Consider the following 71400-nt stretch of genomic DNA (forward strand, 5'->3'; position numbering starts at 1 on the left):
TTTCCTCTCAGGAGGAATGGTCTTAAGTTGGTTTTTGACTAAATATCTGAAAAACTAAAGACAGTTAGCATGATATCACATTGTATTATACTATAGTGTGCATAGTAAGCATTCTGCTAGACCTCGCCTTTTTTAGCGCTGTCATTGTTAGCTTGTTAGCTTTCCAATATTTGCATTTTGCTCTAATCACCCTCTAGCTAAGTACTGACACACATTTGGAGGCATCTTAACAACAAAGGCATCTTAAGTTGTTAGCAAACACTTTGCTTTGGACAAAAACAAAATATCCTAATTATTTAGTGGGACATGAACAATCTGTGTCAATAATGTGTTATAATGAGCTATACTTTGAACGATAAACCCTACATATTCTCCAAAATACGTTATCTTACAAAAAAGGCAAACACCAAATACACAGAACATCTTTTATTATAGGCTACAGTGTGACTGAAGATCTGCTTCACAGAACAAATACAAACTGTAGACACTATTATTACATTTTCCTAAAAAAAAAAATAGTGACCGTCCATTCAGATTCCTCTTCAATACTGTCTAATCATGTCAAATATACATTATGTACATTTTCTCAGCACACAGAGGAACCATTCCTCACTGAAGGAAGAGAGAAGGATAAAGGAGACAGGAGAAGGTGCTAAGAACATTTTGTAGTGAACAGTATAAAATTTAAACAGTGCTGGTCAGAAAATAATACTCAGTGGCTCAATAAGCAGTTGTAGACAGTAGAGAAAAGAGGTAAGTTCAAATAGATTCTGTAACGGTATCAAAATAGCCCGGCATCGCACTGCGACGCACATGGTACAAAAATAACCAAGTATTTATCTCACAGTATAGTTGAACAGAACTGGTTGATCCAGCGAGTGAAAACTTAAATGTAGTAACAAAGATCCAAAACAGATGTAACATTAGTGTATTCACAAGGTAAAAAACGGATTCAATGAATCACTGAACAAATGAAAGTATGTACGCTGACAGGAAGACAGTGAAGTAACTGAATAATACCTCCTTCCTGCCAAACACAGACAAATGGAACTAAATAAGTAAACTTGAGCCTAAACTGAAGCCAGTTTTGGAAAGCTTACATGCAGAGCGGAAATTAGCACGAGGATAGTGTAACCTCAGATCTCTCTTTAGATTTAAATCCTTACTGTTCTTTTACTGTCCTCTATGATTTAACTGGGGAAGGCTCAGGTAATTTGGGTAACAAGCAAATTGCACAAATCTGACAAAAACACGCTTTAACACTTTTATCCTGAAAACATATTATTTGCATTGTTTCATGTAAACCTGCAGCACATTATCCCACCTCTCATTTACCTGGCCCAGGCCTCTCAATAAAAACTGGGAAGTGAGTCTCTAGATACTGATCTAAGGTCAGTTTTAGCATTTTCCTTATGTAGAAGGAGCGCCATGAATTGAAAATATGATTCAGCTAATGCAACGAGGAGACATGTCGACATACGGTATGTTAATTGGACCCCAGATCTGTGCCTGAGGGCAAGGCCTTAGTCTCTCCTGAGCATAGTGGGATAAGGGGCACCGAGGTGTGCAGTTCTCATGTGTAGGTGGATTTGTGTATAGTAACAACACAGTCAAATAAGCTCCCCCTCCGTTCACTGTCCTTCCTCCTCGCGCAGGAACTGGAAGACGGATGAGAAATCCTTGTTAGCGTAGCCGCGAGAGCACATGACTCGGAATATCTGGTGGGCGAGGGAACCCAGAGGGATGGGGGTCTTAGTGTTGGTGGCAGTGTTCTGGGCTAAACCAAGATCCTTAGAAAAACAGAGAGAGAGAGAGCAACAGTCAAATTGAAAGATGGGTGCAAATAGGCTGATTTCATGATAACCTGCAGAGCAGTGGGGAAAATGCTGTTTATCTACAATTGTTTTTCATTTTAATATGTGAGATCTGTATGATCCCAATTAAATGGAAAAACTATGCTGACAGCGTATTGACTGAAAATAGTTAACTTAATAATGCAGACCCAGACTGACCCACACAGAGGAGCTACAGCAGTGACAGTCTGTCACAGCTGAACAGGAGAAAAGGCGAGCAGGGACAACCACACAAAAGACCACAAAAGAACAGTTAGAAGTGAAACAAATCATTCAGACGGTAAAGTGACTGTCAAAATAGACACCAAATTAAAAACAAAAAAAAGAGAAAGCTTAGTAACAGCGGCTGATACAACTGGTAAATTACTCAATTAGTCGATCTGGAGAAACTCAAATGGCAGCAGTTTTGATGAATGGTTAACGATATAGGTGATTTATCATGGAAAAAGATCAACATTAGCCGGGATTTGCTGCTTTTCCCCGATTTTATTACACGGTAAACTGAGTTTTTTTTTTTTTTCAATCTGGACTGTTGGTTGGACAAAACAAGCAACATGAAGCTGTCACCGTGGACTTTTATAGAGTAAATAAAGAATCCAAAAATTGATCAAGAGGTGAACTGATAATGAAACTGATCTAATCTCTGATGTGACATTAACACTGATGATGAAAAGAAAAAAACATGACACACAGTGAGCGAGAGCAGGTCTTGTACCTTGGCCATAAGTGTGGTTCCAAAGCCGCCCTGGTAGTTGTTGCCAGAGGGGACTCCTTCCATTACTCCGGGGACAGGGTTGTATGTGTCGCTGGACCAGCAACGGCCTGAGGACATGTTGAGGATCTTTGCCAACAGCTTGGGGTCCAAACCCAGTCTGGGACAAGAAGGAGAAAACTGAGGTCAATAACTTCTATGGAACACTGACACATGGGAAATGGTGTCAAGTGTCTGAGGGTATATGGTGGCCACTAGTCCAATTTTGACAAAGTTGGCTTGTGAATATAAATGTCTTTTGAACAGCTTGTCTGAAAGGAGAAGCCTGAAAAACAAGCCAAAGAAGACAAATATATTTCCATTTTACTTCTAAGCTCTCAGCAACTACGTGGTGGCGTAAAACCTAACAAAGATTGTAGAGGTAAAAAAGCACAGAGGAATTATGAGAGAAATGGTAAGGAAATGGGGCAGACAGGAATGGGATGAGAAGGATCACCGATTGTGGCATTCGTTTTTAAAATGGAGTGAAGAAGAAATGCGGCAAAAGATGAGTGTGGGGGCGCCTGGTTATTATAGTGACCCCCGCTGAACCTTATGCCCGGCTGTGACCATTCCTCAGTGTTAATGGCCGAAGGCTTTGTAATGCCGGCTAATGCAGTATTGATGTTTACCACCCCATCTATCCTTCATCATCCCTCTTTCAAAAAAGTGGAGGAGGAGAAGTGGTTAAGCAGCACAGGGGAGCCATAAACCTCGCTGTCACATACGGAGGCACGCTCTTACTTCTGCTGCCCCATTTTGCAGCAACCTATTTTCATATGCAAGAGGACAAATTTCCAGGCTATGATAAGAAGCAGCAAAAAGCAACGGAGACGAGGAGGCAGAGCACAGACAGAGAGAAGAAAGGAGTGAAACCCAGTGCCAACCATTACAGTAGGGAGGGTTTAACTACAGCGTCTGTGGCAGCCATTCAGCGTGCCTGTGTAGTGCAGCTTTTGTATATTAATGGTTTTAAGGCCAGTGTAAAAATGACCACATCAAGTCGTGGCTGCCTTAGTTTACTGTTTCTTACAGGCCTGTAACTCTATTCTGCTCTCAATATGACTATTAAACCATCATAGGTCCTAAAGGCCAGCAGCCTCCCTCTCTCCCTCCCTCCCTCCACCTGGCTCTCATTCTGCCATTACCGCCGCAGTTTTATTAGCTGTCTACTAACTAATTAAGAATAGGAATTGCATTAACACTCTCTCCATGTCTCTCCCTCCCCCTTTTCCCTTCCCTTCCTCTATTATGTGTCCACTCAGACTCCTCTTTTTTTAACAAACAGTTTTGGAGAAATGACATAAGTGACTCTGCATGCAGTGTTGTTTTCTTTTAACGGCAGTCTCGCTCATGACGGCTTTTTTAGTTTATGTCTACAAGCATCCCTCGCCATCCTGCTTCTCCTCTGCTCTTCCTCCCCCTCGCCTTCCACGCTGACACCTCCCTGTCTGAGGACTCTTGGGGACATATGTTTGACATCGCGCACAATCCCCCCAACTCTCCACACACACACGCACACACAAGCAGTCAGCCCCTCCCTGCGTTATGGGTCAGCAGCTGAAAAGGTTACTGGCTGAGCTACAATAAAGCGCGTCCGAGCGCGCAGATCGTTTGTTATAGCGACCAGAGACGCTGACGGCGAGCTGTTGTCCTCTGTTAACGATAAATCAATGAAGTTCCCCTCTTGCTCCCATCACACATACACGCACACGACAACCGCTCACACACACGCACAACTGTGGTTATTAGCTGACGCAGTGGTGTTGTTCCTCGCCTGCGGTAATTTGCGTGGAGAAGAGGACATGTCACGCTTTAACAAGACTGACATGGATAAACAGACATGAACGGTGAAACAAACGTGTTGCTGTGCCATGCTGCTGCAGATTAGAGAAATGTGAGAAAGATGGAGCCGCAGATGGAAATAAGAGGGGAGGGTATTTATGTGATGGGAGCTCTAGCAGGTGGAGTTCATTTGCAGCACTGATATTAACTGGCTGTTTCATTATGATTAGCTTCTCGTCCTCATCTGATGCCACAAGAGAGGAAGCCCAACCCGTTCCCCATTTATTATTTCATTAAAGAGCTAACGAGCACATATACACACACAAGCATTTACTATCTCATTTAAAGCGGCAACAAGCGCGTTTATCACCCAAGTTCAATCTTCATCAGAGCATATGCTCACAATTCATCTGTGCTATGGAGAGACGAGGCGAGATGGGTGTTTGTGCTCATGTGTGTTGTGGTAAGCCTATTTCTGTCTCTCAGCACCGAGTCTTGTGCCTCATTATACTCTTTGATTTGCCTGTTGTTCTCCCCATAAAAGTGAACAAAGGAGCAAATATGTGCGTGTCCCTTCTCGTGCACCAGTGACTGTTTGTTTGCACGCATGATTGGGTGCAGGTACATAGGCGCGCAAGGTGAACTGTGAGCTGTAAAGGCGTCATATCACTTCCTCGGCCAGACGTCTCTCTCCCCTTCTTCCTCTCCTTTCATCTTTCCACGTGCGGCTTTAAAATCGCTGCTGTCCTTCTCTACTACTCTACGCTACTCCCTCCAGCTCCTCTTTCACTGACTGGTTGGCTTAATGCAGAAATTACAGCACACACAAAAAGACAAAAATAGATGAAAGGGTTTAAAAAGACAACAAGATAAAGCAAATACAGACAAAGGAGAAAAGCCAGAAGAGAAGGAATAAAAGGAATGCGAAAAAGACAGGGTGTGCATGTTGGTTTGGGAGTGTGTGTGTGCTCATAATTGTCATGCGTGGCCATTCCTTGCACTAAGAGAACGTCACGCTCTGTTGGAGACGGCCCGAGCTTCCATCTGAGATCAACAAATTAGCTTCATGAACAGAGCTGTGTGTGTGAGCGTGTATGTGCGTCCGCCTGCAATGCACAGGTAAGGATAAGTACACACACATATATATTTGAAGAAAGGGCAGCTCTATCAGGCCCGAGTCCTGCATGATAAAATGTTATTGCAGTTTTCCTGTAAATTGGCTGTGAGTGCTCGGTCTCCTTTGTGCTGGACTGTGTCTGTGTGTGTGTGTGTGTGTGTGTGTACACATGCGCCTAAAAGAGCGTTCTCTGCATAAGAGGCTGGGCCGCAATGCAGCATGGGAGATTTACGGGTGTGGGCTCTCTCTAAACGATGACAGTCTTTGTCAAGCCCTCTAATAAAGCCCAAGAGATTGGCTAGTAAGAAGAGGGGGAAACACAAGAGCGCGCACACACACATTATGCATGTACGCTCATACAGACAAGACTGAATATGGGTCAGACTTACGAAGATATAAAAATAATTCAGTTTCAAAATGAATTGATGCAGTAGTTAGTATTCTTTTTTATATAGGAATACATTATAATGATGTGCACTGTGAGAAGTTGTTGTACTGGTAGAAAACTGCTGTCTTCAGTGTCTCTGGATGTAAATCTGTGTCTGTGTGTGTGTGTGTGTGTGTGTGTGTGTGTGCTTCAGAGACAGTGTGGCAATGTGTAAATCTGTGTTGCTCCCTTAATGCCTCCATATTTCAGAGGCCTAGTGAGGGGATTTATGTGCGACTGCTCATGCCAATTTTCCTCCTCTGTCTCAGCACAGATAAATCAGTCGCACTAACACAGCTGCTCTGTGCGAACAGCAATTCGAGTACACTCACACACACACGAAACTGGATGAACAAACCATTTTACATTGTAAAACCCATAAAAACGCATAATAGCAAGACAGTGAACAGAGGAAACAGTCTATTATTGACAAGGGATATGCATAAACGGAGTAGAAAATAAATTCACACATCCTTCTTCTGAGGGATAACTAACTGCTATATGGGCTAACTGTATGCAAATAGCATTTAAAATGCACTTACTTCTGGAAACAAGGACAATTCTGAGGGAAAATAGACTTTGATGAGATTTGGACCACCACAAGCTTTCTCACACCTGTCCAGCATTGTATAATTTTTTAATCCTTACACGATTTCTAGTCATATGCGATTGTATTGGTCTAATTCAAGAGACTTCATATCCCATCATCCTCAGCCTCCTGGAGAAAGAAGCTTTGTGCCAGGACGAGGCATGATGAATGATGGGATTTCTAGGTGGTGTTCGGTGGCAGGGGTGTGGCAGGATACTGGTGAGAGCTCAATCAGCAGATGTAAATCAGACTCTTTGGCTCCACCCCCTCATCCATCTCACTCCAGCAGAGGAGGCTCTGACTTGGGGCAGGGCTGACCCCCTTGCACTTCCATAAACTACACACACACACACATTTCCAAACCTGTATTGGAGTAGTAAATTATAGTTAAGGCCATATCACTGGTATAGTAATTGCTTTCATAGTGACGGCTATATCGAGAAGTGATTTCTTAAACAAACTAATAGGTTGTTGCCTCTAACTATGCCACCCCTAAGTATACAACGATAACCAACAACACTTCTCCACATTCTTCAAAAAGAAAAAATAAACCGGCTCTACTGAATCCTTGGTTTTAACCTGAATACTTTGACCTCAAAAAGGCCACATCTGCATAAACAATATATTCTGATAACCTCCCAGGTTTTGGGTTGGAAAGTTATTTATATTCACTTTTATATCCAATACATATCCACTTTTGACTTTTGTGTCAAAGTCCTCACATATAAAGCCACTAATAGCACTGTTTCATTCTTGTTTTTGGTTTTAGAATTGCAGGTAGAGAACAAGTTAGCACAGCATTTGCATGGAGTACCTGATGCCAAGGTTCATAGTCTCTGCGGTCCCAATCATCCCAATGGCCAACAGCATGTTGTTGCAGATCTTAGCTGCCTAGATGAGTGTGAACAGCAGGAGAAAAAAAGCAACGCTTGTGTTTATGGTGAGGTTTGAAAAAACAAAATGTAATACATTTAAAGGTATATTTATATAACGATTATATGATTTCAGAACAGACTAGTGAAGATTTGAGGGATCTTTAAAAGAGACATTTTTCCTAGACATCTTGTAATTAGTGACATGAAATAATTTTACATAAAGAAGTTGTTTCAATAATATGTCACAGTTCAATCTTCATAGTGAGTATATGCAGTTATGGTGCATAACTATTAGCTAAAGAACCAAACAGGTTTATGGTTATCTGGAAAAGTAAGAGACAAATCTATTTCATGTGTAACACTTGTCATACTTGTTAGTAAAATGTCTTGGCTCTCCAACAGTATTTCTGGTCCATGTCAACTAGGAACTTTTATGTGCGTGATACAACAACTAACAAAAAAACTAACTAGGCTATGTAATTCCCAGGCTTGTGATGTCTCTACGTTTGTGTATTTATCTTTACCTGTCCAGAGCCAACCTGTCCACAGTACACAACATTGGCTCCCATACAGGTGAGCAGCTCCTGCGCCGCGTTGTATTCCTCCTCCGCTCCACCAACCATGAAAGTCAGTTTGGCCATGCTGGCAGCCCCAACACCTAAACCACACACACCATATGTTCAGAACACAGTATTGAGGCTAACACAAAGTTGACAAATACATCCTCAGTCTCATAAACAGTCTGTAGCAAACATACAGACCAACAAAACACATTGTATATTTCATATAAAGTGGAATCAGTAAAGATGAAGTAAACGGGCATGTTAAACTAAAATGGATGGATTTGGCATACAAGTGACATAACATATCAACCACTTGACTGTTCCAACTGTATTAGCTGAGTCTAAAAGCTGTGTAGTGTTGTGTATGTGTATGTGACACTCATAGTGGGACAGACGTGTTAAGTAGTGGTGCACCAGAGGGACAGAGGCATCTTTAAAAGCCGATTGTTGCCATCATCCGCTGCACAACCCTCATGGGAACCGTTGCCTTTTGTCTTGTCACCCCGACTCTTTCACATACACACACATATCCACCAACAGCTGTGCCTGAGGCTAGCCCCCCTCATGGGGGTATCAGTGACAGGCGTGAGGGGTAATTAACTTTACACTTTATCATGTTCAATTAGGCGTTCCTCCCCATGCCTGATGGCTTAAGGAGCGTGCCATGTTGTAGGAGGCAACCTCACCCCCCTCGCCCTCTCTACAGGGTCCTTAATGCAGAAATAACCTCTTTTCAGAGCAGCTTGAGCCCAGCCGGCCTGAGTCTCTTATGCAATCGCACTGAAATGCTTCAGTGATTAGCCCTGAACCTGTGACACACAATGACTAATGGGATACACATAAACATAGAAGATGATGCAAACAAAAACATCCAATAAACTGTGATTTGAAAAGTACTACAGAAGCAAGAAAGGTTGCAGAAGTTGAAGGGGAAAAAAGCTGATTTCATTAACGTGCAAAGCAACAGACTTTCTCTGTAAGAATATAAGAAATAAAGGTAAAAGCATGGGGAGGGGAGATGGAGTTCAAATCTGTCTTCAGGGTGCCATCCAGCTCTAATGAAAGGCCTCTTAACAGTGAAAGCCTAATAATGTCGGTGTTAATAATTAAAAGGGAATTACAGGGGACAAAACAGCTGAAATCACATTATCAGACTTCACCGCAGAGGGAGAGGAGAGGAGAGGAGAGGAGAGGAGAGGATTTGCTGTATATTTTCATGGCACATAAACATAAATATACATCTTTCACCCCTCCCCCTTCTTTAATTGGCTGTGCTGTTGTCAACTATATGATGATGCTACTACGACTGTATATGTGTGTGTCTGTATGTGTGTGTGTGTGTCAGTGATGAGCTGTCAGCAGGTCATTAGGGCCACATAATGAAGCCCAAAGCCCACGCTGCGGCAGCTGCCTACGGACCACGGCGAACATGCGCTCAACATAAGGCCGCCACACACACCAATCATACACACATATGGCCCACAGACATGATAGGTTTATATCTTTTCTTGTTACTTTATGTCATTTTCCATTTGGGTTTCCATTTAGTTGAGGATCATCTGCTTCAGTTTAACAAAGTTTTTGTCCCAGTCTTTTACTTAGATACACACATGTATAATGAACAGTAAGGTGTACAGTTAGTAGGAAACTAACCTCCCTTTATACTATCAAAAAGTTTTCTTCTCATTTTTTTTTTTTAAATTTATTTTCTTCTGAATTGAGCCACACGCACGCGCACACACAAAGAGCAGTGTGACAATTGTGCTGGTTCATTAGTGGAGATCACTGTTTGCAGACGACTAAAAAGGAGATTATTGATAACACAGTCGACGTGCTGATCAATATATCTCACTAAGAAGAGAAAGGAGAGCGAGAGAAGTAGAGAGAGAGAGCGAGAGAGAGAGGTAGAGATGACAGCAAAGAAGGAAAACGATCTTTCTCTTTCTACCTCCCAGCATCCCTCCCTCAAATTAACTAATCACCCATAATAAGCTCTTATGATCTGTAGTGGATTTCTATAAGGAGTGACACCGGGATGATGGAATATCCTTGTTGGTGGAAGAATAACACATCATTAGCATAACAGTGTGAGCGTGTCTGCGTGTACGTATCTTGAGGGTTTCAGTGAGTCTATTCATTGTGCACGGACTGAAGCGCATTTGTGTTTCCTTGTGCGACTACGATATTGTGTATGTGGTGTGTACACTTTCGCTATGTGTGTGTGGCGTGTGTGTGAGAGGGGACGTCCCGTTCTCAGGCCGGTCCTGTCAGAGACGGATTAAAGAGGAATCCTAATGAGGCTTCCTGAGCGCCGGGTACGCCAGCTCATCCATCCCAGCGGGAGTGACAGTCCTGGATCGTTAGCACTGCACAACTACACAACGCCCCCTAGGGGGGGAGACAGGGTGTATGTGTGTGTGTGTGTGCGTTTGAATTGAGCTGGGGGGGCACATATGATAGAAGATACAAGGCTTAGACATGCAGAAAAGAGTAGAGGGGGCATAAAAATGCTAAGAAGACATCCATAAGAGGAAAGTGACGTATATAAGAAATAATAAACTGAGCACAACATAATTATGCTAAAGTCTCTCATAAAGATTTAGAATAAAGATGAAAATGCCGCTCTAATAACTAGCAGATGATCCTTCCTTGGGAAATAATTCCCTTGGGAAAGAACCACCTCTTTCCTCTGTTACTTTCTCTCATATCCACATCCAGGGGACGAGTTTTGGTAGTCGGCACCCAAGTTTTCACCCCAAAATTGCATCTCAAATATTCCCAGACCAAGCTGAAGCTTACTAGACTACTAATAAGCTACTCTGTGACTTTTTCTTCACAAGGGTGAAGAGAGGCAGTCTGAAAGTGGCTCATATTGTGGTGTGTGCCTCATGCAAGTATACTTCCTTCAATTACAGACATCTCACATATAGACATCTCCTTCATCTAAACCCCTCTATTAACAAAATGCAAGTTAATAAGCAAGCCGTCAAACACTATTAGGACAGATGCTTAACAGCAGGCTTTGACAGCACGCATTAGTTTGAAACTGGCTGTGTGAAAGCATGAGAAGATCAGAGAAACAACTCTGGTTTAGCCTGTTTGTAGCGAACACTAAGTTCATTAGCACTTCTTTCATTACACACATCAACCAAAGCAATTCATGACAGCCGTCTAACCTTTTAAAACTGAGCTCTTTTTGAAGTGGTGCACGTACGTACAAAGCAAGTGAGAATATGAGTGCGAGTGCGCCTCCAGTATCTGTGTGTGTACCACAGACAGGTGCAGATCCCAGCGCTTGCCGCCAATAAGACGTCAGTTGGAGCTTCTGAGGCCGTGTCTCGGAGTTACGAGGCGCATGTAAACCAGTAGCCACTTTTTATTGGCGGTGGGTTTAAATTAAACTACATTTGTGAATATGAGGCTGCACAAACAACACACACGGTCGCAGGAGCACATATACACACACAAAATGGGATGTTCCCAGTGTTTGGTAATGAATGACGCATTTGACAACGTTCCACAACCCTGCTTTTTTCCTCCATCAGAGATTATACGGAAAAACACTCGGAGCAAAACAACACCTATAATACCATTAGAGCTCCAGCAAACACCTCATTTCCTCAAATGATAAATGTAACTGCCCTTACTGCAAGAATGCCAGAAGAAAGTTAGGGGATACGCCAGATTTCAGGTCACACCTTCGAGTCGAAAATGTAGCTGGTGTAAACAAACTCTAGCCTTGCCAATTCACTACGCCATTTGCTACTAAGTTTTTTAACTATATGCACATGCAAGGTTGCTTTGATTGAGCTGCAGTCATCTATAATTCCGACTGTAAAGAGCCTTCACACTTAATAGTGTAACAGCCTCGAGTCAATGGGAGTTGACTGCTTGGAGTGTAAGCCAGTGGGGGTAGGATGTTTACAGGCCAACAACGTAGCCTCATGTGGTCCACCATTATAATTACACCCAAGGGCAGATCTTTTTCTCAAACAAATTAAAACCCTAAACAGGGCCCGTAAAAAGCACAACGGATATCGAGTGAATAAGTGAAACGGGACGAGGGTGTGTGTTGACCAAAATCGCTAGCACACATCGGCATCAAAATTCAGCACTTTCAACAGTTTTCCTGCCAACTTTACTAATGCTCCTCTGTTATGTTAAAAACAGACTCTTTATCGGCTCCACTTAACGAGCGCAGAGCCATGAGAACTGACTGCTGTACACAAATACTCCATGAGAACCTTGAGCGAGTAGGCGACTGGAGAGAGTTTGGATTTTTGGGGAAGAAAAAAAAAAAAGGAAGAGGAAGAAAGTGGATTCAGTTTGCAGGATGAACATAGTTGCTTGTATAAAATATAAATGTTACTACAGCCTTAAGGGTCTGGATTTCAGTGTCTATCCACTGACCACTGAGTCAGCCCTCATCATCATCATCATCCTCATTATTATCATCATCATCATCAGTAACTGCTGTATTCCACAGGGGAGTGGATGGTCAATGCTAAGTGACAGAGTATAGAGGGAGCTGGAGAGAGCCACAATCAATCCCTTCCCTGGCCCAACGAGACTCATCTAGAATAGAGTAAGTTAATAATGATCCCCAATTAGGCTTTTAGCAGGCAGTGGCTTACGTGCACACACACAAACGCACACTTTTATACAGACACAATGATAATTTGCTTTTAGATGAGTGACATGCAGTGTGACGTTGTCAACATTTGATGGACAGAGACTTTTGGTATGACTCATACACCAGCTGACTATTTCCTGCGCACACACACGTACACAGCAGATGACATAGGGGCAGAGTTGCGAGAACCAGTCCCCCAGCTGCTGTGGGTCTACCTCCATCTGGTGCATAGGCAGGACCCCCCCCCCCCCAAACAACCAACCCTCCATCATCACCGGTCACTTTACCGCCCTCCAGTCTCCCTCCTACAACCCCCTCACCCGTCAGTGAGAGTCTTGTTATGCTAATCTAGTTTTTGGACGACTGACACTCTCTAGCACTGGGTTAATCTTGAGAGACTCCGACAGCACCACCCACTGCCTGTCCAACATGATTCCTTAAGTCAGTGTCATCTCTAACCCTCGCTAAACAGCCCTCAGGCTCTCAGCTCATCTTCTTAAATAATTCTGTCCTCAGACTGGATTAGGTGCACATGTATCAGTGGCAGCTTTCACAAAAAAACATTTAGGGGAAAGGCAAGTCTTAAGCTGTGTTCAAAATCAAACAAAGATGGCTACTAAGCACGCTGACCAGCTCACTGACTAAAATGGGGTTGTCAAAATAATAGAAACACGTGTCGGTGCAATACAATTCAATAGTACTTCAAACCACAGCCTTGAAAATGCTCTCTCAGTTATTTGAAACAAATACTGAATACCATAACTATCATAAAGCTAAGATTTAGTGCTGTTATATTAAAATGCAATCGTTTTAACTAGTGTAGTTCAGAAATGCCCCAGTCAATGATGGAACAAAAAAAAGACGAGGATTCATGAGCATCCAAAGTGTCAATCTGTGTCTTACTGTACTACAGAGTACAGAATTGTGGGACTGAGGCGAATGATTATTTTCACTAGTCACCATAAAGCTGATGATTGTATTCTTTAGAATCAATCAATGTGACAACTTCAAATGTCTTGTTTCGTCGAACCCCACGGCTATTATTTCTATCAAAGTCAGTTGTAACCTTTTATCTAATAATTATCTAATCATTTCAGCTCTAGGTTATAGAAAATAAGTGAAGAAGGGAGTGATTTCAGTCACAATGACAAAAAACACGACACAGTTCATATTTTCTGACAAGTATGTAGTAAAAATAAAGTGAGCTGTTGGGGGCCACAATTAAGAACTTCATTTCCGCTGCTGTTGCTGAACTAACTGAATGTTCCACGGTTCTACGCCCTGTGAATTCTTCCAAAAATTCAATGACGGAAAGGTTGGAATTCATCCAAGAAACATAAGGAAATAGTCCTCTTTCACAGTCCAAACATATACAGTTTGACAAAGCAATTGTAAGTCAAGGACACTTGGCTGTCAACCGCATCATACAGTTATCCTCAGGGAATGTAGTTCCTCACTTGTCATGGAGTTGGCTCTGTTGACATCTAAGCTCAATAGCTGTTTTGATTTTATTCATGACAGTTCCCGTCCATGTTTTCTTTAAAGATAAGCATGAAAGTTTATTCTAGACCTTGGAGATAGTGTAGCAAAAACACCCCATGTGCAGATTTGATATATAGTAGTTTGAAAAACCTGGACCTTAAATTAGCATAGTTCTACGATTTCCAAGGACAGGCAAATGGTAAATCAATAAATACTAATAACCTGATATCCAAGATGATTTCAGTTTCTGAGTTATCTGTCAAAACAATACTTTCATGCAAAGTGAAAGCTGATTTTTGTGGAAGAGCCCCAGGTCTTGTGGGCTTGCAGGGAGAGACAGCCTTTTATCAGTCAGCAGAGGAGTGGATCAGTGGTGTTGACAGACGAACCAACTGGTGCCAGCCTTGGCTTGAACAAGCTCCTACAGGCTGGAGGATGACGTTCAAACTGTCGGCAAATGACACATTGCAAAACTTAGGTTGAGTTGATGTGGCATGGATATGATTAGAGTGGTGTTGAGACGCAGCCTAAATAGGCAGTTAGCTGTGGATTATAGGACCTCGCAAACAAGCAACATTAGCCCGAAAGCCTATGGTCTCACAACAGCTAGCCTCCCTCTTGCTTTCATTTACACTGAGAGCTGACTTTCCCAGCATTGGGAAAAACACAATGAAAGGTTTTTAGGGCCTTTTTAAAGCCACCGTCCGTTAGCAATGTGGCAGCCCACCATGGGCACACAGACACAAACACAAGCATTCTGGGTAATTACTGCTAACGACCCTGCCGCTTGTTAGCGAGACCTCCTATTTTTGCCATCACTGTGCCAACACCCTGGGTCTGTGACATCAGAGCTTGTTTTGTTGTGGGTCAACTTTGCATGCGGACGTTTTTAATGACACCAGACAGTGGTATTAGTGTGTGTGTGTGTGTGTGTGTGGGTGTGTGTGGGTGTGTGTGTGTAAGCTAGCAAACTTTAGCATGCCCGAAGAACAACTGCCTCAGTTAATACAACTGCAAGATACTGTTTAGAGAGTGGGAGTGGGATGTTTAAAGTGTATAACCCTGCGTGGATTTCTGTCTATGTACCAGGACACAGCTGGCTCACTCAGGGCTAAAGCCAAGACACTGGTCAATGTGCAAGAATGGAAGCCAGCAGCATGCCAATGAGAAGAAAGTGAAGGCTTTTTAAAAAGGGTTATGACTCTGCAATTGAAATCCCACGGTCGCCTGCCAAACCTCTAGTGACGCACACGACATGTAAACACACATTTCTGTGTAAAATGTGCCACCTCACACAACACAGAGGGATTTATTTTATATCAAAAGAAAGTTGACATTAAAAATAAAAAAGTACTAGAACCACAAAAAGAACAGGCTGTGTCTGCAAAAGTTTAAGAGTCGGGCTACTCTGCACAGCCAGTCTGTGCAGAGTATTGTTATTCCCAGAGGGTTAAACAGGTTCTGATTTACCTTAGTTAGTTAAATCAAACATATATAGTTTATATATCTCTAGGATATAGTAAACAATATACTGTTAGCTATAAATTAAGTATTACAATATGTATCTCAAGTCTGTTTGACTGAATGCCAGATGTGTTAAACTCAGTGAATGAGGTGTTTCTTTTACTGATTATTAATAGTAGTGTTAATTTGAGAATTAATAGGAGTAAGGTTACTATCTGTCACAGAGCTGATGTCATACATACTTCTCTCTTTTGCACACACATACACACAATGCAATGACAGTGCCCTGTTTGGGTAGGGTGCCATCTCCTGGTTGGAACAGAGCATGTAACCTCATATCCCACCCAGAGATGTGGACAGCAGGGTGAGGGGGGGAAGGGATGGGAGGGCTACAGATCGCTGATATTTTCCATTGACTTGTCCATACTGGTACATACTCTTTCGCAACATGACCTCGCAAGTTTGTCTCAGCTTACCAGGGTCGCGCCATCAAGACCAAGTCCTCTTCACTAGCTGAGAGTAGAGTTTAATGTTTAAGACTAAATATTCCCCATTTATGATAATATAAAAGATGGAAATAATAATTATATAGTATAGAAAATAGATAGTAGAAAAATAATAGTAGAAATAGTAATTAATTTAGAATACTCTGTAATCATGCACTAAACCAGCTATACACACTTATGGATATGACTTATGACTGTGTCGAGATTGACATGGGTGGGCTGGTGCATGCAGAATGTGTTCACGACGTGAAAGACGAGTGTCTGTAGAGCTAGCTGCAGAAACCAGAGGTAGCAGGTAAATCATTGGTCATCTCAGGCTAGTAAAAGAGGCTTAGTTAAAAGACAGGAGAGGAAGAACCTTCACAGAGGACTGCACACTCAAAACTGCACACTGTCTATAGTATGTAAACAGTGTATGTGTTAAGGGAGAATAACAGGCTTAAGGCTGTGATCTCATTGACTGCAGTCACTCTGTTCTGCAGACGCCAGCTGGTAAACATGCCAAGTCTGTGTTTGTATGGAGGAGGTTGGGAGGTACAGTGTGTATTGTGCATGAATTAAAGATCGAGCAATTAAAAAGAAAATAGACTACGATCAGAGTTTTTAGTCAAACATGCAGGATTGTCAGGATGTAGCTTAAATGCATACCAGAATCAAGAGAATTGTGTGTGTGTGAAAAAGAGAACGAAGGATAGAGAGAGGGAGAGAGATGGACAGTTTTACTGCAATGTATCTCCTTCATGTCTTATCTCCCTCCTCTCCTCTCCTGCTCCCCATGTGAGGGCAGTTTCCCTCTTCTTTATGACTCCTTATCTGACATGAAAGGCACTAACATGGGATACCCGCCATTACGGCTCCATCAACATGAAAAGCCCTGACACGGGATTCTCCACCGCGGCTCAGCCCATTAAGGACGACTGGTGATCCTGTGCTCTGTCAAGAAGCCGTCACAAGTAGACAGCGCCAACATAATGAGGACTTAAAACCTTAACCTTGCCTTTAAGACCCCCGGTCAAAAGCAGCAATAAAAATCTCAAGAGGGCACCCACTGGCAGGCCCACTCAGTAATTACAACCCATGTCCGAGCACTAACCCAAAAGGTCCAATAGTTTAGATATACAAAAGAGTGTAGGACAGTTCAGAACTAAGACTGAAGGGTCACAGACCTAACACTATGGTTGGTATTGTCCAATGAATAAGTTGGCTGTCTTCTGTGTTTGATACAACTTCTGACATTTTCTTTATATAATGCTTGACCAGTGACAACCCTCTTAAAGTGAGTTATTAAGCCTGCCATGTCATTGACAAAAATATTCTCTTTAGGCTGAGCTTGTGTGAGCAACACCATCTATTTTTGTTGATATTCATCTTCATCTTCATCTTCTATACCCGTTTGGTCCTGTTAAGGGTCACGGGGTTCTGCTGGAGCCTATCCCAGCTGTCATCGGGCGAGAGGCAGGGGTTTTTTGTTGATATTTAGTGTGTGAAAAAAATACTTTGCAGAAGTGAAGTGCTTTGAGGCAAAGACAGCTAAAGAGATTCCTGCTGATGGTTTGGGTGACATATTACCTCCTGACACTGGGGCATCCATGAAAACAGCACCCATCTTCTCTGCAGCGACGGCCATTTCTTTAGAGACAGCAGGATCAATTGTGGAGGAGTCGATCAACAACGTGCCCTTCTTCACCTTCCTGAACAGGTTAAGATGGAAAGCATAAACACCACATGTACAGTGTGTTGTTTATCCAAACTGGTATTATTATTGTTTAACCCATTCAGGCCTAAACACTCTTCTGTAAACCCCCTCTCAAAACCTGAGGTTCTTCAAAATATGTCATCACTTACTAAAACCTTAATTTCTCAGGCTCTGTAGCAGATAAAAACATGAGATAAAAAGCATTTGACAGCTTACTTCTTTGGCTTTCAACTTGACTGACTTGCTAGGGCATAATCTTCAAATGCATTTTTTTTTTAAATCAATAAACACCAAACATTTTTAAAATTTTGAAAATCAGTAAAGATCTATTTTTCCAATTACTTCGTCAATATCACTTCCTTCACTTGAGTCAGCCATGACGGATCACTAGCACGGTGTTTAAAATTTTCGACCAAAACATACTCCACGTGTAGGCTTATTTCGACCAATCACAAAGCGTTTTATTAGTCACATGAGTTTTAAAAAAATCCCTAAGCATCTCTGTCACTCACCCCAAGAATATTTCAGCCAATCACAGTGCATATAATTGGCCATGTGCCTCGAAAAAGACGACAACGCTCAAAATGACGCGTTTGCCGGTCTTAATGGTAACTACGCATAGATGCGTGATCCGGTCTTAAAGGTAAACACGCACAGATGCGTGATCCGGTCTGAATGGGTTAAAGACCATTTAAAATATGCAGAACCTCACAACAGAGATGGTGATACTAAAGCTTGCTTACTTAAGGATGCCGTTTGGACCTGTGTAGACTTCTATGACGTTGGGACTAGAGGGTAACATTGTGAGGATGCGGTCCGCTTTCTCTGCCACCTCTGCTGGGGAGTCGACTACCTGAAATTTGCAGCCATCATTAAACTGAACCATTAACACAAACTAAACACAGTCGTGAACACAAGAATTATTGCTCTTATTTCTGACAACTCTTTTTTCATTGAGTTGCTGTTATAAGAACTGTTGCGAGTTGCGAAGAATAACCACACTGGCTAAATGTGGCCATGTTACCTGGGCTCCTATGTCCTGCAGCTCCTTGCAAGACTCAGGGAAGACATCAGTGGCAATGACGGGGTAACCATTTTTTAACAGGTTTTTGGCCATGGGACTGCCCATGTTTCCCAGACCAATAAAGCCCACTGGTGTCTTTGAAGCCATGGATCGTGTTGACACTAATGTAAGAACACAAAAAAGAAAAGAAAGTGTGAGAAAACAGATCATTTCTGGACTGGGCTAGATGATTATGAGAGCAAGACTTATTCCCACAACAAGTAGTGCTATGAAAAACGGAAGGAAATAAACCAATTTGAACTAATAACAACAGAGCAAACCTTTATGCAGTAACTTACAACAAGGTTTTTGGAAGTCTGATCAAGCTATTAAACACTTCTGGCCCAGCCAAGGTCCAGCCAGGTTAAGAGACACTAAACAGAGTGGAAAGTCTGGCGGCGAACCAACCAGACTACAACAGGATTAAGCGGGGATGGAGAAGCCCAAACAGAAAGCTGTATCTTAAATTCAGCCAACTCTTCAGGAGAGACATTTCAACAGGTCAAAATTTTAAACTTCTTTGTATTATTCTGAAACAAGACTCTGAAAGAAATCGCAAAGCTGACCGGTGCACAAAAAAATGTTTGCCCTAGTCCTCAGGGCCCTAAGGCAGCAGTCCATAGCTTGCCATTATACCTATTTTCCTTAAACAGAAATCTAAAAATGCATCACATAATCCTGCAATGCATCTGATTCAGTGCTTGCTTTTGGAAACCAGGCTTTTCACAGTTACACGACAGAATGTTTCGGCAAGCAGGACACAAAAATTCCTCTCCTTTAAAAGTAGCGGCATATGATGTTTGTCATGTTAAAAGTTGTTTCAGAACTTTATTAGACTGAATCTTTTTTTTAATAATTCAAATTTGTTGCCCCTGCCCAAAGGTAGAATAAATAACAATAAAAACAAAATAAACAAGCTCACAAAAATCATCAGCATCTCCAATTTTAATAGAAGCTTTGGTGTTAGTAGTAGTAGTTGTGGTAGTGCAATAATATGATGCACCTGGTGAATTAAAAAAGATAAACCACTGATTTTTTTCAGCAGTTTAAAATATATGAAGTTGAATATAGAAACTGTCAAAGTAAAGTGTGTTCACGCATGTTTCATCAAACTATAAATTCTCAAAATAATACACTCCCTCCTCAGACAGCCTCAAGTGTAAAACTACATATTTGTAATTACCACAATCAGTCAATTCTTAGTTACATTCAGTTTCCAAAGACACAAAACGGCTTCTTATATGAGACAGATTTGGATTTGCACAGAATGATGACTTCTTATTTTATTAACCTTGGCCACTGAAGGGAGATTAAATGTTTTCTTTATTATTAATTAAACTAAATCCACACCTTGTCAAATGACAGTACTCAGTCAACCCATTTGATTGACGAGGACTACACTATCATTCAAATCAAAATTCGCTGATTCACTGAACATTTAGTCGTGTCCTGCACTGTGAGCTGGCACGCAGGCGTGGATTGAGTGGGCGTTGTGGTTGTGACAGTGATGTAGTCCAAGGCTAATCAATAGATTCGTATGGTGCATTGCAAAACTTTTGACTGGCAAGTAAAACTGAAATGGTATAAAGTATCAGCCACAACAGCTACATCTCATACTCAGAGAGAGGTTTATAACGGGAACTATCGTTTGAAGCTGTAGCTTAGCTGTTGCTTTATATTTCAGCAAATTGATGCTCATTACGCACTGAATGCTGTCCACAGGATATGTGGACAATTGTGTCCGGGCTGTAACACTTAACTAGCATGGTCAGTAGACATTCACACTTCCTTCAGAGGGCTAACGAGCTAGCTAACCAGCTGCAGCAGAAAGCACCCCGTTTGCATTTAATTCCGAACATATACTCGTAAACAGAAATGGAAAAAAGGGACGACATGGCGAATACGTTACCGAGAGCAAAGTCGACATGCTTATTCCACCTTAATAAATTTCGGGAGCCTCTGAACAGCGCAGCCATGCTTCGTTCCCCTTGACCTCGGCGCACGGTGACAGCTGTCAAGCCAGGAAAGACCCGCTGACCTGTTTTGATTGACAGCGTTTTCCGCCAATCACAGCAGTGGGTGAGTCGGTGGAGCCAATAGGAATGAGGCAAAGGCGGGATATCCTGTGCTTTTACTTGTTAATGCCCTTTAGCCGGCTGTGTAATTAAAGCATTCACTCAAAATTAATAAAATTTGAAAATTTGAAAACAGTAACATTAGCAGTACAGTATATTTTCCGTCTGCAGTGAACTGAAGACTGCAGATGATCTGATGAATAGTTGTTTTGTGGCACAATTGAAGTCGTGTGGAATAAAAAATATAAAGCGCAAGGGAAATATATTTTCTAAAATGAATTAAGTAACTTTAGTGATTAATAAAGTTTTCGCACAGTCGCGGGCTCCTCTGGTGTTCCCCCCTTAACATTCACAGCATCACTGGTACTGCTCAGCATCCCGGAAGTTGAGCATCATTTTCTCTCTCAGGAAGAAGAACGCATCATCGTCAGAGCTTTGACAACAACGGGGACAGTGGCATAAACATCGGCCCGACCGGCTGAAATTCACTCTTTTTTGCCACTGGATATCACACTAAAAGGGTACCCTTTCTATTTCTTGCTAAATTGACGCCTGTTATCGTTGCCTCTTGTGTCAGCCAGCTAGCTGTCTAACTAAGATAATGTTTAGCTAGCTAGCGACTTGACACGACATGGCCTGCTTCACAAGCTAATGTTAGCTCCTTAGCAACCTTAAGCGAGATTAACCTCAGGCCGACTGAGCTCGTTTCAGACGACAGAGCTGTGCCTTAGCTGTTTAGTGACACAGTCGCCGTGTGTTGGTTACAGTGTCTCGGTGCACTGACGTTGTATGTGAGGCGGTTAGCTGAACCCGAGCATCAGCTATGACTTAGTCATTTCACGTTCATTTATCTTAGTCTGGGGAGGGGTCGTGGGGAAATGCAGGGTTTGTTGTTTTAACTTCGTTAGCATCAGTGAAAATATGATACAAAATAGCTGCATCACTTGCGAGCAGCCGCACCACCACAGGCTTGTTCTAGCTTTTAAAAGTCAGCTGTCTTGCTGTAAGGTACTTAGTCAGATGGGTGGGGTGCTGCCTTAAATGGTAAATGATAATAATAGTGTGATTTCCACGCCCCTTGTCTACACCAGCGATATATTCAGCAAATTATATCTTCAGCAATGTGGTACCGCATTTTGCAGCAATGTTGGATGGCGTGTAAGAGAAAAACATGTGAAACATGTAAAGTTTGAAGCTGCAGAGATCTGTTACAGTAGGAACCACCGGCTGGGTGTTATATTTCCTATAATATAATTAAAAAAGATATCATCTTTCCTTAGGTTGTCTCACAATGCCGTCACCATCTCTGACTTGACAAAGCTCCTCCAGAGCCACAGAAGACACATTACACAACGGTTTCCACAGGCTGGGTAATGTCTTTTTTTTTATTTTTTTATTTTTTTTACTGTGATTATTAATTTGACTTTGACAAGTAAACTCATGGATACACCGCTGTGGAAATTCTCCTTTATAGATGAAGGTTCAGAATGATCTCTCATTGCCTTCAGACTTGAAAGTAACCCAAGTTACAGGGCAACAGCAAGGCTGGTTAGGCTAGGCTGTGTTTTAGCACAGAAGCAGTTGTTGCCTGAGAAGCAGCGCCACCTTAAAGGTTAAAGCTGCGGAATAGACATTTCCACATTTTAGTAACCACCACAGATGGCATAAAACATTTGATATAACATGCTGCTGCCTTGCTCTCTTAAATCTATTTTTTTTTTACCTCAATATCAACTAATTATTGCTCTAAAAGTTATGTTCCATATTCATACAGCATGTGAACACAAACCTCTAGAGCTCTTTTACAATATCCAAATAATTTTCTGTTGTGTGTGTGCATGTGTTTGCATGTGTCACAGAGAAGTGTTTTGTTCTTTACTTCTCTCCTTCACTGCTCCTGATACTCATCTTCTCTGTCCCCCTGCTGTTTTCCCCATGCAGACAAATGAAGTGACCACCAGGACACAATGTCATCGTTCCAGGTGGTGGACTCATCGCCGGGCAGCAGTGTCAGCGTCATGGAAACGTCCAACTTTGCCCATGTCATCTTCCAGAATGTGGGAAAGAGTTTCCTACCCCAGGCGCCCTTGGAGTGTCGTTACACCCTGACCCCTTACATTGCTCCCCACCCCAAAGACTGGGTGGGCATTTTCAAGGTAATCACACGCACACACACACTACAGCTGCTGTTACTCAGACCGTGCTTTTAAAGACAAAGTCAAGCATAATCAATTAAGGAGCAGAGTTTTATTAATCTGAATCATTTAGGTTACAAAGAGATATGTGGAGATCAGAACTATCCCACACTCATTACAAAAGTGTTTTTGACATGGATTATGTGTTAGGACTTTATTAATTGGCCATAGTTTTGCACTTGGCACATCAACACATGCATCTGCCCTGACACTAATGGCTCAGCTCTTCACTACATGCCTTAAACCTCACCACAAGCTTTGGTGTGGTCGCTCTGTATGCAGAAAGAGGAAGAGTGTACATGGTGGGCTGGTTGCACTAGGTCTCACTGGGGGGGCAAACATTTGGTGCTCTTTATTTACCACTCTGATTCTTATTAGGTCTTCACATGCCTGCTCCCCTCTGTCTTTCCATTTCTGTGTCTTTTCTCGCTGCTAAACCGGCAGCCCCCCTCGCTCGCGCCGTCCTTTTATCAAGGCCATCAAATCTCACACGTAATTAACAGGAAATGTGAACTAGGAAACTTAATGTCTCGTAAAGTCAAAAGACAAACATTTTATCGTTGCTTAAGAACTGACTTCAAATCCACCAGCTCACTTAAAAAGGAATAAAGATGCTGGGTTTATTTGGAAAAAAGTCGATTGGAAAATGTAACTGTTGTAATCCGCGCTAATGAAACCTGTTTGATGGTTAGCGCTTTATGTCGGGGGAAGAAGAACACCGCACTTCATTAATCCTTTTGACGTACACGTCTGTCTTTTCATCTGAGATCGTATTTGATCGTGGCAAAAACGTGGCATTGTGAGTGTATACTCCATAATATAAGAATAAATCTATTCCAGTATGAAGAGTTCAGTAGGTAATATAAAAACAATAATCATCCGCTTTAATCAAAGGAGCGAATGAGCTTGTGCCACCGATCGGTTAATCAGTTTTATGCCTGGCTTTAGATGTTTGGAAGCTCTAACGTAAAAATCAACAGGTTGCTTTTGACTTACTAACCCACTGAACACTGATGAGCGAAACTGATGAAAATGTCGGTCTTCTCTTTTACATGTTTCCCCCCTAGAGCCAAAATCTTTGAAGGAGGGATGACTCAGTGAAAGAGTATTTTCTTCTTCTTACCTTTCACATCTATAGGCGTTACCTGAATGAAAGAAGAAAGAAAGACGGAGAGAGAGAGAGAGAGAAACAGAAAGACTGAGTAATACATCTGACTTGCTGTGAGGATGACTGTCACAGTTTATTTGAGTTGTGTACAGATACCCCCTAGTGGCTGAAAATGTTCATAGACAAATACTTAGGAACCTGACGTGACAAACTTGTTCCTTGATGGTTGTGCACTCAAGCAGAAGTCATATGCAGTGTATACACTGTAAACTGCAATAGTGTGCATTCTAAACAAGCTTGTTATGTTTTCTTTTGTTTTTAGCTCGACAACATTTTTTTTCTTTTTCAGTTTTGCTGAATCGAACAGTTTTCCTTTATTTGTCCACTGACGGCTTGGTTTCACAACAAACACGCATACATACATTCACATGCGCGCATAACTCCCTGAAAAGCCCCGTGGAGGCTGTTGGTCGTGGCATGTTTGTTCGATCAGCCGGGAGAAACCCGTTGAGTGGGTGTATAATTATCGTGTCATCGTGCTGTTCCCTCACACCTAGGCTGAATGATTGATAGCTGCTTTGCCTGTGATTATTTTATAACATCACTCCTGTGTTGGAATGCCACGGCGTACCTGGCCGAACGTCAGTCAACTTCCCTCTGCAATTAGCAAAATAATTTATGTCCCTTGTCTTAAGCAAACACACGTGAGCACACAAGCAAACTTGGCAGGAGTTCATTTTTTCTCAAGCTTCTCACTCAAATGTTCAAATGGAAGTGAAAAAGAATGTTCTTGGCCTGGGTTTACGCGTTGACAATTACTGTTTGTTTGCAGCAGCATTATACTCAGTGTAATGTGTTGATGGGGCGCAAACCACAATTATGTATTAGGGTTATCTTACGTGAAATTTAAACAAATGCTTTGTGTAGCTCAGCTGATTTACTGTTCTCAGGTAAAGCTTCCAAATACTTTGTCATATATCAGCCTCTACTTATTTTCTCCTAAATAGTTTTTGTACTTACATTTTTTTAAGTAATTCATTTGATTTTGGTTTGTTTAATTGTTTATGGCATAAATCATTTTATGGTAAATTTATTCTTTGCCTCATTTAGTGCAACAAGTTTAACAAAAGCAACCGCTCCCTCCCCGTGTTTTGTGTATCCTATAATTTCCTGTGTAGTGTAATCAGCCAACTCCCTAATTGTAATATTGTGATTATTATTTGGCAGTTGTCCAAAGGATAAATGTTTCTCTTGCGCTGCAATTATTCTAAAATGTTAAAAATGTCTCGTAGAATTGCAGGTGGTTGAGTTATCCGCAGCAGTTGTATAATGTCACCTATGTTAGCTGAAATGAGGTATGTGTGTGTTTGTGTGTGTGAACGGTCCAGACAGGGAGAGTGTGCGGTTGTATATGACGGATTTACGACGCAGGACCTGAGTTATGACGTCCACAAACACCCTTTCATCATCTGTCACCTAGAAACACACAACATCCAGGAAATTACTCTTCCCTTGCCATTTTGTGTAAAATTTTCACCTTTTTTTTCCTCTCGTGTTTCCCCCTTTTTTCCTTCGCTTCCATCGGGGTCTTTTTCTGCCGTCCCGCGGGTCTGCGCATGTGTGCGTGCAATGCACGCCCCTGCCCTTCCACCCCATTCTCACACCTTCACACTGCCCCTCTTTTTTTGTGAGTCTAAAAGGGGCAGGAACTGAGGGGAAGGAGAGAAGGAGGAGGTTTGCAGAGGAATGAGGGAGAACGGTTTTAAATGTTTCCATACTTGAACAATATGTGTAATCCGCCCAAATCCTTTGTCAAGCATTGTTTCAAAAATGTAATTCTTAAAAATGATGATATGGCTTTTAAACATATATGTTTAAAATTTAAATACGTGTGTGTTTATAATATCTTGCAATGCACTGTGCAACTAGCATTTGTTGTGTATTTTAATTTCTATTTACAATGTTCCTCAGGTGGGTTGGAGCACAGCCCGGGATTACTACACCTTCCTTTGGTCTCCTATGCCTGAAAACTGTGAACCAGGAAGTACAGTGCACAGGACTGTGGTGTTTCAAGGTACGCACACACACACACACACACTACGAAAACCACTATACCCTGGGTATTCCAAAGTAACTCCTGCATTTTACGGCGCATATAAAAACCAGCACTTTTATTTAATAAGGGAACACAACCGCAAACGGAGGCCTGGGACCTGAGCACCTCTCAAACCACACACATACGCACACACACCCACACACACATACTCACATCGAGGGCCTGCAAACTGGTTTTACTGGGCCTGGATCGGTCAGATATTACACAGTGAAAATATGAGAGCACGCTGTGGTGTGTCAGGAGTCAGTAAAACCAGTTGGCTGCTGGATATTCTCTGCTTACTCCTCCACGTCCAGAGAACCAAACCTAACTTTAAATAATGTGCCCTGGTTAGATCTCAGTGTGTAGCTATGGACTAGAATGTATAAATGGTAAGATTCTTTGTGTGTGTTCTTAATAATTTACTGACGACCATGCTCTGTGTTTTAACAACTTCTTTCTCCACTTTGAAGCGGAACAGTTGTAGACACTGTAGGAAGGCTGTGGCCTTATTAACAGAAGTGGCGAATCTTTAAGTAAACAAAGGAAGAATCTTACAAACGAACGTTTATTTCTTTGCGCCTTAGGTTATTATGTTCCCAAATCCGACGGAGAGTTTTACCAGTTCTGCTATGTCACTCATGCTGGTGATATCAGAGGAGCCAGCACGCCCTTCCAGTTCAGGTCAGCCACGCCCACCGAAGAGCTGCTGACTGTTACCGAGGACGACAGCAACTCGGACATACTGGTCGTCACCACCAAGACTGGCCTGCTAGAGGTAGAGCACACAAGATGAGGATTGTTTCTTTCTGGTCTTGACCCTCGATAAAGGGACTTTGAATGTATCTGACTGTGACATTTGACCCCACTGAGTATGGGGCATTATTATCTGCTTTGAAATCCATGAGTGCAACATCCATCATTGTTTGCATATTTTAATATTATATCAATTAATGATGCCCCCCCCCCCCCCGCTACCTTTTTTTCTGTCGTTAGCGCGTGGAGGAGGCACAGCAGGAACGCAGGGAACTGCTGAAGGCCATGCGCCTCCTGCAGGAGGAGAAACAACAGCTGCAGGAGGAGCAGAAGCGACTGGCCAGGGAAAGGGAGCAGGAGAGGGAGACATGCTGTCTGCTGCGGACACACAACCAGGTTAGATGGCGGGGTGCGCAGAAAGAGATGTTAGGTTTTCGTATGCACACACCAAGTATGTTATTATGTAGGAATGAAGGTGTCTGGTAGGACTGTAGAGGTTATGGAGCATATGCATGCATAAATGAAGAATTCATTTTTCGAATCAATTTGAATGTGTTGTGTGTAGTTGTGTTCAAGTGCGTACATGGACGGACAGGCACTATTTGCACGTGTGCATGGAGCCAGTTCCTCTCCAGAGATCATAGGTCTGTAGACTTCAAAGGCCTGAATTTATGAATAATCTGTGTCCACGTTTAAGGGACACTGAAGGAGCGGCAGTGTGTGTTTGTGTGTGTGTGTGAGCGCGCGCATATGTGTGCACACCGCTCTTTCTCTCCCCCTTTAACGACCTGACTCAGTGGGCCAAAACGGAATTGGGACGCAGTTTTCTTGGGCATCTGGCGTCAGGGACGATGCCATCGCAACCGCAGAGTGAACAAACATGACGTCAAACACACACAGGCCCGTACACATGCACAGACTGCACCCCCCCCCCCCCACCTCCTTCACTGTCACATTCAGGTTCTACACCACAGGGCCTCTCTAAATGTGCATTCACACGTGCACATGTGCGCACAAACACAAACACGCTCATTATGCCACCAGCTTGCAAACCCTTTTAGTCTGTGTGTGGAATGAGAGGAGGGTAGTCCGCAAAACCGCTTGTCTGAAAAAAGAGCCCGGCCCAGCCTCAGGGACAAACACCACTCAGTCACGCGATTCAGTGGCCACTGCTTTCTCACTGTCTATTTTCTCTCTGCCTTTTCTCTCTCTCTCTCTTTTCATTTACTTTATTGGCAAGAGAAGAAAATAATTGATTTGTCCACAATTAAAAAAAAAAAACAAAAAAAAACAACTAAATGAGAAAAAAAAAACGGGTAAACCTCAACACTCATTTCGTCACCTTTTTCCCTCATGCCTTTCCATTAACTCACTCGCCAACATGAGTCAGATTTTAGTATGTTATGAGTTGCTCATTTGATAAGCGGTAGCTTGGCACACACGCCTAAAAGCAGTCAACTCAACAAAGCTCAGTGAGACCGGGAGAGGGGAGTTGGCAGAGAGAGCTGAAACTCTGAAACTTGCCAAGAGTTCTGAGAGTTTGAATCCAGTCTCTTATCGCCCCCTAGTGTAGCCATGTGGTGCAGGTCCACAGTCGAAGCAGGCTGCTTTGAGTTAGTCCTCTGCTCTTTTTACGAAGGACAAAATCGCCATAAATTAAGCAGTAATACACACACGCACACACTGTTATTACCGTGCCGCATTTCATTCAACAGGCATGTCCATCTGTAGATATACGACCTGTGTGAGGTAGGTGTGTGTGTCTTTTCAAAAGCCTTTACAGAAGGTGCGTTAGTTCGTGGCACTCTGATGAAAATATCCTTTGAGTTTAACATGAAAACATAAGTACATATTTTGTGGCTGCTAATTTTACGACTACACTTTTTATAAGGTCTTTATGCACTGCTAAAGTGCTTCCCAAACGCCAGCCGTAAAAATCATACAGTAATCTAAGCAGAGCCAAGCCCAGAGGGAGACAGGCCTGAGTGTGCATTGGTGTGTGCACTCTACATTGGACTGATGGCTGCACTCTGTCTGGTGCTGTCCGTCTCGATGTGTCCTTTAATGTGTAGCTGTGCTATCTGTCCTTCTTTGCCTGTGTGTGAGAGAGAAAAGGAGTGCGTTTGTACTCACCCTACAACAGAAGAGGAAGGGTGTGTGCAGAGGTATGTTGTTCTGTCACAACCAATATTAGCTATGGGTGATTTAACGTCTTTCACACAGCAAGTTCAAACAAGGCATTTCCTCAGCAGGCACACCACATAGAGAAAACAGACCGCGTGCGGTCCGTTGCATGATATCAGGGATTTGTTTCAGGAATCTGCTCTTACTAAACTAGTTATTCCTGTGGGCCTTCACCACATAGTGGTACTGTTTGTTTATTAACAGCTACAGAACATTTCTGAATGCGTGTTTTGCATCCACCAGTTACAAATTGTGACTCACCAGAGTTGTAATTTGCAACTGGTGATTTTTTAGAGTGATAAGGCTTTACAGATTCCCAGAGGGGGAATTCAGGTGTTGCAGCTGCACTAGAAATATGCAGTACATGTAGGAAAGCTACATGCTGAATATTAATCTGATCTGCGTTTATTAGAGAGTAGCATGAGATCAGCAGCAGTGTGACACAGAGTATAAGTACATGACAGTTCATCCTCGCATAAAATTTTATCATCTGTTATTAATCACGAGGCTTGCATAAGCTCCAAACTTAGTCCAGTGCTTTTTTTTCCAGTGCCAAGTTCAGCCTTCCGATTCAGCAGCAGTGATTGGCTGGGGCCTCTGTCAGTGTGACCCATAACTGCCTCTCTGTCCCGCAGGAGCTGCTGCGCTCGTCGCAGGGCCTGTCAGAAGAGAGGGAGGAGGTGAGGCGGAGGCTGACGGAGGCCACTGACCGGGTCCGCCAGCTGGAGGAGGACCTGCTGGGAGTCACCCAGAGAGGCCTGCAAAAAGAGACGGAGCTGGATTGGTGAGCAGTAGAGAGCGTAACCATCAATCATCCTTTTCTGCAGAGACATGACTGTGCAAATATGTGGGTTTTGAGGGAGATTTGTTGCCTGCTTCTTCAACATCTTCATTTCACTCAACTGAGACTAATGATAGATGGAATCTTGCTCCTCTCTGACAAGTTAAACATCGGCCTCACAAATGTGCAATGTTTGTTATATATCTTAGTATGCATGTTCACCTCCCACCTTTAAGCACATACTCACATATATAAAAGTAAATGCTGAATAGAAATATGCTGTGTATCGTTTTGGCTTCAACACACGCGCAAATAGAGTTGTAATCCATCTTCAGTGTTACCTGCCTGTTCTTTTTTATAAGAATGGCATGAGAATTTGTGATAAAATAATGCTGTAGATTAAAGTTACTGAAACATGTGTGGTCAATATTAAATACTTCAGTCTGCGTGACCGCTTGAAGAAGCTGACAGTAGAGAGAGACAGTCTCGAGAGCCAGCTGAAGAACGAGAAGGATGAGAGAGATCTCTATAAGGTGAAAGATTTTCTCATTCAAAGAGTTACTAACAAAGGCTGTGTTTCTGTTTGGCGTATTGACTTCTGTTTCTCCGTTTCTGTCACATGCGTAGGCCCACCTGCGCAGCACAGAGCTGGAGAACACTAAGCTGAGTGCAGAGCTTCAGATGCTGAAGGCTGTGGAGCTGAACCGGGAGGTGACCATTGCTCAGTTTCAGGAGGAGCTGGATAGGCTCAGGGCCTGCGTTGCCCAGCGAGACAGTCTGGAGAAAGAGCTGCTGGCACACAAAGCTGACAAGGTAGTGTAGTACTGCCAGCATCCAGAAATGACAAAATATAAACATGAGGTAAATCATTTGTCTATTTTTCTGTCAGTACAGTATATGTTTGTACAGTACCTGTCTTCCTCGTGTCTGTAGGCAGAGCTGGCCCGTGTACGCGAGCAGCTCCGTCAGGCTGAGGAGCAGCTCCAGGCGTCCCGGCAGCAGGCCTCCCTCCTAGCTTCGGAGCTCCGTGACTCAGCCAGTGCCCGAGACCACACGATGACAGAGCTGTACCGCGCCCGCCTGGAGGTTGACAAGCTCCGTGCAAGTCTAGCTGATGCTCAGGCTGAGTGCCAACGCATGGAGAGCCAGTTAGACCGCATGAGGAGCACTGCACACAAGGAAGTGGTCCGTGTTCAACTTCCTCAAAGTGCATTTCTGTCTTTTGGCTAGGATTGAGAGAATTCTTATGCGAGACTTGGAAAGGAATTTTCCTGAGGGAACTGTCACCTTTTTCAGTTTTATTTAGATTTCGGTGTTTAATTTGAGAGTAAAAAAAAATCAGAAAATGAGTTTAATAACGGATCGCACATATTTTCTTCTCTTTTCGACTTTCTGTTTCAGGGTGTTGGGACCGGTGGAGATGTGACGCCTAGCATGATGGTAGTGTCAGAGGCAGAGGCCGAGCTGCAGAGGGAAGTGGAGGAGCTGAAGCTGCGTCTCCACATGGCTGCTGAGCACTATAAGGAGAAGTACCGGGAGTGTCAGCGCCTCCGCAGGCAGGTGGCCAAACTGAACACAACAGAGTCACAGGGGGTGAGTACGCCTTAGTAATAATAAATAAATAAATAAAATAGCAGGCCTTAAATTAACTGTTCCATGCAGGGGTAGTATATGCATAAAACGTTAGCGATTATATTTTGTTGATATGTTTTCAGGAGCCAAAGAGAAACGCATCCACCGAGACGACACAGGATCCACTGACCCCTAGTCCAGAGTCACCCACAGCAGGTACACACACCACTAGGCAACAGCATTGCATTGAAATATCCCTAATAGCATCTACCTAGAGCAAAGCAGCCACAGTCTACTTCATGAACTGTGTGTGTTTTTACAGGGGATATAGCTACCGCAGTTCTACAAGAAGCCACAGAGATGACAATCACCCTGGAACTCAACAACAAGGAACCCACGTATTCTGCCAACAACACAGAGAGGGAGGAAAGACAGAGAGAGAACATGCTGAGGGAGAGAGCTGAGGTGGATGTTGAGAGGGATGTGAAACTAAAGGAAGTCAGTGAAAAGGAGAACAAACAGGACGGAAAAGAGGAGAAGAAGGAGAGCCTGCCGGAGGAAAGCCTGAGGATGACGAGCTGGGTGGAGGTGGAGAACGAGAGGCTGAGTGCTGAAGAGAACGGCGTTGCCGAAAGGGCGCCGAACGCGGAAGGAGTGAGAGATGGTGTGGAGGAGCAGGGGCTGCTGGAGGTGGAGGTGGAGGTGGAGATGGAGGTGGAGGTGGGGGAGAGGAGCGTGGAGGAGGCAGAGAAGGAGCAGACTCGCTCGGTGGAGGAGGAGCTGGCGATGATGGAGGAGAAATGGAGGGAGCAGTGCGCAATCAACGAGACGCTCAAACAGCGGCTGGCCGACGAGGAGGAGCGATTCAGAGTAAGACAGTGACACACAGATCCCCAATGTGTAGACAATTACTTTTGAACCTTGGGCTATATGTGCTAAAATGGCTACATCACACACAGCCCTTTCTGAGAAGACACAATCCCACTGAAATCAAAGCAGAGATTTGGTGCTGTATCAATTTTATTATTTAAATCTGAATGTGCCAAATGAGGAGCAAGAACTGTGTAACTGCCCAAATACTTATGAGCACAACACTGCATCCGTGTCACAGATGAGCCAATGTGTGTGGTATGTGTGCGTGATTCAATAGTGCTCTTGCATTTTGCGTGCTATCGTCCAACAAAGTACCTACTGGCATTTAATCTCCATGAGAGAGTGTGTGTTTATCGGCGCTGTAAATACGGCTCTCCCTTCACTTTGATAGAGTCTCCTGTCTGAGGCGAGTGCCCGGGGCCCCGAGCTGCTCTTAATGGCCCCGGAGACTGACAAGAGAGTCAGCCGCAGAACGCCATGCTTTACGGCTGTTTACATCAGCCACCCGGAGGATGGAGAGAGGGAGAGGAATAGACGGGGAGAGACGGGAGTGGGAGGGTGGGCGGCACAGAAACACACAGCCGCAGACTCCCTTCACCTGGACTTAACCCGCTAATGCTGCGCCGTAAATTTATGGACGAAAGGGGAGAGCGAGAGAGGACAAAGGGAGATGAAAGAGAATGAGGAGGGGGAGCAAAAGAAGCAAACAGAATTTAAGAGTGAAAATATCAAGATGGACAGAAAGACATGAAGCAGAAAGAGAAACCATGGGAGAAGAGGGGATTTGGAACCTTTGAAATAGGCTGAAATGAGAGGAGAGCAGGCAACTAGCCATGTAAACTATCCCACAGGGTCAGTTCTGTTACAGAGGAAGAGATTTATTACAATCCCTCGGTCCCCTTCAGCTTTTCCTCACCACAGACCACGTTTCTTTGGCTTAAGTTATGCCTTGTACAGTAAGAAGCACACATCTGACGCAGGTTAAATGAAAAACGAATAACTGGGACGCATATTAATATTCAGCTGAACACAAACCGAAAGCAAGAATCTCATCAGCCAGACAAGATGACATGTGTCCAAACCCTCAACTCCCCCCCATTTAGTTGATTAATCCATGACCTCATGATAAGAAAATGATTTGACAAATGCTGCGCAGTTCGTGTGATTGAATTTAAATGCCTTTGTGACAGGTGGTTTGCAAAATAATGATTAAAAAAACATTTGAAGAAATTACATTTTAGACCACATAATGTATTCATTACTACAGAAGCATTTATATGAATTCTTTTTTATTTATTGTTTATTATATTTTTTAACCTCTAAAGAGCACTGAGTAGAACAAGTCCCTCTGCATACCTTTCAGCCATATGCAAGCTATACAGCATTGCCCACTATCATCTTATTACAATATTCTGTGGCTGTTTTTCACTATCCTAATCAGACAGTTTTCTTAAAATTTTTAAGTTATCCTTTTGTACTTCAGTCAAAGTGCTGAAAGTCGAAATATGACGAGAACTGAGTGGTGAGTCAGATGCAGAATGAAATGCAGTTGCAGTTCATGGCTACCACCTCACTCCTCAGGCAGCCAAGGCTCCCCAATTTAACAATGTTAAAGGTGCAGCACCTTTTATTATTATTATTATTAAGATGACATTGTAAATAACTTATATTGTAAAAGAACATTTGACATATTTTAAACAAACCCAGTTTCCCCCAGGATGGATGCTACCTGATTGCTTATTGAAGTGGATAGAATAATTTTGTTTGCGGTTAATATGAGTTGTGGGTTTTCTTATCTTGTCACCAGGTGCAGATGGCAGAGCGAGCCAGCGAGGTGACTGAACTCAAACGCAACCTCGCCCAGGCTCTTAGAGACAAGGAGAAGCTACAGGAGGTAAAGCAGCACCACCGATGCTCTGTTTATATATTATTATTCACTGGTGCTTCATGGCGGGTATTGTTCGTTCTGTACAAAGAGTCATCACTGTAAAATAATCAGGATTTCAGCTATGCGAATTAAGTTTTATTTTAGAAACTGCAGAGATCACACATAATAATGTAGACTCTCCACTGAAGTCCACCGCACTATCATCACTTTCAATTATATGCTGTTTTGTGCAGTGTATGAACTCTTTCTTCCCTACTCAACCCTCCCGACTACCCACTAATTAATACATCTATACTTGCTTCTTTCGCCCACTGGTACAGCGCCATTAGACAGTGCAAATGCCACACGACGTGTCTGTTTCACCTTCCCAACCCTGGTTTAAATGTTAAACCTGATAGCAGCGCACTAATGAAGTCATCAAGAGAGGAGGTCTGGGAGGAATAGGGGGAGAAAGGAAGGAGGTACAAAACGGGAGAGGGGTGAGCGCCTCTATCAGCAAAGCCAGAGCAGAGGGAGCCAGAGTCTGACACCCATTACAGTAATGAGTAGGATACTAATGCTCTCGCTTCAGATATAATCACAAAGGGCAGAAACGGTGTAGAGGGAAACTTAACTCCAAGCTAAAAGTACTCACTCACACTGTGGTTCCAGCTGTGAAAATGTCCAATAGAAATGTTGACTGAATTACTTTTTCCTTCCATATCTTACTTATAAAACAAATAATAATGGCGGAGCTGTGCTTATAACATTTGCACGTTTAGCATTTAACAAATTAGTGAAAAGTTATAGTGGACTATTGTGGAAAGTAGCCTACGTACAGTGCTTGACGTTCAAGTGGTAACATCAGGCGTAGGTCGTAAAAAGGACGTTGTTGGGGAACTATCACCAGAAGCATTGAGAAGCCATGAAAGCTAACGAGCAGGAAAAAATAAGACATAACTGAATGTTAGTTCTTGTCACTTTTTCTTCTCAATTATAAAGACATACTTTACATGGCTAATTTGCTGTCCGCTGAAAAACTTTCCTTCCCTCTGCCATTTTTGAACACGTCACAACTTGTAAAATCTGAGCTTTTGGAAAATTTCCGCTTAGGAGGTTGTAATTACCGCAAGAGGGGGGCGTTTATATGGATTCTTCTCTGTAAGTACAACCCAATTTGAAGGAATCATATATCCCAGAGTGACTGGACAGCATAAAATGCTGACTAAAGGACATGTATTTGTTTAAATTACATGTCAGGTTTGTAAAGTGTGAATTCGTGCTGACTCAGTGATGGACGCTGTCTCTCATCTCTTCTCCAGGAGCTGCAACGTTTCGTGTCCAGGCAGCGGGAGCAGGAGGTTGGTGTTCAGGGTGCTGAGGTCAGGCAGCCGATGGTGCTCCGCTACCCTCTCCCCTACCCCCAGGACCCCTCCCCTCCACCTCTGGTGCCACAGAGGCCCGCCGAGCTGCAGTACGGCAATCCCTACTCCACTGACACCACGAGAGGTGGGACACATAAAAACTGCTATCATCCTTTTACCTTCTCTTGCCTGTTATTCATTTAGTCCGGATGATAACAGCCCCACGTGTTTTATAGATCGAGTGGACGTTGCACTTTCTCCTGAGCACATGCCCCGTCCTCCACCCGAGGCTCCACCCTGCTCCGCTCCCTGCGCTCCCCCTATCACACCCCCCAGCCCGGGTCCAGGAGCACCGGGCTGGAACAGAGAGGTTGTCTGCATCCAACCGTCCCGCAGCACAAGTCCCCCAGAGAACGTCGAGCATCCCCCAGAGGAGCCACAGAACGTAAGCAGCAGTACATACAAGCACGCACAGAGAACAGAAACGCTGCCTCTAAACTAAACACATGTTGTTTTGATTAGAATTCTGTGTGGAGTTTCCCTGTTCGACTGCATACGAATCTATAAATAATGCACACATGAATAAATCTGTTCTTTTTACATGTGGTCTAAGATACAAGACTATAATTGATCACAGCATTAATTTGACCTCAGAACAGCATTTTCATTCTGGATGTTTTGAAGCAACACAAATGCATGACAAACTAATTGTGATCCCAGCCTTTATTTTCCTACCACGGCTTTGTGTTTTGCAGCCAGTGAATTCCTGCTACGCTAATCCCTCATTTACTTCGCCTCTGTATGCCTCGGTCTCTGGAGTGCCCCTCTCTCACAGAATGAAGGGAAATGCTGCGTGCCCTTAAAGGAAGAGGCTTTGAACTCATTTGCATAAAGCTCTAATTAGTGTCACTCCTTCAGAGCTCAAGAGAGAAGAAGATAACGAGAGCTGGGAGGGAATAATTAGGGGAGGTTTTGCATAGGGACAGACCTAAGATCAGCTAGTGACTGTCGGATTATATCTTCTGTTGTTTGGGAGCAAACACAAACTAGTAGAACTTTACTCTACCCTAATCACGTCATCCTAACATATTGTAGCGCATATTCTGTGCTCATCCAGTTCAGTTATTTCATGGAGCTTTTCATCCCCCCCTTCCTTTTTTTTAATTTTTTTTTAAAGTAGTAAACATCTTTAAAGGTTGTGTTTACGAATGCGTACAGCTCAAATAACGAGCCATAATTTTCCATCTTTTTTTGTGTGTGCTTGCGTCAAAGGTGAGTGACGGGGCTCAGCCATCTTGTGATCATCAGTCCAGTAGACGCAGCGAAGCCAGGAGCAGCTTCTGCTTTGACTCCAGGTACTCGCAAACATAAAGCTTGACTTCTGCAGTCATAAGAGAGTCAGAAAGAGGGAAAGATCATTAATAAAAACAGATGCAAAGAAAGTGGGAGTGAGATTCTCTCTCGAGGTGAGCCAAACGAGGCTAATCTGAAAAAAATAAAATAGTAATCCCAATCAATAAGCATAATTTCTTTATGTCTGATTTATTCCAAAATATTCAATTTACATGTCATTTTAGAAGCAAAAAGACACAAAATCTGACATTAGAGTGTTATCAAATTCTTAAAAAATGACTTATTGATTATCAAAATAGCTAATGATAAACGTCCTGTCAGATGACACACCTGCTCTCTCTAAGCGGCTTTACTCATCTGTACCTGTACTGGATCTCTTTCATCGCCCCACAAACTACATATAAATGTATATATACCGTATAATCATATGGTAAATTACACACATTTAGAGATTTACAACTTCCAAACGCAGAACAACACTTGAAGACAGCGTTATTTATCTAGCTTCTACCCCAGGCTCTTAAAGGGAGGAGTAGCACAAAATGCCATTAAAACCCCTGCAGGAGGTAAAACAGTTGCTTAATGCTGGTGACTCAACAGCTGCTTTCCAAGAGGCAGACGTTTCTGGCTTTGATTACACACATTCTGGTCAGTACAACAAAAAGAGGCCCGGTCCACTGGAAAGTCGAGGCGCTATTTTCATAACCATGTAGAGCAGGCCTGGGGAACCACCGAGGCGCATTCCTCGTGCTCAAGCCAAAAAACGCTGCATTTTTTAAATTCTGCATTTCAACTTTAGTTTGTGTTGAATTCTAAGCACAGTAATGGGGGTTGGGGGTGTAACCAGTAGATGCACGTTGGTTTTGATTCCCGTAAGATGTTTTGCGTCAGTCCGAGAGGATTTAGAACGGAAACCTGAATACGAAGCATTCACACCCTTGGATGCTTTCCTCTTTTATTGCTTTTATAAATGGAATCATGCTCACTGTGATTTGGCGTTTTTGACCAAAAAAAAAACAAAAGTCAAAGTGAAAACATTGTCTGCCTTCTGATTGGTGGCCAGCGGACCAATCAGGGACCTCCTACCCTTTGTCAAGTCCTGACTTCCTGAGTTATTGTTGCTAGGTTACACTAACTTTGGCCATTCCCATAGAAAAACGTTGAGAAGCTAACGTTAGCATTGCATACACTGGATATACAGTTTCTGCATGTAATGTAAAGTTATTTCCTCTGCTGTAGCCACACTTGTTGACTGACAATTACAAGTTTTTAAGTAAACTAAAATTACAGGTTTTCAACATTTTTGTTGACCTGCTGTTGTTTGTCTAACCTAGCAACAGTAACATAAGAAGACAGAGCTTGACTCAGTGTAGGAGGCCTCTGGTTGTTGGTCAGCAGATAAATCAGAAGGCCACCAAAGGGTTAATTGATGCTAGTAGTCACTGTAGTCAGCTGAGTGCAGTGAACGCATCTCAACTTCTTGTAGCCACACTCACACATCTTTTCGTCTCCCCCCTCATACACCCACCACTACCCTCCCCCTTTTCCACCTCTTCCCCAGTACTGACGTTCACAAGCGGTGCCCTCTGTGCGAGGTGATCTTCCCCCCGCACTTCGAGCAGCGCAGCTTCGAGCAGCACGTGGAGAGCCACTGGAAGGTGTGCCCCGTCTGCTCCGAGCAGTTCCCGCTCAACTGTCAGCAGCAGCTCTTCGAGAAGCACGTCCTCACGCACTTCGACGGCCACGTGCTCAACTTCGATCAGATCGAATGAGGGAGGGGCGGGTCAACGTCGTCCGCTATTAGCTCACTTTGATTCGGGTCCAGTTAAGTTGTCTTGTTAATATACAATCATTATAGCACTTTGTTTTGCAATCTTAAAGGTTCGAAAGAATGTAGTCAGGCGTTTGTACTGTGGCGGCTACTCCACCGATGTGTTTAGTTTAATCTAGGGTAGCTTTCACTTTAACACACAACGCGTAAGGGATCATTAACATTGAAGAGTAGTGCCATGATCCTTTACTTTTTTGTTATCATTTTTATGCTCATAGTTTTCCTTCAGTGGACTAAGGCACCATTTGAAGTGCATGCATATATTCTGTGTTCAAAACAAGTCATAGCCACAAAATTTCTTCCTACTTCTTGAATGAATTGTAGCAGAAAGCCGAGCCGGGGCTTTGGAGAAGGAAAAAAAAAAAAACAACACTTTAGTATCTTAATGTCCCTGTTCTTTAAGAAACCCTGACCATGCATCCAAGAAGTGATAAAGCAGCCAAGAGATCTTTTAATCGTCCACAGAATTGATGAGAGAGAAGAAGTGGCATTTTTAAAAGTGTAAATGGAGAGTGAGAGGAGAATACGCGGTACCTGCTGAGTGTGTACATATAACCGATGAGATGCGGTGATTTTCACCTGTGCTGTTGTACGTACGAGTGTTTTGCAAAGATGGTTTAAACAAAAAAAAAAGAAGAAACAGCACTACGTTTTCATGTATCTGCACTAAATAAGGCTTTATTCTGAATGTACTGTACATAAATGAAAATAAGTTGTGGAGAGACCTGTGAATTACTGTCGTGAACCTTCCTCCCCTCATCCTTACCTCCCTGTGATGAAAGAAGGACGGACCAATGATGTTTTACTTCCTGGTGTGCACTTTCTGCTCTCAGGTCGGTGGCGAGAAGCTGTGCTGAGAGACGGCCGTTTTAGACTGCAGGACACTTTTAACGTTACGTACTTTCATGTTTTAAAGTTGTGGAGAAAAAGTCATCGCTTTTGTGCGCCAGTCTGTCGGCCCTCACGACTGAATGTCACTTATATATGTGTCTTCACGGGGCTTCATACCACCGCTTGTCTATTTTCTGGTCATTACAATGTGTTCCCTGACAGTGTTGTATTCAGGCTTTAAAAGAAAAAAAAAGAAATACTGCACATGCCCAGTAATCACAAGGCAAATCTGTGTGTGTGTGTGTGTCATGTGTCTGACGCAGCCCTTTTCCATGTGAGAATGTCAGGACGCTGGTTTAAGTGTGTACTGCAAAGATCTTTATGAATAAAGTAAAGCTTGTCTAAATGCATTTAAATGCGGTTTCGTGTTTGATTCGAAAAGAGAAGAAAGAAACCACCACGAGTCTGAGCTTCAGAACTTTTCACTTTATTTTGCTGTTTTTTTTTTTTCAGTCATTTCCTGTTTACATCTAAGCAGCTTCTCTTTTGTGTAGAAAGACAGCTTGACATCATTTACAAGTCACTCTGCTCCTGTTGTACCCCCATTACAAAAAAAGGAAACGTTGGTCTCCACGTTACATACGAAAATATAATTTAAATGCACTTGACAACAGACGCACGTTACAATACATTCACTGTACACGGTATATTGAAATCCCTTCCTCGTCCCCCTCCTTGTGCACACAGCCTCCGCTCCTCCTCTCCCACGTGTGTAATACTGCGATAGGCCCCCGCGAAGGGCCCAAACTATTGCCATGGTGATGTCTGTGAGGCGAGGATGTTTTTTTTTACGAGTGTTTGACAGCTCCACTCTTGGTCCATCCCTCCGCTAAAAGGCAGCTTCGACCATTATCTCAGGGTTACTTGCAGGGTAGCAGCTCCACAGATGTACTCTGAGGCTGGTACCAACGTTTTACAGACGCTTCAGGACCGACATTCTGAAGCAACATTTGTGCTTGGTTTTGTAGCAGCACGCAAACTGAGGACACTGGAGTCTTTTAGCCATGTTAACCCTGTGGTTTCTGTGGCAACAGCAAAGTTGGAGGACGGGAGGTTGTGCGCATGTCAGAGGTCACTGTACCCATCTAATAAACAAAAGAGAACAAAGCTCACGTTTGGAGCTTGAACAAACGCTGTGTACAACGAGTACACACGAGAATGATGTCATGAACAAATGCGTCCTGGCGAGCGGCGGCGCTGCTGAACCGCTCCGCTCTTGTAACAAATGATGAAATCCCAGTCAGGGGCAAACGAGTTGGCCGACGCAACACTAGGTGACGCCAACGAGCGCTGCCGGCCAGCCCAACGTCCTGCTCCACAGGAGTTGAACCGGCAGCCTGGCACAGAAACGACACAATACAGTAATACTCTCTAGGCTGATGACTTGGATACTGCAGAAAACACACACACACACACATCACACACGTTCACACAATGGACTGGAATGCTGCTGTCTACAACCCACGCACGAATGACACGTTGTAGATGGTAACCCCTCTCACGTCCACTCTCTCCTTTCACACGTTACGACACAGAAAGCAAAACATTCTGATGATGTACATCCACGCGTTGTATATTTTTTTTTTTTTTAGGCGCCACGAACGAAATCATTGCCACACATTTGGCGACCTCCAGGGTGATTATGACTCTTTCCCCAACCCCCCACTTCCCCCCTCCCCCCCTTTTCAGGCACATGGTATGGTCAATGTTTGGCAGTGGAGAGCTGTTGGCAACGATCATGGAACGAGAAAACAAACAGCAAAGATCTTGGCAACTACAATACAGCATGATGCTTAACCGGGTCTCGCGGCTAAGCCAGTGGGACGCAGCTCTGGCACTCTGGATGAGGGAAACGCTGGAGATATGGATGGCCTTCTACGGGTCATTGGCCCAGGCTGTGGTCTAATAGGTTCTCTTCCTGATCAACAGTAAAATGCCGCACTTTGAGATCAAACTGAACGGAGTGTTGGCTCCTAATCTCTAGGATTTGTAAGAGAAACCTAAAGTTTGACCTGCTGAAGTGACTAAACTGGCCGTCTCAGCAAAGAAGGAATGAAAGGAACACTTAATACATAGAAAGAAACACTAACTCTAAAACACTGACAAAAATATATAAAATAAAGCTTGAAAATAAAGTGTAACTATTTATGTATATGCTTATGAATACTTTTATATTTTTTTATGTACACATACATATCTGTCTATTGTTTATATAACAATATATCTATTTAAAGTATAAGTTAACTCTTGCGGTCAAAGCCCCAGAAGTGACCGTGAAGGCACAGATCTAAGCTCAGCTAACGGAAAAAGGAGTGTAACAGCTACTGAGCTCACATCAGCACGAGACGCCGTCGACTTCATCCCCGCTCGAAGACGAGCAGGGAAAAAAAAACGAAAAAAAAAAAAACAGGTCGGGCTTGGTTGCGCTTCTTGTTTCGCATCTCCTTCTTTCTCCTGTCTTCTTTCGTTTGTTTTTTGTCTTTTCTTTCTGTTGTTTTACAGTTAGCACCTTATGTAAGTCAAACAATAGAAAAAAAAAAATAATGTGATAGCATATACAAATGTGCAAATGTACATCAATAAAAATACTACAAAGATTTTTTTTTTCTTCCAAAAATACGAGTGATATAAACGTGGATAGAAAAAAAAAATAACACTAACAAAAAAAGATGACAAAAAAAATAATATATAAGAGAACTTAAAGCATGCACTTGATCCTTTAGTGTGTGGGATGAGTGAGGAAAAGTCGGGACAGGGCTACGTTTGGGGTAGTTGACCGGCGCGACCTCGGGCCCTAGCCTTGGATCTTGCGCAGGATCTCGGTGGAGACGGGCGGGTGGAAGTTGATGGTGTGGTGTCTCAGGCCTTGCGAGGTCTTGTAGCTCTTGCCACAGCGACACTTGAAGGGTTTCCTCACACGAATCTGTGTGCGGTGGCCGTTCTTGGCGTGGTATTTGATACCGTTCACATTCTGACGGAGCCACGGGGCAGAGGCGGAAGGAGCAGAGATGAAGACAGACAAGGGGACAAGGGTTATTCCAGATATTGTACACATAACAGATAGACTTAAAACCCATTTAATTAAAGTTACATCCTCATTTTAGTCAACTCTCCTGTATCATACACAGGCTGTAGTTCTTTGCTGTTACAAAGAAGATGATTGGCTATTAGGTGCAGTGGGCGGGATATGTGTCACACAACTACCACCTGTGGTTGAAATAAATGTGCTATTCAGGTTTATGTTCCCTTATAACTTTTATGGTGCTAATTAGCTAATGCTAAACTAACATGGTAAATATTATACCTGCTCCCGGCTACCATTCAACGCACCCCCCTGCCTCACTGAGCTGCTAGCACGGCTGCATATTCTTAATCCTGCTACACAACAGTGGACATAAAATATGACAAACTAGATGTGTTTACATGACCCAAATCAAAACAGAGCTTTTATTGGCACGCGCAAAGTGGAATATGAGCGTCCGTGTAAACACAGAAAAGGTCAGTCCTTCGTCAAACCCTCGTGGACCCATTCAGATCAACACCAAATGTGGCTTTCCCACACTGCTGTTTTGGTCTGAAAGGGGTATATTTGAGTGTAAAGTTCCCACACTGTCCTTTAGTTCAGGGGCTGGGACAATGAGCTGAGGGGAATTTTTGTTACCAGCTGTAATAACACTCAACGAAAGCAAATATACCACGATGCATTTATCACCGCTTCCAGTCCCGGCAGCCTAGATTTATAATGCGCTACTTCAAATATTACGTCTGGGCATGTGATACCCAAACAAAAGCTCCAGTGTGGACTTAATCAGACACTAAATGTGCTAAGGCTATGTGGCTGTCACTGACTTCCCCGTCCTCTGGTCTGAGCCTTACCTTGTATCTCTTCTTACAGCCGGGGACGGGGCAGGCGAACGGCTTCTCCTCTCCCCCGTTCATGCACATGGAGCTGAGGATGGACTCAGAGCTGATGGCGCTTTCTGTGGTCCACGACTCATCGCTGTCCGACTCCTCGTAGTCTACCTCCTCCTCGTCATACTCGCTGCCTAAAGGCACAATGGAGTCACGCAGAGTGAAAAAAAAAAAACCAACACTTGTCATCCCAGAAGAAATAAGGACGGGGGACATAACCAAAATGTCACCAGGCCTTGGGGATTTACCGAGCAAACAAAAACTTATATGTGACTCTTTATTAATACTTTTCTCAGTATTATGCTCCAACTTTGATACATAAGAGGCCCACGTGTCAGTGGAAGCAGACGAAACGGAAGCGGCGCGCATGTGTTTGCGCTTCCGCGTGTGCCTGTGAGTCAAAACGCAGGGATTGGCACTGACAAAGAGATCATTAAGTGGGAGTGATCCCCATTGCTCAGCCTGGAAAAAAAGTGCTTTGCTAAGTGCAGAACATTTTCCACTCACTTGCATGCACGCACAAACACACATCTACATACCACATTACTGAACGCTTCAGACGCACACACACACCACATACACACAAACACACATAAAGGCCCACTGACCCCCCACCACCTCACAGGAAATGCTGCACCTCAGCATGAGGAAATGGATGGCACCCTGGCACATGTTGAAAGAGGGTGTGTGTGCTGCGTGTGTGTGTGTGTAGCCGTGCCGGTGTGTACGCCCAGACCTAACACTACGTTTGGAACCATTTGGGCAGGAATTGGACATCTGCTTCTGGGCTGTGCAACACAAGGCCCCATGCGAACACACAGCGTGACAGCTGCTATGTAATTAGCAGAGTGTTGACTGGTCTGCTCACTGCAGGAGCCACCAAGCCCAACACACAAACGACACACACACTCTGTGTAGATAGTGGTTGAACATTTTCCTCTTTCCACTCTTGACACCAAGTTTTCCATTTGATTTAAAAAGTCTGGGGAAATATTAGGATGAAATCATCCGAACATAAAACTTTTTATGGCTAAGAGTGAAAAATGAGCATAAGGGTGACCTGGCTTGAGCTCTGCTGGCAGGTATTTAGAAGTTATGTTGTCAGTTCGATATGCAGAGTCATTGGACAGGTATGAAATAAGCTGCATTCCATTTGCATTACTAACGCATTCATTTGCTCTTCAGTGAGCTGTCGGGATATGATGAATATGCTCCTGATGGCGCAATCACAACCGTAAGCTTTTTTCTCTGTCACCGCCAGAAGTGTTCATTTGCATTAGTCCGTTTCAACACCTCCATTCCCTCGACACGCATAAGCAATCCATCTTTCCTCTCCTCAAACACACATTTCAACACACACACACACACACCTGTCGTACCTGTGGGCGTGCTGCTGCGGAATGAGGAGGAGGGGGTGATAGGAGGCGTGACGGGAGGCGTCAGGTTACCGCTGGTGTGGCGGGGAGGCGTGGCCGTGCTGTTCCTGGACACTCCGCCCGTGATGGACAGGGACAGCTTGGGTGTGGCCTTCTTCTTCATGGTCTCCTGCTCCCGGCGTGCTGCATCTGTCATGAACCTGGCGGCACAGGAAACAAAAGTCCCGTCCAATAACGATACCGATACATGACATGAAGCTAATTCTTGTTATTATTTCCTGCATGTACCATTACTCATCAACAAAGCTTTCATGTCAACCGTGTCGATGTCAACTTGGTAATGCAGGTCGAACAAGTGATCCCACTTGTCAAAAAATCAAATGCCAATTTTTTTTTTTTAAACTGTAGTTTCATCTTGGCTATAATAGGTTTGCGTAAAACCGGTTCAATCCACTCCTGCCCTCCTGCGTCTCTGGTCCTATGTGACTTTTTATTTTTAGCTCCAGTGAACACTGCACTCAGATCTCAGATATTTCTTATGTGTGAATAATGGGACTGTCGCTGACAAGACACAACAAAATCCAAGTTTGATTAGGTGGAATCATACCTTTAATAAATGTAATTTTTTTTTAATCCTGGATGCCAGGCACAATTAGTTTTTTGTGTGGTGGCAAGTTGGTCTGGAAGCACTCCGTTGGGAACTGATTATGCCCCGGCAAAGATCTGCCCGGCCAATCTAATTGTTTGGGTGGGCATGAGGCGGTGATGGACAGATGAGTAACAGCGATGTAGTCGCACACGTCATCTGAGGAGGAGTTTGTTTACAACAAAATGGCTCTGAGTCTATACAGTTGCATTCATAGTTGTTTTTATCTCTGTACAGGTAGAAACGCAGCTTATAATGAAATCAGAGGCAAATTCTGATAACACTCGAGTCTGGCTAGCCCAGGCTAGTCATTTTTAGGGAGGCAACGACTGCACTGTTCACTCCAACATGAATGAAATACAATTTTGGCTGATAGCCAGCATTGTGGTTTTGTTTTTTTGTGTTTGTGTTGTGTTTAAAATAGCAGATTTCGTATGTCTTTGTTAAGCACTTTGTAATGTTGATTTAAAAACTGCTGCAGGAATAAAGAAAATTATTATTATAAGTGGTGCCATGCCTGAAATACACTTAACCAAAACTTGAGAGAACATCGGCCGCTGGCATTGGTGAATGTCATCCTAATTGCCAATAGGCTGATGGCTGTGTCATCTGGTACTATAGAGTTACCCTTTAAGGTTTTCTCTCATCTAACTGTGGCTGTTCAGCAGACTGCTGCTTTGACAAAGACGTCAATGTTGTGATAAGACAAACTAAACCGTCAGCCTCGACGTGTACAGTAAATACAATTGACATTTACAACCTCGCCACTCCAACAATTATCACAGAAAACCAACCTCACTCCCTCTTTTCTATTTTACTATTATCTCTCTCTCAACGTTGCGTCTTGTAGTGATTTAATGGGGCATTAAGTGGGACGTGACACGTTGGTTCACCACACACAGAAAAAAAAAACACACACACACATATCCTGAGTGGGCGCCTCTGGCTGCGCCGTTACTGGGAGTCATGAGTGATTGTCTCGTGCGGTTTTCTGTGCCGGTCTGTGGATGAGTCACTGCTGTGTCTATGGGAAGACATCAGCCATTTGAGATGCTCTCCGCAAGCCACATGCACACACGCATACACACGGACTTTCACTGGTGGAACAATGCTGCCCTCTGTAGACAGGACACCTTCCAATATGTGTGTGTGTGTGTGTGTGTGTGTGTGTGTGAATTTGTGTGTTACCTGTTGATGTAGCTTAGGGCCAGATAAGTGGGCTGCTGTTGCTCCTGCTTCTCCAGGACCCGCGGATCTGTGTCTGAGGGAGAAAGAGACGCTCAGATTAATCACCTCTCCTTGTGGAGGGAAAATGTTGTGTGAATACTTTCAGTATGTGGCTGACTCATACATGTATTCTTCCAGTCAGACAGGCTGATAGATTACTGGACGTTTCTCACTGTGGGTCCTGTGTATTACTTCATAATGTGTGGCAACCTGCAGATATATATCAGATACTTTCACAGGAGGAGTGTTATTACTCCGGCACCGGGCCCTCTCTAATTTACAGCCGATGCCTTTCCTGAAGTAACCCAAGGCTGCTTAATCATCGCCGGCGTCTCAACGTGGCAAAGGAGAAGTTTGTCCGAGAGCAGAGGAGCTACTTTGGGGGCTGTGATGAATGTACACAGTGTATTAGTCCAGACTCACACACGCGCTTTTTCCAGTTGACTTGCTAAGTCAGTAACACTACAGTAGGCAACTTCCACTGCCTGAGGGAAGCGGCGTTAACTTCAAAGTCCTGCCTCCCACCCCCTGGAAAACAGGAGCAAGTGTGCATGAAAACACTGCGGGTGGGTTGCATCTGTGAACTGCCAGTGCCATCAAGTGTTCAAGAGGGGGAACACTCAGAAAACTGGAAAACTGGTGGGTTTGTGCCATGGCATCTATGTCTGTGTGAGTGCACGTGTAGGCATAATTGCAGCTTCATATGTAATGGCTTGCAGATGTATTTCAATTCACCTCCAAGGACTCGATCATCTCTGCGCAACAATTACCAACCAGCACGCTCTTGCCAACTAATCCCGTGTGTGTGTGTTTGTGTGTGCGTTGGCCTTCTTAGCCCTTTGGTTTTCAGGCTTTCAGGCTTTCACACCTCATAATTAAAAAAGAATGCAGACTTCCCACAGAGCAAGGAGAACACCAAGGAGACCAGCAAACAAGAAAACAACCCAGAAGAAAGCTGCTGCAGTGCAAACCTATACAAGTGACTTTCTAAACACGCAACCCGAAAAGGACGAGAGACAAAGGTAGCAGGAGGGAACGCAAACGTGGGATAACACGCGCATTAGGTGGTCCAAAGAGATGGTCTTTGACGTTCTTTTACAGCGGAGACTTAATAATCCTACCTGCTGCTCAAATGTAGACACCAGAGCTCTCTGCACACGCACAAGCACTCACACACACACACAGCCCGACCTACATCAGTGACGAGGCTGAGTCACGAGACACGTGACCGAGAGAGACGGTGAGCGCTAACGGCATCGAGTCTGAACTTTTATAAACTAGAAGCCAGCCTGGCTAGCGAAGATCTGACAGGGACGAGGACTGAGTGAGTGATACTGAGCGAGAGGCGGGGTACACCCTGAACAGGTCTATCACAGGGTTAACAGAGAGACAAGACAGCAATTCACATGCTAATTTAGAATCACTAATTAACCTAATATGATTAACTCTGCCTGTCTTTGGAATGTGGGAGGAAATCAGAGCACCCAGACGAAACCCGTGCAGGCACAAGGAGGTCATGCACACTCTTTATAGAAAGGCCTCAGCTGGACGATGGTTCCACTCCCGGAGCAGCCGCTGCAACACCGTGCCACCCGCTTTTATCCAGGAAAATAACATCTCCATGTAACTGGTTTTGCCCCGTATACAATACTCAATTTACTGGCAACTGTCTGAAAAAAGTCTGAAAAGCTAGCTGCAGCAAAATGACTGACATTTTCCCCTGAGCTTTGATTACAAAACCAGTTTCCTCATTGATAAATCCCCTAATCTTATCTTGTTTGTCGAATCTCAGTCAAACTCATAAACAGTGGGATGAACCCAGAAACCCAAAAACTAATTAAGCACAAGGCAGCCAACTGCTTGAAGGGCAAAAATACAGGAAGAAAAAAAAAACGCCAGAGTTAATAACTTGGGATGTACAAGGAGCTGAGGGTTGTGGATGAGGTAAGTGTGTGCATGTGCGTGTAGAGGAGGGGGAGGGGTGTCGATGGAAGTGGAGTGAGCCAGGTGCAGAGAGCGGGAGAGCTGCAGTTAATGTTCGGCCGCTTTACGACTTCCGCTCACCTAGCAAGACAGGAAGCTAACACGCTGCTGATCCTGCCGCTGGAGCGGGAGGAAGACCTGGGCATGGAAAAACAACAAACTATAGGATATATGTATCAGTTGTCACCGAATTCACAGTGCACACTTTAAGCAGGGTACTGCATGCGTGTGTGTCTGTGTAGGCATTTCAGTGCGTGTCAGAAGGATCTGCAAATAATTCCCGTCATTAAAGCAGCATCCAATCGGCAGCTACTCCACTCTTCTCCCGACACAGACATCCATCCCTCGCCAGAAGCACGCTGCTGCCCCCTGCTGAACGCACCCTGTGTGCATGTGTCCACATGTACGTTCACATTGTGTAGAGACCTGTGTGTATGCGCTGAAACCAGGCCAAGAATGCATGGCTTGTTTTGCAGCCCGCTAATTAAGCCACAGAGAGCATTTTAACGTGTTTCTAGAGCAGCAGGCAACCGGATGGAGGGAGGGGAGAGGAGAGGAGGAGGAGGAGGATCAGGAGCAGAGGGGGGGATATGGGTGGGGGGAAAGGCAAACTTCTCTGTAATTACACTTCCCAGTGCTTGGTGGGGCGCTCAGGCCCTGCGACTTCCGAAAGGCAATGTGTGCGACTGTGTGTGCGCGCCGACCTGTATGAAAAGAGAGGGTCTGCAGTTTCCAGTTTGGGATGCCAGTCCAAGTAATTGCTCTGCTACACCCTGACAGGTCATTTAGGAAGTATGGGGAACACACTCCCTCACACGCACAAACACGCACCACTTCCCGTGTCACACCTCTGAAAGTAGGATGGGAACCAATATGGCAACCGGGGACTAACTAGACTAAAGTTCGCATCACATTAATAGAGATGTTTTGGAAAATTGATTCAAGGTTCAATGCGCTAAATGTTTCCAATGTCACATGCACAACAATGAGATAGTCTATGAGCAAATATGTGAATATAAGACATGCAGTATGCAGTTCGCTGTCATATCAAGAGTACATCTTCATATTCAGAGGCTAAAACAGAATGTTTTGTATTTTTGTTTGCCTTGCCCGTCTGTCAAAAAAAATAAAAATAAATAAAATCACTTCTGGATACCGCAATGATTACATCAAGTTACTGCAGACTAATTATTAGCTTGCTACAACAGTGCCTCTATTATCACACACATTGCTTCAATGACTCCAAACTTTGAGCTTTCCAGATGTAAAACCAAACACAAAAGGCAATCTATGGAAATATCCGACCAAAGCTGACTTGTTCAGGATTTCCCTAAACTAACACCCACATCTTTTTTTTCCTTAACCACACTTTTCATATCTCTTCTCCGTGTTTAATCCCTATCTTCCACCTCCCCCTACCCCCTCGCTGCTTTTTGCTGAGGTAAGAGGCAGGTATGTGCTTGTGCAGGTGAGAACACAACACACTGCTGCCGTGCACATGCGAACAGGACTGACATCATTGCATTCCTCAGACCTTACCTAGGCTCGCCGCACAAAGCTTTCGACAACAGCCAAACACAGCGCTAAACACCGTGCTCCTAATCCACTTCCTCTCGCATTCAGCTGTGATCTAAACGGTGCGGGTATGTCATTGGGAGGCCGCCGCTGCTCTTTCTTCTGGGATGAGATCAGCGCAGAAGACCCACACATGACCCAGTTTGCTCACCTGGTCTGTTCGCTGCCAGCTATTGTGCGCTGCGGCAGAGAATTCGGATGTAAAAATTAGATAACTGGGTTACACAGAGGCCTGGATCGCAGGAAAGAAAAAAAGAAAATGACTTTTTCTTGGCCATCTAGCACATAGGATACCCTACCAGAAGAGGGCAGCAGAGTCCACCAAATGCATCTGACGCAGGCCTGCAGTGATTTCTGCAGCCTGACCTCAGCCTCACTGACTCACTTTTGCACCCACTTACATCTTACAACAAGCTTTTTGTCACCCTTACTGATTTACGGTTACGGCGTGCTTTTTCATAATCTGCGAGCGCAGTGCAGGAAGGGCCACAATCGAGGCAATCTATCTACAAAGCCTCAAACAGCTTATCTGACATCTCAGCCTAAGGAGAGGTTAGGAGGATCAAATTAGCTTATCGTTTGATTTTATTGATCACACACCACTGCACCGCTACAAAGCCAAAGCTACAAACCAGGCCCCCCTCAAGCACACACATACACAATCTCACCTTAATCCCCTCCATCTGTCACACTAATCCCTGTGGTAACTGATCTGCAAGCCGTATTGATTAGACTGTGTGTGATCTTGATGCAGCCGATGACCAGCCGTGGCACACAGCCAGCAGAGGGGCAATTCATTAACCCGAGAGATCTGACTGGTGAACCGCCTTTCAGCTCAGCTGATGGCTGGGGTCAAAGGTCAAGCCAAGTGGCAGATGGGGCATATATCAGTGTGTATGCTGGCCGGGCTGTGTGATTGAGGAAACAATATATATCAGATGTCGGTTTATGTTTGTCTACTCGTGTCTTAAGGGGAACAGTGTAGTCTAAGTAGCTAAGCCATAAGATATACCATGTCAAAAAACACGATCTGTGAAATATGTGGCTTTTTCCCCTTCTTTGCTTAATTTGGAAGCGATCCACCGAGCATATGGGTAACAGGAAAATCAGTCCTCAGCCACAGACTACACCCCGCTCCACTTTCTCCTCACCTACAAACACAGTCACCCAAACCGTCCTTCGTTTCTTTTTTAAAACATCTGCACATCGGTCCACGTGCAACGCGACCTCGCGCTGGGTGTCCTCGCCACAGCTGGCGGCGTTTTTTTTTTTTTTTGTTAGCGAGACAGCAGGTGTGCAATAACTCAGCCAATATGCTGCCCCCAACCCTGTCAGAGACTGCCAGTTGCCATGGAGACCGGCTCAATGGAGCATCCATTTTACCCCCTCACCCCCTTCAAACAGGCCTCATCAGGATGGATGCACGCCACAAATGATGATTAGCCCGTATCACTTTTGCCGCAGTGCTTTTTTCAGCAGGTCACAAATATTTTAATCGCAGAAACGTAATCTTATTTGGTGGATTATTTTGCGTTTAGGTAAAAGTGAGAGTTTGAATTAAAAAAAAAAGTGTTTCAAATTTAGACCAGCATTACACCGCAGGATGCTAAATACACTAAATCTGGATGTTTTATTGCTGTCATATTAACACTACTAACATACTTTTAATAATTTAATCTAATATATAATTACTGTGACTGATAAGAGAGGCATTTCTGCATTATATTAGAGCAATGCACTGCAATCAAAACATTTATTTCCTCTTATTTTGAAAATCTGCATGCATTGCTACTGAAAACTATAAAATGCATCAGTTAGTTAACGCAATGTGTGCTCATGTTGATTTACCCTGCAACTATTTTTGAGTCTCTTGCAACAAATGATGGGCAACCTGATTAAGAGTCTATTTAAACATGACAGTCACCAGAGGGTCTAAAGTCAGAGGAAAAAAATCTAATAAGCAGTGCAACAAGTTGAAGACCGGGCTTGCAGGAGAAAATCTAATTATGTCACCTCACGTCTGCTACAACTTGCCACGGAGATAGTGGGAATTAAAGTGACACCGACATAATGGAAAAGGCTGCCTTGATGAGTTGAGAAACCCGAGGTGACAAAAGTGGCAGCGTCCCGTCTGGAGCCCCGGCTTGTACTGCATCAGGCCTGGAAATGTAAACACTGACTCCTCGGCAGTGTTAGCAGTGAACCGCTGCCCGGTCGGGATGCTAGTAACACCTATGAGACCTACGCGGCCCTCGAAGTCGAGTTACCGCTGCAAAGGTAACTGTCACAGCGTGTGGAAAATAAACCACGTCGGCCCCGTATTTCACAGAATATCGTCACTTTTCACACTAATAAAAGTCCGAGTTGCCGAATAGCCCGCACTCAACCGAGCCTCGACGGAGAGCAGCAGGGATAGCGGAATGTAAAGCCTATCTGCGTTAGCTAGCTAGCTAGGGCGCTAGCAGGCGATAGCTAGCCGCCTAGCTCCGTCTCCCCCCTCCGGCCCGACTCACCGATGTGATTGTCCTCGATGTGGACGATGAGCTCGGCGAGAGACTCGAACTGGAGACCGCAGCCCCCGAACCTGCAGGAGTTAGAGAAGAAAGAAGCGGCGGCGATGCCCGTCATGTTTGCGGCGCTGGTGCATTCACCGGGTGGAAGGGAGGGGGAGTGGGGAGGGTCCGGGAGCCGGGGCGGTGAACGAAGAGGCAGAGGCTTCGGGGTCCGGGGTTGGGAGCGGGGCAGAGCGCGGAGCGGCGGAGCAGACACCGGGCGGCCAGACAGGACAGCGGCGGACGCAGCTGGGAGGCAGGCGTGACTGTGGGGGTGGGGACGGAGGGAGGGGGAGGAGGAGGAGGAGGAGGAGGGGTGGTTGGTGGCAGCCGACGTCACTGTCTGCCTACCTGTTGGGATCTGAGCCCGGTCTGTGATAAAATGACATGGATATAAATCCTTTAACATTTTACATGTGTTATATTCACATTAAACAGACAGAGTATGAAAAATAACATGGAGTGAAAAAAAACACATAATCTAATATTCTAAGTTATTGTATATATTAATCAAACATAAAACACCTCTTTAACATATTCTTTAAGGATACCCAAATAATATATTTTGACATTATAGAGCTCAAGAAGTATAATTCAAACTTTAGTGAGGAATAGATAATGTTGAATTATATTCAGGATGTAAATATGATAGACATGATTTACCTGTGGCAGGTAATATACATTTGTATTAGGCTACACTGTTTTTCAGGATATTGACATACTTTTACATTGCAATAAATAAAATAGGAACAAAGAATCATTTACAAAAATTTATATTCACTGAGCACTAACCTCCCGCTGTCCTCGGGTCGGTGACATGTCACTGTGTTCAACCCTTTTCTGTGTCATTTTTATGTCACCCCTTGTGATAAGGATGCAGTGACACCTTCAGGCGGCACAGTGCCGAGGTGGTTAGCACAGATGCCTCACAGCAAGAAGGTCCCGGGTTCGAATCCATTTCTGTGAGGAGTTTGCATGTTCTCCCTGTGTCTGTGTGGGTTCTCTTTGGGTACTCCGGCTTCCTCCCACCATCCAAAGACATGCTCATTAGGTAATTGGTGATTCTAAATTGGCCGTAGGTGTGCGTGTGAGTGTGAATGGTTGTCTGTCTCTCTGTTTTGGCTCTGCGATAGACTGGCGACCTGTCCAGGGTGTACCCCCGCCTCTCGCCCGATGACAGCTGGGTTGGGCTCCAGCAGACTCCCGCGACCCTTAACAGGAATAAGCGGGTACAGAAGATGAATGAATGAATGAATGACACCTTCAGTAACAGCAGTGAAAATTCTGCCCTCCATGACATTATTCAACGTGAAGTTTGATAACTTTTCCTAGACTGACTCCATGACTATAACAGTGAAATGTTGTACAGAAAAAAACACTAATATTGTCTTCTGTCCATGTCCAAACATATGGTCTCCTCCGACGTACTGCACGTTTCAATCCTGAACAGGTTCTAGATCAGATTTTTTCAAATGTCCAGGAAGACTACTGTGAGTCTGAAGATATGTCAGGATGTGTCAGAAGAAGAAGATGGGGAGGAATACAACCCAGATCATGATGCATCATATTCAGAAGAAGACGAAGAAGGAATCCCTTAAGATGAAAGACATCGCTTTCCTGTTGTCCCTATGCTGTTTCCCATGGCCGTGACATTGCCTCAATATTGTATCTGTTCATCACACCAGCAATAAAAAAAAATCCTTCTGGAGATGACAAATCTGGGGGGCTCTAGAAAATATCGAAATAGCTGGAAAGGCAGACTGACCTGCATGCTTACATTGGGCTGCTAATGTTAGCAGGTGTATACAGGTCCCGAGGTGAGGCCACAGTTAGTCTATGGGATGCGGAGATTTTAAGTGCCACGATGCCACTCGAACTCTTCGACACTTTGCAAAATATGGTCTCAAGTCATGGGTGGTTTGTGACGCCAAATCCAGCTATGCTTGGAAGATGCAAGTCTACACCAGGAAGCCAAACACCTCAATCCCAGAGAAGAACCAGGGGATACAGATTGTGCTTTATGTGACAGAGGGAATGAGGGGTCACAATGTCACATGTGACAAATCTCTTATGAACAGGGACTGCTGCTCCAGAAGATGAAGATCACCATGGTTGACACAGTTGGCAAGAACAAGCCTGAGTTCCCACCTGCACTGCTTGCTAAGTAAAAGGTAGAGGTGGCAGATCTGGCCACCAAAGAAGGACCGTAAATCACACACTATGTGCAGCAGATGTGACAAATATATCTGCAAAGGCTGTGTACTTGCATACTGCCCTACATGTGCTAATTGGAGGTTTAGTGAATGCAGGACAGTTTCACCCAGAGGACATGGAGTGTATACAGAATATGTTTGAGGACCACAGAAGGGTTAAAATCAGGAATACATATAATTATATTCAAGATGGAAATCTGATGGCTTAGATACTGATGTCCATTTGTATAAGGCTATACCTTTAGTAATGATATGAATTAAGAATAAATTAGAAATGTGCAAGTCTTCAGAAAAAAACACAGCCACGGAACAATTACTAAGATGCCATGTAAAAGATTAAAACTTTTTTTGAATTCAAATGATAATCTGAATTACTTAATGCTGTATGAGTGAGGCTGAAAATGAACCTGATGTCGATCGCCTCTGTCAGGTAACAAACTGTTTTAAGGCTGATGCTTCACTTGTTCACCAGCCTGTAATAAAACACTAAATGAGAGTCCCATTATGGCCTTTAATAGACTCGACCTTTCATCTGCATACGACAGATGTCTGGAGAAGGAACCAAGCTTTTGGTGAACAGACATCTCAGGATGTAGCAGTGTCACGCTTCCAGACTTGTAAACAGGATAGACGCTGGCTCTCTGACAGATTACAAAGTTCAGGAACATTACGTTTAGTTATGTTTTTATCATATGCATCTGCTGTATTGTTGCTGGATAATGATGGTCAATTTTAGTTGCATTTGCATGAAATGTGCAGTATAAATACTAGTGATTTTCCATTCAGGGAACTGATTCAATGGAGCAGAGCCAGTATTTTACATATTTTTAGGAAATCAGTGCTTCAGTTACTACGTGGAAGTGTGTGCGTCAGTATACACCTTCCTTATAAGTATAAGACCTTGAATAACCCATTAACATAGAATCTATTTATCCATAAAATGTATTGATTAATGTTGCTTTATAATTGCTCAGGGTGAAGACAGAACACGTGTGTATGTGCCTAGCTCCCAGAGAGAGGAGAATGTCCTTAAATCATTGGGACTGGCCAACCAGGGCCGGCTGGCCTGTGTTGGACCTGTTAATCGAGCGTTAAAATGGTCTGCCATAAACCACTGGCCAGTGACTTCAGCAAACAACCTTAAGACCCGGGGAACACACTTTTTCTTTTTCTGAGTGCCTTCTGTCTACCTAACATATGACGCAAACACAAAATATGAAATACACTCCGATTCACACACAGACACACACACACGGCAAGACATCAGCTGCACAGTGTAACAGTCCTCTGACTTCACCAGCCCGACACAGATGTTCTCTCTTACACACAAACACGCAGACACACACTCAACATAAACACTCTCATTGCACACACATGGCGTATCGGAGCTGTGACGGTGACGCAGTTCACGACCCAATTACGTAAATGAGAAGTGGTAGCATGTGTTGTGAAACGCAAGAGAGAAAGGGAGAGACACAGGGAGAGTTTATGGTGCATGACATCATCTGATCTGAAGTCTGTGGGTGGCGCGCACTATTACACTTTGGGAGCCCTAACTTGGATATTCTGATTATCAGCTGCTGAAAGTTGAGGAGAAACGATCCAACGAGTGTGATGAGCAGCTCCCAACCCAGCTTACACACATGACGCAAACTCAGACGTGCCCACCAGTAGTCTGCTCCTAAGATGATCTGCATGTGAGGGCAGCTCTTGATGTAAATTTAACTCAGTCATTACATAATCAGATCACTGTAACTTGTTCGCTTGGATGCTGGTCAAAGTATCTGTTTCCATTTTTTTTTTAGAAGTATTTAGAAACCACCATGTGATGAAGCCAAAGTGAGGATTATTATGTGGGGATTCAGGTCAGTAAGTTTGTTTGACCTTTGACCATATTTTTACAGACAGGGTGACATCAGACTCTGAGCGGGCGGCTCTCTAAAAAGCTCCCCGACTGGTTGTTAAAAGCCATGCAGAGGTGAAGATGCCAGATGGTAATGGCTGGTATAGACCCCCTGAGTTATGGAGGTAGCTGTAATCTCAGTGGCATTGTCTGCTCCAGGGCAGCAGCCAGAGACTTCCTGGCTGCCGTCATACACTCCTCAGTGTGACCGTGCACTCTCCACGCACATGTGCTGTAAAAAGAAAAAAAAAAATCCCTTATCTACGCTGAAAACAAAACTCAGTGATTCACGTCCACACAGGGAGAGGAGCTCAAAACACAAAGTGACATCATCACAACTTCCTGTTTCCTCCCGTTGCCAGGGCTCCCAGAATTTGCATACCCCAGATGATTGGTGGATGATGAGTCAGTGGGGTTTGGTCCCATTTCGCACTTCAACCACAACAAACCCATGTCCCTGTGTTCAGCTCAACCGGAAAACATGACCAAACATGGCGGAGATATTACTCGATGGTTTATCTAATGTTAATGACCACAACTCCTCCTGTTGTCTTATCTTGTCGGTGGAATTCCATGGCATCATTGAAGTGATTTTAACACACAGGGCATTCATTTGCTTTAAGTTAACAATCACTCTACTAAGCCACTACATTATCCAGTATGTGTCAGGAGTGTGACATCATGTTAGTAACACAAAAGGTGCCAGGGGAAGTTGTCATGCTATACCCAGCCTACGGCAGTGCTTTTACACTTTATTAATTTTATACAGATCACTGGCTTTTGATAAATGGACTCTTTTTTCTAACAAGTGCAGATGATAATTTCTTAAATGAAGTTATTCTGCTTAAACTTGCTGGCTTCCTCATTTACATCTTACATCTAAAACAATCAGAAAGTTTCTTTAAATATTTGCTCTGGCAAAACTGTATTCAAATGGACTGACCTGTAAACGGATTCCTTTCCACCCATTGAGGTTTTTTTACAGACTCATTGGACTTGTTTAAGGAGGCCTGTGTGTGCTTTTTCTTAATTTTATTTGTTGTACTTTGGACTGTCATCTTGTATCCTGGTTGTATGTTAAAGAGCCCACGATTAAGCAACAAATGCAATAAAGAAATACAAATATATGACCGGAAAATCATGATAACAAAATATTGCTGTTATGAATCCATTGTAATGATGATGATTATTATTGTAGATATTAGCTGGTCATTATTGCATTGGCCTGTAGCCTTATACTGGTATTATTATTATTAAAAACACTGCCTCTTTTGTTCTTTAATGTTTAAATATTTTTAATATTGATAAGTTGCTTTTTTTCTCTAATACGTTCGCTTTTATGAAAAGTATCACAGCCTGTTTTAACTAATACTCGTCAACTCTTGCTCGTTTTGACGCATAAAGTCGATACATTCGCCGGGACGTCCCGGTTCAGACAGACATCACAAGTGGGGCGAGTTAAAAAAACAACAAAAAAAACTGGGTCTCAACCGCCCACCCGGTCTACCAAGCCCTTGTCTTAGTCACGTTGTCGCTGCTAGTGTGTCCGACTCGGTCACTCCGTGAGTCCAGGTCCACCACCACAGCACGACGCCTTCCCGTGGTCCCGTCCTCCTTCTCGCCGCCGCCGCCGTCCCCCTACCGGCCGGTGTCGTAACCCCGCCCCCCTCCCCTCCCCTCCCCTCCTCCCTCTCTCCGTACGGGACCGCAATGATTTAGAAGTTCAGGAATCCCACGTGACGTCACCGGGAGGATGATGTAATGCTTCTGTAAATAGAACGTATTGTAATCTCGCTCCAGTCCAACGTGGTTCCTCTCTGGAGCGCCGCTCGTCCCTCTCTGCTTGGAGGTAAGCCTCCGCTTTTACTTTCATTCACAAAACTTTAAAACTCAGCCAGCTCAGCTCCTGTCGCTCAGCACAGCGTCCCGAAACTTCTTGTTCTCTATTTTTATTTTTATTTATTTTCAACGACGGCGGAAAGTTAACTTTTTTTTTTTAAGCTAGGTGTCCCGGTAGAAGTCTCATCACCAAGCGGACGGACTGTCCGCTCGTGTCTATATTTGGGGGGTGTGACAGCCCTCTCCGTACAGCTGTGCCGGGCTTGTTTATTGAGCTGAGCAGGTTGCTTTACGTAGAAAAAAAAAAAAAAAAAAAAAAAAATAGAAAAGAAAACGCGACCGTATTCTTGAAAGGATTTTATTGCTGCTTTAATTTGAGCCGAACTCGATGCTGCTGTCATGATTCATCCGTCAAATATTGAAACTCTGGGAACTAAGTAAGTGAAGCTGTCACTTTATTTAAGGTGGACGTATGATTCATTTAAAGTTACGTGTGTGCGTTATTTCATTCATTTCCATTGCTGTGGTGACTGTGAGTGTTGGGCGATGACAGAGGAGGAGGAGGAGGAGGAGAAAGAGGAGGAGGCGGGAAATGTGTAATTTAGTTGCTCCAAATATTATTATTCGTTGTTTTTTTTTCTCCAGCATTAATCCGTCTTAAAATTGGCAACATGCTGTCCGGTCTGTTGTTGGATTTGTGCATTAAGAATGACGTCATTGTGCATTGATGTAACCACTCTGACAGAAGGCTTCTTTTTTTTTTTTTGCTGCAAATGTGCTGAGTCTGCTAATCTTGTACAAGCACTGCTGAATGGGGCATAGAAAAAGCTGTCAAATAAAATGCTGGCCTTTGAAACATTTATTTGTCTGTGGAATATCAGATGATGTAAGTGCTGCAAGTTGTAGCCTGTAGTCATGTGAAACTGCACAAACGTGATATCTCGTGTCCTTTTTTTATTTTAAATTACCCGGATTAATAACTTAATCTATCTGTAGTTGCGGCTTTGTGTGCGCTTGCTTACTGGTGTCATCTTATAACACATGAAACTCACAAACACACACCTATGAAGTCACCTTGCCAAGGGCTGGAAAATGGGGGCCGTGGCAGGTTCAAACCTGTCAGGCCTAAAGTGCGGCCCTCCCTCTGCTGCCTCCCACCCTCATTCCTTCTCTCTCCCATTCATTGTATCCTCCTCCCTCTCTCTCTCTTTCTCTCCCTCTCTCTCTCTCACACACACACACACACATTCCCACTTGCCCTTTCCGTTCCCCTCTCCATCACCCATAATGCCGTTCTCCTCCACCTCCCTCCACGCACACTTTCCATTTCTTATGGAAGCTTGTACTTTTGGCCTCCTCTCTTCAGCTCTCACACTTTCCCTTAACATTTTAATATCTCATCAAGTGCATACCTGCGAATTCGCTTTCTCATCATCTCTGCCCAGAACTAATATTTCTCACCTTCTTCCCTACTGGAGGATAAAAACTCAAGGCAGTGCGCGACCTGTTGACCTTTGGGCCTTCTCTCAGGGAAGCCTGAGGCCGGGGAGTTGAAGGCTTTCTTCTTTAGCGCTCCAATAAGTAGTAATTACTCCCCATCAGTGGCTTAATATGCCCCACCAGTGGAGCAGCCTGGGTCAAGCCTGGGTTAGCACTACAAGCTGGTTTACTATTATTCTCCATTGTGCATATTTGCGGATATTTTAATCCTATGATGACTCGATGTAAGACACGAGCGTTCAGCCTTTCATCACACTCGTATTATCAACCGATGGCCTGATGAAAGCCTAAATGCAGGCTAAAACAATTGTACTACACTTAGCACTGCGCCGCACAAAGTAAGACTTTGATGCCCTTCTGGTGCTTACGTGTTATTTGTAATGAGTAATGAAAGGCTGCGAATAAAAACACGAGCAGCTTGTGCGCATTATAGCACATGTCCTAATAAAAATGAATACCTACCGTAGCTATGCACTCCCGCTGGCACCAAAGGGATCATTTTCCTCCAGATAATGTTGTGTCTCGGGGTGGGACGTCCATCATCTGTGGCAACTGTCTCATTACGCGCCGCTTCCACAATAAAGACATCATAATAAGCGCGCAGAGTGTGTGAGTCGTTGTGTCAATAATATAAAGCAGAGACCTTAAAGCTGCCTGTTGAATGAACTCATCGGAACCAGGAGGTTGGAAGTTAATTTGCTCTTCTTCTCTTTGTGCAGGCTTGTGTATGACATGAATGACAAACAGGACAGGCCTTATGCGTGCGGCGCCCCAGGCTGCTCTCAGGTCAGTTGGATGCAGCGTGTGTGGAACTATAAGAGCTGTGGTGTTGAAACGCGTTACAATAAAATTATTAAATTTAATTAAAATATTGAAATATTGCAGTGAAGTAAGGATGACACTACTTTTGAGTGTGGAAATAAGAAGTGTACAACATGCATTTATAGGATGTCAGGAACTGATAAGTACACATTTTTGGGTTCATTTATCAGCCTTTATCAAGTGCTAAATATTCCGATCAGACTAAGACCATTGTGACTGATAAGTCAGCTATCAGCTGATTTAACTGAGCAGCTCATCCCGTGTGTCATACAGCAGCACGCACCTCCTCATGTCTTTCTCACTCTGTCGGTGTGCTGCAGCGCTTCCAGTTAGAGGAGCATCTGATCATCCACAGACACAAGCATGAGATGACCCTCAAGTTCTCCTCCATAAAGACGGACGCAGCTTTTACAGGTGAGTGAATAAAAACAAATCTATTCTCAATATATTTTTATATATGTGTATGTGTTGTTGACAAATCTGCAAGGACTTTTTACTTTTAATCCGCTGCTCCGCATTTTTATCTCCCCTTCATCTTCCCTTAACCACATCGCCTTCCCTTTACTTGGCTGCTCAGACGTACAGTATATGTCACTCAGTTTGGTTGTTGTCTGGCAGCACGTGTGCGTGCGCTGACCCCTTTTCGGGATCAGTGCTTGATGAAAAAATGATGACGATATGTTATACAGTATGAAATCAGATAACCTCGATACAGGCTTTCTTCCCTCAGATAGTCTGTGCTGTGAAACAGAGCTGCTCGCGTTGCAGCACGTACAGTATACTCCATCAGATTAGACCAAACACACTGATAAGTGGTTTAAACAACATAGAGAGGAGGTGCGCAGGGCTCAGCGCTGTTTTTCCTTTTTATTTAGACAACAGGCAAAAGAAACAGAAGCAGGGGACAATACACTGGGAGCACTAGATGGATGTAACCATTCATGGTATTTAGGTCCAGGTGGACTTGAAAGTTTTTACCAAATATAAACAGACAGTGGCAGTTATGTATCACTTTAACTGTGGGTTAGCACTACAATGCCACATGAGGGTTGAGTTTTACTGAAAATGAAAAAGCAAAGCAATGTCTTTAAGCTGTTTTTTTATTTGTCCAACTGACAAACTGAACCATAAAGAAATCCATTTTTTTATGTCATATAACACAAAGAAATTCAACAAATCTTGCTTTATTTTTCGGCCAGACCTAACATTGAGTTTTCAATATGGTGAGTCATTTTTAACGGATCATTTACTCCATGAGTCATCAAGAACTGACGATAAAACCTGCTGTCTTTTTTAACTGTTTGTAGATTCCTCATCTTCTTTCTGTGCCTTTCAGGTTTTATTATCCGTATAAGTGAACAAATAAGGTGGCAGTCTTAGAAACAGCTAAATCAAATTTAATATAATTACCCAGTGATTTATGAATATTTAAAAGAAGTCTTGCGTGATAGTCCACACTCTGCTTTAGAGGCAATACAATAGATAAGAATTTGTTTTAAAAACTCAGAAGTGAAACAACTTTAAAGGTAATACAAACGGTCCTGTGGACATTCATGACGTACAGTGTTTTTGCATCAATAAACTAACATGAAAGCCCCTAAACTGCATGATGCACATGATGCAGTAACCACACACAAGTCTGGCCCCTCTGGTTTGTGCTCTAGCCCTGACCGCAGAGTCTCACGATCAAAACGATGCCACGGGCCAACGTCTGCGACCATAGAAACAGCTGTCTGTCTGCATGCAGACATCAGCGTGAGATCGAACCTCCGCAGACTCTCTCCCCGAGTCCCCGTCCTGCAGGCCGTCACGCCTCCTGCAGGAAATCTCATGTCAAAACAAAAAGCCCGGCTGACCCCTGACCCCTGCATGTTTAGACGGCTCGGAGAGGCAGACTGATGTTATCAGACAAAGAGAGTGCGCGGCTGAGAGGAGACTTGTTTCTCCTTTTTGCAGTGTAGAAAGCAAATGAGCTCAAACAGCAAACATACATTTCTGCAAAATATTAAACCCTCGTCTCATCTCGTTTGTGTCCATTTGTTTGGGATGTTTTCAGACCAGACTCCAACGCCGACGCGATTTTTGCAGAACTGTGAAGAGGTCGGTCTGTTCAAGGAGATAGAGGAAGAGTTTCTTCAAGCACAAGAAGAGGAAAACAAGCAGGTAAATTTTGTCTGAAGTGAATAGAAAGCAAGACACACTGCAAGTGTGTGCCTTACCGCTGCAAGGAGTTTGTGAGGTTTGTGTTTTGAATGACACTTGTTTGTGAGGAAGAGAAAACAAGTCAGACCCAATTAGACAACTGCAGATATCTGACCTGCTGCAGGAAAGATACACCGGGCGATCACGTTGTACCTTGTAAATTAAACAGCTAGTCATCAAAGAAAGGCACGCGCACACACACAGATACACACACACATCACTGTGGCCATCACATCGTACTGTGCATGTGTGACCGGACTCAGATACGCTCTCGCTTCTCTCTGCAGACGCTCTCTCAAAATGGGCCGTCCTGTATGAACCAGCACCCGCTCAAACCCCAGCTTCAGCTCCAGCACCCGCCCCAGCCTCAGCACCCACATCCCCAGCCACCGCTGCATCATCCTCAGACCCATGCCCTGCACCATCCCCAGACCCACGGCCCCATGATGGCCCCTAGCTGCAGCCTGGCTGCCCAGCAGGCTCTGTCCTCCTCCGAGTCCGGATCAGTCATCACACAGGCTCCTTCCACCTTAACACACTCAGGGTGAGTATGGCTTTGAGTGCACCCATACACAAACAAACCTATAGGCATCCACACACAACATAATTAATTCATGCAGCAATACTTATTTTCTCCATCACACACGCACACATTTTTCTCACATGTATCTCATTCTCTCTTCTTCTCCATCACCCTCACTTGCCAACCCTGTTTTCAATGTGTTGTAACTCATTCTGTCGGGCACAGACTGGCATTTCCTCCTGTGTAATTCATCACTGCATTAATGAACTGAGAGAAAGAAGGAAAACGAATCAAACATCAGTTTACTGAGAGAACAAAGACACGGCAAATGAGAACAGAGAACCGCTGCATAACACCCACTCAGTCCCACTGACTCTAGCCACCCCACCGCCCAACTACCGCCTCTGTTATGTCTGTGGAGGCTCACAAGCAGACTGGAGTCTCTCAGCGCCCGGGCCGCTTCCATGGCTCCCTGGTTATCACCCAGTGCAACAGACAGATTAGAGGAGTTCCTGGCTTTCATCTGACCAGCTCCCAGCAGCTACTCCCACTCTTCCTGACAGCTCAGCCACAGATTTGTGAAACTCAGCAGACTCTCGCAGTTTATGATTAGATACTGCAGAGTTAATGAAACGTTAAACTATTATACCCACATAGCACAGTTTGATAAGAAGATATTAGTTTTATATCTCAGCCGTATCAAAATGGTTTACAGAGTACCTTTCCTAAAGACTTCAGGGAGTCCAAGTAGTAATGATGTGAATGAAAATACAAGCAGCCCTTTGTGCATCATTATATTATTCAGAAACCTATATTTATTCAAATATATACACTTTAATTCACACCTCAGCTTTATTTTGTGATCATTGAAACTGCAGATTACACATTTTCTCACGTACTCTTAGTGCTTTGCAGCTGTATGTAGATAGTTTCAGTTTTACGTGCCAAAGTTTTGACACATCCAAGGCTGAGTTTTCTCCTCCTTTCCCAAAACAAAGATGCTGAATGGGAATTTGAACTGTGGTGTTCCCGACATTTAAAAAGCTCAACAGCAACATGTCTTACCAAGGTGCCGCCTAATACTCCGGGCAATTAACAGAATATATGGCCAACTGTCCCTGTAGAGACTACTTCCTCTGCGTAAAGCTGATCCACAGTTAGGTCTGTGGATTAGCCAAAGTGATCTGAAATGTCCCTTCTTAACTTCTTAGGTGGTTAGATTGAAACTGTTAACTGAGTTTAAAACTGAGGTACAATAATCAATATCACTGATAAATATGGGATTAAAAAAAGTCCTAAATATTACTGAAGTTGTAAAAATGACTAAAATGCTCATCACTAAATTTCAGTGGCATTGTCCCATTTAAAATGTCACAGTTCCCCCGATTTACATTTCTCATTCGGTGACCTTATAGAGGGGACACTAGCCTTACTAGGGGTTGTACCGACTAGTCGACTGTGTCATGACACCTTAAGCAGGAAGTCGACTAGTCAGAAAACTAGCAGCGGTTCATCAAGTGACTAAAGGTGATGGTTCATCTTGACTAAAGATGAAGACCAGCCGTGACATGCAGAATACGTAAGTCAGTCCTGAAATACAACAAAAGTACTACTGCAATGCACACTCATCTGAAGAGGCATCCGCTAACGCTAGCGGAGGAACGGTCCAAATCCTCTCAGCGGCAGTCAGTTAACATCTTCACCTGTAGTAGCAGAGAAGGAGGCTGCAAATCAACAATTTGCTGGTGTCATATTAGAAGTGTCAGACTGACGATGTCTATGGTGTTGACGTGGTCTATGGCCGACAGTACCCGTGTTCAAGCTTCCACACATATTAGTTGAGTTTAAAAAAATCCAAAGTCATTAAACCCCTAGTATGTACCAAGTCTGATATTGCTGTACATTTTTGAGACATTCGCTTGTGAAACAGTTTCTATTTATTTATTTTTTTTAGTATCCACTAGTCACGGTCATTGTTACATTCATGGCGGTAGTCTTCTTCTTGGAGAGTAGAAGGTACAAATGGTCAGCAAATGAAACGCCTTGGCCACCAGGTCTCATTACACGTAAATCCTATAAATCTCAAACTTTTCTGGGGTTTTTAGTGTAGTAAATATTGTGCACAGAAAGCTTCATAATCAAGGAAAACATGTGGACGTTGTGTTATGTTCCACGTGCCCTATTCATCTTGGCACCAGCGCACCTTACTCTTATTCCAATGACAAAATTTAAAAGCCTTCTGACGTCCCATCAGCTGTCCTACATGTGATTTCTCCTTGCAACGCGTACTGTAGATAAACAAAGCCTCTGCCACATCTCTGCAGTTGATTAGATGAGTCAAGGTACCAGAAGTAAGCCAGTGACATAATAAGCTCCGAACATCTGTCCAGGCCCAGACAGGACATGACAGGACAGTGTGGAGTGAGCTGACAGTCGATTATGGCACAATAAATCAGTGCCAGCTGAATCCAGACAGCATGTTAGTCAGTGAAACCCGCTAAGTGTTACTAAATGAACCGTGGATCGGGTGTCTGGCTGTTTCCCCCAGTGTTTACCGCCGGTTTCCATAGCGACCTCGTTTTCTGAAAGTCTGGCTGTTGGCCCGGCCAGACTGTTGTGGTTACGTTAGGAAATGCTGTTTTGGTTTGTCTGTACTTTGTTGTGCGCAGAAAAGGGGGTCGCATACCCCAGATTCGGTGATGACATCATTGGTGATGACCTCAGCGCGGCCGCGGAGGCCCACGCGGCCCGACTGGCCGAGAGCCAGAGCAGTTAGGTCAGCACATGGCACCCCGGGTCTCTGAATCCCCCCCGCTGTGATCCCTGAGCTTCTTTCCTCCCTCTCAAGCTGTCACGTTTTCTTTTTTATTATTATTTCCACATCTTTTTCTACATCTCATCATTTTTTCCATTGTCATCTCTTCACCTCAAACCTCAGTTTACACCGTTTTGCTCGTACACAACCTCATGCTGATCTTTTGACCGCACAGTAGATGGTTGTTGTTTCTCGCAGATTACCCAACAGCATATTTCCTCACTTATTTTATAGCAGTTTTCTGCGCCAATGTTTCGACACATCCAAGGCTGCGATATCTCCTCCACTCCAAAACAATGGGAAATAGACAGAGAGACTCAGTGCATTTAAAAAGTCCAAAAGTCTTTTCCAGCGTAGCTAATATTATAGAAAACAGAAGAAGCTGTTAACATTTTATAGGGACTATTTCCTCTGTAAAAAGTAGTCCTGTGAAATCTGTGAAGGCTCTGGATTATCTAGAGTGTCTTAAATGTTGTTTCTAGAAAGACAGTTAGGATGACTGTTTCCTTTACATTCTTCTTCTCTTAGTCTTAGTCTTTTTTACTACGTCACCACTATCTGAGTTTTAAATTAATAACACTACGTTTAAAGTTACACTATCTACACATTTTTCGTTTGTAATTTTGGATGAACCGTCCAAAAATAAGAGATCAAGTTAGTCAGCTTTGCCACTCCTTTTTTTTTATCCATTCACACTTTCCACATTTTTTACCCAGCCTCACCTACATCTGCCATTAAAAACCCATCTATAAATGTTTCAACTTGCACCTCCCTCTGAACCCGGATTAGTGAAACTTTAGCCGTGCACAGCTCTTTGGCGTGACCCGTTCCTCTCCGTCTCTGCCACTGACCACAGGCCGGTTCCCGGGACGCTGTCCTGCCTCCACCACATGCGGAACAGACACAGACAACCTCTGCCAGCCTCCTTACCTGGCACCCTGCCAGACCCCGCCATGCAAGGGGCATCTGCTCAGCACATGACGGTGAGTATGAGAGGCAGCGTTTGTCGTGCTCAGGCTCACTCACATTTAGACACGTATGATTTATAGATGCAGGTATAGTGGCCAAAGTGGCCAAGGTCCCCAAGTTAGGAATATTCATGGCCGACAGGAAAATTCACTTCTCTCTTGTGGATGAATTAATGAAAAGTGTCAAACCCCAGATGGATGTGACCTTGTGGGGAACTCTGAATACCTTTGTCACAACTGAAAGGTTATTTCTCTCTTCTTCTTCTTCTTCTTCAGATGGAGAAGCAGATGTCTTGTGTAATGGGCATACCACCTCCTGTACACAACCCCTCCTGTTCTTCACCTCAGGTACTAACCAGTCACTTTCTTTGTGGTTGTGTGGATCATTGCTTTGGTAATAACATAAGGCCTTGCCTGTATGAGCACCACCACATAGAGAGCGTACCTACACCTGGCTACCAGCCTACAGTAGGTACTGCCAACAAAGGCCGGCCGACTGGGACACCACCTCAGGTCTTGACCAAAAAGTTGTACTGCAGAACACATTGCAAAGAACACAGCCAATGGCCAACTAGCGCGTATGTTCTGTACTCTGTGAGAGGAAATAACTCTCCACGCCAGCAGGTGGCAGTAGTCTGTATTCAAAAGAGGAGAGCTAGCTACGAAGCGTCAAGCTGAATCATGCTGATCAGTTGGTTTACAGTTTTTTTTTTTTTAATTTCCAGATGGCCATGTTGTTGTTGAAATATTAGTAAAAGTTCAGATAAAATGAAGACAATTCAACACGCTCAATCATATGAAAATGTCCGCCACCAGCCAGTGGCAGACTATGTCATGGCAAAGAATTAGATGAGAAGGCTGATACCACTCTTATATTGCCTGTGTTTCAGCTGCTTAACTTAGCTTAGCACAAATGCTGGAAACAGTGTAGAACAGCTAGCCTTACTCTGTTGAGATATTTCCCACTATTTTCAGAGTTCGCGGTGGAAACATTGAGAAATATTTCCAGAGTTTGGGTTGAGCTAAGCTTCTCGTTTGTCTTGTATTCGTACAAGAGTGGCATCATCTTCTCCTTTGACTCCCCCACAAGAAAGCAACTCCGATTACTGATATTTGATTTGACTGATCTCATCTCTGCTCTAGAGTGGATTTGAACAGCAGCATCACAGGCGCTGGCATAAAGAAAATGTCCAAAAAAATTGCCCAGCCATGTGGAGCCATGTCTTTCTTTCATACCCAAATAATGATATGCATCCTTGATCATACAGGATGTAGGATTATACTGAAAATATTTTTTTCCTATTAGTGGAAAACCAATGTATTAGTTGTGTAACACGCCCTGCCTCACCTTCTGCCTTGGGCTTCTTCCTTTCTAATCAGAATAGGCAGGAAGCAGAGTGTAACTCTACACTCCAACATACACAGACACAGAGGCCTGGACCACAGGAAGTCACAATCTACATGCTCTCCTTCACTCTCTGAGTTGTTTTATTTTCCTTGTATCAAATCTCTCCACTTGTAAATTTTACATCTCCTCTTTCTAGGTGCGTGTAGCATGAATTGTTAAAATCTATGTGTGCTATCAAAAGCAGCTTCAAAGGGAAAACTGTGAAATCGCTTTCTCTGTATCGCCCTCTTTCCCTCACACACACACACACACACACATGCGCGCGCACAGGTTATGACTTCTTGTTACAGAGCTTGTATATAGAGTGGAAAATGAAAAGTGGTTTCAGATTGCAGAGCCACTCAGGTCGCAGGTTCAAATCTGAAGCTCTCATCTGCTCACACTCTCTCTCTGTCTCTCTCTCTACCACTCACACATTTACTCCTCTATGTTTGTGAGGACACTCACTGTATCTCTTACCTTAACAAGTATAATGACTAAATGTATAACCTTTACACTAATCTAAACCTAGTTCTAACCCTAAGTCAATCCACTCAGGTCTGTACTTACGTGCAATTTAGATTTATGCTTCTTTCTTTTTGACTCCACCGCAGACAGAAAACATTGCTCATTTATCTGATAGTCGTAGGAAACTTAAAGCAGATTTGAAGACCCAACCTGATAAAATGAACTATATAAAACATCCTATTGCTACAAAATAAATGAGGCCACTTGACAGTTTATAAAATGAATAAGATAAGCTCTACTCACCACTTAATATTTATATATTGAGCAATAGCCCAATTGTGTAACATTGTGTAATAATAGCACGCTGACATTATAGTGTCTAATGACTTTTTCCCTCCCTGATAATACCTTCATATCTTTATGTATGAAGTTTGAAATGCATGACTTTTATTTGTAACTGAGTATTTAAAAAATCTGCATTATTACTTTTACTTTTATAAAGGTCTGAGTGCTTCTTTTACTACTGCCTTAAACCCACTTTTAACCTTCAAACGGCCCTATGAAAGAATGTCGTGCGTGAGGACGGACCAAATGTCACAAATGTCCCCACCGCCGTCTAAAACCCACATCGGTCCTCAGAAAAATAGACACATACGCCACAGACGTCTTTCCAGACTTCTTTAATTGTGACTCATAGGGTTTTTGTATTTTGCCTTTTCAAGGTGTGAAACGGGACCCTGCCTCTTTAAAGCCACAGAGGGTCTATTAACATGCCTCTGCTGTACAGTAACACCACACTCCGCTCAAGTGGAAAAGTAAACATTTGACAAGTGGATCAGTGTTTTCATGTACAGTTTTTGCGTCTTCATTCACTGATCCCTCCAGACAGGAATATCAACGTGGTGTGTCATCCGGGCCACGGAGACTCATGATGTAATCACCAGCCCCAGAGTCGGGGTGTTTCTATGTAGTAAACAGAGCCGAAACACTCGTGTCCCGTCCTGTTCTGTGCGTGTGTGCGGTTGTGCATGTGTGTGCCTTTGACTGGCAGCCTGACTGGCTGGTAAAGCTGGCACAGACAGAGCAGTGACCTCATCCCTGGCACCGGCTAAATGTGCTCCCTTTTTTTTTCTTTCTTTTTTTTTCGCTGCTGAATGGTGAAGAGAAAGAGAGGGAGAGAGAGAGAAAAAAAATGCCTCTCCTCTTAAAGAAATATTGTGTAACAGGGAGCAGATAGCAATATTGCTGGGGGTGGGGGGTGATGTCATGCTTCAAACATGACCTCTCCCTCTCTCACTTTCCTCTGCTGAGTGTAGGAGAAAGGTGAGATGAGGTTTAATTTAGCTCGTACAGTGTGTTTAGTCAGATGATACGCGGGAATGATAAAGTGTGAAGGTATCAAGCTGCAGACGGCAGCATTTATTGGAACACTTTATCCGACTTTTCAACGGTTCCCTTCACAGATACGGATAGTCACGAGAAGCAGCAACGACGGACTAAAGTGGAGGCTTTTGGCTAAGAGCAGTTTAAATTTTGAGACATTTCACGTCACAGAGGTAGGGCTAGGGTTGGAGTGAAGGGAAATGGCTACCTGGGATCGCAGGCTTGTTTGACCTGAAGCGGCCTTAGAGCTAAATCAGCTGTCACTGATTTAGCCGGGGCTAGGGCTCTAACTCACAACACCCACTGCAAGAGACAGGAAAAATATTTCTATCACATGATCTATATGTACAGTGGTCA

General features: G+C 43.8%; 4 protein-coding genes across 4 annotated transcripts in view; 2 read left to right on the forward strand and 2 right to left on the reverse strand.

The window, feature by feature from the left end:
- Positions 1-411: 411 nt before the first annotated feature.
- On the reverse strand, positions 412-20832 carry hibadha (3-hydroxyisobutyrate dehydrogenase a). The gene is made up of 8 exons (XM_084562699.1): positions 20714-20832; positions 18766-18926; positions 18485-18594; positions 17615-17736; positions 7922-8055; positions 7337-7413; positions 2569-2725; positions 412-1790 (listed from the first exon to the last, which is right to left on the reverse strand). Exons 1-8 carry the CDS (start codon positions 20778-20780, stop codon positions 1632-1634), a joined length of 987 nt encoding a protein of 328 aa, XP_084418825.1. The 5' UTR covers positions 20781-20832; the 3' UTR covers positions 412-1631.
- A 334-nt stretch (positions 20833-21166) lies between these two features.
- tax1bp1a (Tax1 (human T-cell leukemia virus type I) binding protein 1a) lies at positions 21167-41386 on the forward strand. Its single transcript, XM_084563831.1, has 18 exons — positions 21167-21400; positions 22160-22249; positions 22821-23035; positions 26154-26256; positions 26865-27055; positions 27274-27429; positions 29853-30001; positions 30441-30531; positions 30626-30811; positions 30932-31183; positions 31400-31591; positions 31714-31786; positions 31893-32440; positions 34251-34337; positions 35633-35819; positions 35911-36119; positions 36947-37029; positions 38589-41386. The coding sequence occupies exons 3-18, from the start codon at positions 22847-22849 to the stop codon at positions 38797-38799; spliced, it is 2907 nt and encodes a 968-aa protein (XP_084419957.1). The 5' UTR covers positions 21167-21400; positions 22160-22249; positions 22821-22846; the 3' UTR covers positions 38800-41386.
- A 56-nt stretch (positions 41387-41442) lies between these two features.
- LOC311501883 (juxtaposed with another zinc finger protein 1) lies at positions 41443-53247 on the reverse strand. Its single transcript, XM_084563931.1, has 5 exons — positions 52982-53247; positions 46872-46944; positions 45041-45237; positions 43626-43795; positions 41443-42720 (listed from the first exon to the last, which is right to left on the reverse strand). The coding sequence occupies exons 1-5, from the start codon at positions 53094-53096 to the stop codon at positions 42544-42546; spliced, it is 732 nt and encodes a 243-aa protein (XP_084420057.1). The 5' UTR covers positions 53097-53247; the 3' UTR covers positions 41443-42543.
- Positions 53248-59374: 6127 nt separating this feature from the next.
- LOC311501671 (cyclic AMP-responsive element-binding protein 5-like) overlaps positions 59375-71400 on the forward strand; it is a gene marked incomplete at its 5' end in the record, with an annotated part of 15829 nt that continues 3803 nt past the window's right edge. The window contains 7 exons of the mRNA XM_084563634.1: positions 59375-59412; positions 61195-61261; positions 61618-61711; positions 63354-63460; positions 63787-64043; positions 67694-67820; positions 68082-68153. Of these exons, the coding sequence (XP_084419760.1) occupies positions 59375-59412; positions 61195-61261; positions 61618-61711; positions 63354-63460; positions 63787-64043; positions 67694-67820; positions 68082-68153 (762 nt within the window). The remainder of the gene's footprint in view (positions 59413-61194; positions 61262-61617; positions 61712-63353; positions 63461-63786; positions 64044-67693; positions 67821-68081; positions 68154-71400) is intronic.

Source organism: Chelon labrosus (assembly GCF_963514085.1).
Source record: "Chelon labrosus genome assembly, chromosome: 16".
Classification (NCBI taxonomy): Eukaryota; Metazoa; Chordata; class Actinopteri; order Mugiliformes; family Mugilidae; genus Chelon; species Chelon labrosus.

Coding starts and splice junctions, on each gene's coding strand:
- hibadha (XM_084562699.1), bottom strand. CDS start 20,780: ATGGCTGCGCTGTTCAGAGGCTCCCGAAATTTATTAAGGTGGAATAAG. Junction 7,414..7,921: donor GACAGGTTGGCTCTGGACAG/GTAAAGATAAAT, acceptor ACACTCATCTAG/GCAGCTAAGATCTGCAACAA. Junction 2,726..7,336: donor ACTATGAACCTTGGCATCAG/GTACTCCATGCA, acceptor TTCTTGTCCCAG/ACTGGGTTTGGACCCCAAGC.
- tax1bp1a (XM_084563831.1), top strand. CDS start 22,847: ATGTCATCGTTCCAGGTGGTGGACTCATCGCCGGGCAGCAGTGTCAGC. Junction 31,184..31,399: donor GCACTGCACACAAGGAAGTG/GTCCGTGTTCAA, acceptor TTTCTGTTTCAG/GGTGTTGGGACCGGTGGAGA. Junction 37,030..38,588: donor AGCTTCTGCTTTGACTCCAG/GTACTCGCAAAC, acceptor CCTCTTCCCCAG/TACTGACGTTCACAAGCGGT.
- LOC311501883 (XM_084563931.1), bottom strand. CDS start 53,096: ATGACGGGCATCGCCGCCGCTTCTTTCTTCTCTAACTCCTGCAGGTTC. Junction 46,945..52,981: donor CATCGAGGACAATCACATCG/GTGAGTCGGGCC, acceptor TTTCTCCCTCAG/ACACAGATCCGCGGGTCCTG. Junction 43,796..45,040: donor CCGCAGCAGCACGCCCACAG/GTACGACAGGTG, acceptor TTGTGCCTTTAG/GCAGCGAGTATGACGAGGAG.